The following is a 72,089-nucleotide window of genomic DNA, read 5'->3' as shown; positions in this document are numbered from 1 at the left end:
TGACATTAAAACAAAACATTATTACGACAAGTGAAAACGATAACACTAATGATAACTTAATTCACGTAATAATATAATATAAATACCTAACGAGTTATGGTTGGTGCCGAAGAAAAGGAGAGAGATACAGACTAGTCGCCGCCGTGTTTTATGCATATCGCATAATAACGATAACGATGAGCCGTGGCAACATATGTTAATAGGAGATTTTAAAAGATTGCAAAAATAAAAATTTTTTCATAAGATTATGTGAAAATACACAGTTATATTTTTTATTTTGCTACTAAAAAAGTCATAATTTATCTTTCACATTTGAAACATTTTCCATTAAAATAAAATGTTAATTTTAACCACATAAAATATAGTTTGGAAAAAATATGTTAAAAGGAGATTTTAAAAAATTGCAAAAATAAAATTTTTTCTTAGGATTATTTGTAAATACACCAAAATACTTTTTATTTTGCTAATAAAAAAGTCATAATTTATATAACACATTTGAAACATTTGCCATTAAAATAAAATATTAATTTTACCTACATAAAATATAGTTTGGAAAAAATATGATAATAGGAGATTTTAAAAAATTGCAAAAATAAAAATTTTTTCATAGGATTATGTGTAAATACACAGTTATATTTTTTATTTTGCTAATAAAAAAGTCATAATTTATCTTTCACATTTGAAACATTTTCCATTAAAATAAAATGTTAATTTTAACCACATAAAATATAGTTTGGAAAAAATATGTTAAAAGGAGATTTTAAAAAATTGCAAAAATAAAATTTTTTCTTAGGATTATTTGTAAATACACCAAAATACTTTTTATTTTGCTAATAAAAAAGTCATAAAATATCTTACACATTTGAAACATTTTCCATTAAAATAAAATGTTAATTTTTACACATAAAATATAATTTGGAAAAAATATGTTAATAGGAGATTTTAAAAAATTGCAAAAATAAAATTTTTTCATAGATTATGTGAAAATACATTGTTATATTTTTTTTTTTGCTAAAAAAAAGTCATAATTTATATAACACATTTGAAACATTTGCCATTAAAATAAAATATTAATTTTACCTACATAAAATATAGTTTGGAAAAAATATGATAATAGGAGATTTTAAAAAATTGCAAAAATAAAAATTTTTTCATAGGATTATGTGTAAATACACAGTTATATTTTTTATTTTGCTAATAAAAAAGTCATAATTTATCTTTCACATTTGAAACATTTTCCATTAAAATAAAATGTTAATTTTAACCACATAAAAGATAGTTTGGAAAAAATATGGTTATAGGATATTTTAAAAAATTGGAAAAATAAAAATTTTTATGTGATCATGAATAAATACACCATTATATTTTTTATTTTGCTAATAAGAAAGTCATAATTTATATAACACATTTGAAACATTTTCCATTAAAATAAAATGTTAATTTTAACCACATAAAATATAGTTTGGAAAAAATATGTTAAAAGGAGATTTTAAAAAATTGCAAAAATAAAATTTTTTCTTAGGATTATTTGTAAATACACCATAATACTTTTTATTTTGCTAATAAAAAAGTCATAAAATATCTTACACATTTGAAACATTTTCCATTAAAATAAAATGTTAATTTTACCCACATAAAATATAATTTGGAAAAAATATGTTAATAGGGGATTTTAAAAAATTGCAAAAATAAAAATTTTTTCCTAGGATTATTTGTAAATACACCATAATACTTTTTATTTTGCGAATAAGAAAGTCATAATTTATATAACACATTTGAAACATTTGCCATTAAAATAAAATATTAATTTTACCTACATAAAATATAGTTTGGAAAAAATATGATAATAGGAGATTTTAAAAAATTGCAAAAATAAAATTTTTTCTTAGGATTATTTGTAAATACACCAAAATACTTTTTATTTTGCTAATAAAAAAGTCATAAAATATCTTACACATTTGAAACATTTTCCATTTAAATAAAATGTTAATTTTACCCACATAAAATATAATTTGGAAAAAATATGTTAATAGGAGATTTTAAAAAATTGCAAAAATAAAAATTTTTCCTAGGATTATTTGTAAATACACCATAATACTTTTTATTTTGCTAATAAGAAAGTCATAATTTATATAACACATTTGAAACATTTGCCATTAAAATAAAATATTAATTTTACCTACATAAAATATAGTTTGGAAAAAACATGTTAATAGAAGATTTTAAAAAATTGCAAAAATAAAAATTTTTTCTTAGGATTATATGTAAATACACTGTTATATTTTTTATTTTGCTAATAAGAAAGTCATAATTTAAATAACACATTTGAAACATTTCCATTAAAATAAAATGTTAATTTTAACCACATAAAATATAGTTTGGAAAAAATATGTTAAAAGGAGATATTAAAAAATTGCAAAAATAAAAATTTTTTCTTAGGATTATTTGTAAATACACCATAATACATTTTATTTTGCTAATAAGAAAGTCATAATTTATATAAAACATTTGAAACATTTGCCATTAAAATAAAATATTAATTTTACCTACATAAAATATAGTTTGGAAAAAATATGATAATAGGAGATTTTAAAAAATTGCAAAAATAAAAATTTTTTCATAGGATTATGTGTAATACACAGTTATTTTTTATTTTGCTAATAAAAAAGTCATAATTATCTTCACATTTGTTTGAAAATTTCAATAAAATAAAATGTTAATTTTAACCACATAAAATATATTTTGGAAAAAATATGTTAATAGGAGATTTTAAAAAATTGCAAAAATAAAAATTTTTTCTTAGGATTTGTGTAAATACACTGTTATATTTTTTATTTTGCTAATAAGAAAGTCATAATTTATCTTCACATTTGAAACATTTCCATTAAAATAAAATGTAATTTTAACCACATAACATATAGTTTGGAAAAAATATGTTAATAGGAGATTATTAAAATTTCAAAAATAAAAGTTTTTTCTTAGGATTATGTGTAAATACACCGTAATACTTTTTATTTTGCTAATAAAATAGTAATTATTAATTTGACACATTTGAAATATTGCTATTATTATAAAATGTTAATTTTACTACAAAAAATAGTTTGGAAAAAATATGTTAATAGAAGATTTAAAAAAATTGCAAAAATAAAAATTTTTTCATAGGATTATGTGTAAATACACCGTTATATTTTTTATTTTGCTAATAAAAAAGTCATAATTTATCTTACACATTTGAAACATTTCCATAAAATAAAATGTTAATTTTAACCACATAAAATATATTTTGGAAAAAATATGTTAATAGGAGATTTTAAAAAATTGCAAAAATAAAAATTTTTTCTTAGGATTATGTGTAAATACACTGTTATATTTTTTATTTTGCTAATAAGAAAGTCATAATTTAAATAACACATTTGAAACATTTTCCATTAAAATAAAATGTTAATTTTAACCACATAAAATATAGTTTGGAAAAAATATGTTAAAAGGAGATTTTAAAAAATTGCAAAAATAAAATTTTTTCTTAGGATTATTTGTAAATACACCATAATACTTTTTATTTTGCTAATAAAAAAGTCATAAAATATCTTACACATTTGAAACATTTTCCATTAAAATAAAATGTTAATTTTACCCACATAAAATATAATTTGGAAAAAATATGTTAATAGGAGATTTTAAAAAATTGCAAAAATAAAAATTTTTTCTAGGATTATTTGTAAATACACCATAATACTTTTTATTTTGCGAATAAGAAAGTCATAATTTATATAACACATTTGAAACATTTGCCATTAAAATAAAATATTAATTTTACCTACATAAAATATAGTTTGGAAAAAATATGATAATAGGAGATTTTAAAAAATTGCAAAAATAAAAATTTTTTCATAGGATTATGTGTAAATACACTGTTATATTTTTTATTTTGCTAATAAAAAAGTCATTAATTTATCTTTCACATTTGAAACATTTTCCATTAAAATAAAATGTTAATTTTAACCACATAAAATATAGTTTGGAAAAAACATGTTAATAGGAGTTTTTAAAAAATTGCAAAAATAAAAATTTTTTCTTAGGATTATGTGTAAATACACTGTTATATTTTTTATTTTGCTAATAAGAAAGTCATAATTTATCTTTCACATTTGAAACATTTTCCATTAAAATAAAATGTTAATTTTAACCACATAAAATATAGTTTGGAAAAATATGTTAATAGGAGATTTTAAAAAATTGGAAAAATAAAAATTTTTATGTGATCATGAATAAATACACCATTATATTTTTTATTTTGCTAATAAGAAAGTCATAATTTATATAACACATATGAAACATTTGCCATAATAATAAAATATTAATTTTACCTACATAAAATATAGTTTGGAAAAAATATGTTAATAGGAGATTTTGAAAAATTGCAAAAATAAAAATTTTTTTATAAGATTATGTGTAAATACACTGTTATATTTTTTATTTTGCTAATAAAAAAGTCATAATTTATCTTACACACTTGAAACATTTTCCATTAAAATAAAATGTCAATTATACCCACATAAAATATAGTTTGGAAAAAATATGTTAATAGGAGATTTTAAAAAATTGCAAAAATAAAAATTTTTTCATTGGATTATGTGTAAATACACTGTTATATTTTAGATTCTGAACGAAGTGATGAATGTATTGATTTGTGTGTTTTTTTTTTTTTTTTTTTTTGTGTCTGTGTACAGCATAACTAGTCGAAATAATGCTCCAATTTCAAACAATGGGGGTGGTTTCCGATGTAAAAGTGAATATCCTTGTTGCATTCTAGAGGTAGGTTATCATTTTCCAACAGTTTTCTAAAAAATCGAGAAAAACAAAAAAAAAATGACGGAAAAACGGCAATTTTTACGCAAAACCAGTTTTCGACCAAATCGAATTTTTTTTATGGTTGTAATTCAAAAACTAATCACTGAAAATACTTGAAATTTTCACCAAATGTTAATGTCAGTGGTATCCGTATATAGTTAAATTTTCAAAAAATTTTGACTTTTTTTGAGTTATTTATAGACCACTGAAATTTTCGATTTTTTTGAGAAATTTTTTTAAAGTGTCGATAAAAATTTTTTGGATGACCAAAAAGTTTTGAAAATTTAATACAAGGTTTCTTATGAGTTGTTTTTAATGTAGCTAAAAAAATTTAAAAATCGTTAGTCACAATTTTTTTTTATAAGCGTTTTTAGTTCAAATTTTTACGAAATCTGTCGAAAACGCGAAAATTTGCAAGTAATTTTGAAGTTGAAAAATCATAAAATTTTTTTATTTTATAACTAAGTTTTGAAAATTTGGTACAAGGTTCTCCATACATTTTTCTTCAAATATCTGTAAAAAAAACTCTACCGGATTCAGACAAAAAATTTTTATGAGTGTTTGAAATTTAAATTTTTACAAAACCGCGTTAAATAACAGTTTAGCCTCAAACGATTTTTGATATTTGTTATTATTCAAAAAGTATAAGTCGTAGATACTTGAAAATTTTACCAGTTATTAAGATTCGCGTTTTCTTTACGTGATTTAAATTTCAAAATATTTTGACTTTTTTTTAGCTATTTATAGACAATTGAAATTTTCAATTTTTCTGAAAAAATATTTTTGAAGTGTCGATAAAATTTTTTTGGCCCTATCAAAATACTTGAAAATTTAATACAATGTTCCTCATAAGTTATTCTTATAGTGATTAAAAAATTATAAGAATACATAGGCACAATTTTTTTTTAATAGCATTTGAAGTTCAAATATTTACAAAAATTCGTCAAAAGCATGAATATTTGGAAATTATTTGAAGTTGAAAAATCATAAAATTTTTTGTGTTTATAACTAAGGATTAAAAATACAACACTAAGTTTTCCATAAGTTTACCTTCAAGTATCTATAGAGAAAACTCGAAGCATCATTATAGGAAAAATTTTAAGTGCGTTTGAATTTTAAATTTTAACGAAATAGTGTAACGATAACGATTTATCCTCAAACGATTTTAAATATTTGTTATTATTCAAAAAGTATAAGTCGTAGATACTTAAAAATTTTACCAGTTATTAAAATTCACGTTTTCTTTACGTGATTTAATTTTCAAAATATTTTGACTTTTTTTGAGCTATTTATAAACAACTGAAATTTTCAATTTTTCTGAAAATTGTTTTTTTATGTGTCGATAAAATCTTTTTGGCCCTATCAAAATACTTGAAAATTTAATGCAAATTCTTCATAAGTTATTATTATAGTGATTAAAAAATTATAAGAATACATAGGCACAATTTTTTTTTATTAGCATTTGAAGTTCAAATATTGACAAAAATTCGTCAAAACTATGAATACTTGGAAATTATTTTGTAGATATATTTCATAAAAATTTTTGTATAAGTAGCTAAGAGTTGAAAATTTAATACAAGGTTTTTCATTAGTTAAGCTTACAATTATTATAAAAGAACTTAAATTTTGTTGCATTCAGGCCATTAAAACATAAACCACCTTTTTCACCAACCACTAGAAATTATATCCTAGGCTGACAAATCATCTTCGTTCAGAATCGTTTTTCGTATACAATGATAACTATCATTGGATTCAAATTTAACACTCCTATAATATATAATAATGATCCATACGGCACCTAATGTACAGCAGAGCGGTACACACTTGCCCGCTTTTTTATTTTGCTAATAAAAAAGTCATAATTTATCTTACACACTTGAAACCAGTGGCGTCCGCAGGGGGGGGGGGGGCTAACGGGCTGAAGCCCCCCCCATTGCCCGTATTATCGTATTATTGTGTTTTGTTTTTATATTTACCTCGATTTAATATAGACAATATAGTTTCTTAAATCGTGTGTTTACCTATTTATGGAAACAATGCAGACCATATTGTCATAAACTGACTAAACTCCTATAAGGTTCATAGATAATATTTTTATACATTCCAATATTCCATAGTCAGTAAACACGATTGAAGATACTATTTTTAGCCGTGCCACAGTCCATATAAATCTATAATCTATGATAAAAATTGAACTGATGTTAGCAACAATAACCGTCTATCCAATCGTACGTTATTCCGATGCCCGAGTTATATATAAATTATAATATAATAATTATAATCTTATAATATAATATAATATAGCTTTATAGAAATATTTTTGGTTATGTAATTTTTTTTGCACAGCAATCCGATTTTTTCTCTTGTGTGTCTACTGTCGAGGTATTTTGTAAACGTTTTTTGTAATCGTTTTGAAGTGTAAGTTGTATAGATTTGACAATACCATTTCATTTTTTAAATTTCTCATTATGTCAGAAAAAAGGACAAGTTTGTTTTCGATTTTCAGTTCGAAGAAAAAAAAAACTGTAAGTAATGTAATTTATATATTTAAACAATTAAACAAATATGAACTTTTATTATAACAATTATAGGATGATTGCATTAATTCTGTGTCTACTGCTGAAGATAACTATAATGATTCTAAATCTATGTCTAATCATGTGGCACACAACACATCTACAACTGATTCTACATCTACCTCTATTAATTTGGTATGTATTAATTAATAATTTGATTGTTAATTGTTAAATATTATTTATTATAATGTATGATTACTACCTATGACTTCTTCATTAAATAGTTATTAAATCATACATTGATTAAAATAACCTGTAATCCTTAGTTACAGTGGGAAAATTAATAATGCTACTTATGCAAATACACAAATATATTTATAGATATATAGCCATATAGGTAGCTAAGATTAGTCTTATGTATTATACTATTATGATAACATTTAATTAATATTCATTTAATTATTGGCTTATTGCTATAAATATTAATGGGTTACTGCTTATTAGTTTTTTTTTTTTTTAATAGTACATTGGTACTATAATTACCAAACTATTTAAATAAATACAGTTAATACTCAATAGAATTTCTTATTTCCTTACAATATCCTTAATTACTATTAAATTATTCTTGATATTTGCTTTTAGTCTTCACAAATTTATACAAATGATATTGCTTGCTTTTTATCAAACCAAAGACTGAAACAATCTGAAATTGCTAAATGCTTAAAGCTTGCTTGGGTACCTCCACCTGATTTTGCATTTCCAGAGAAGATAGAAGGAAAGCAAAAAAGGAAGTTTCAGTACAAATATTTAACAACATTTCCTTGGCTAGCCTATAGTCATCAAAAAGAAGGCGCATACTGTAAACAATGTATATTGTTTGCTTTTTCTGGTGGTGGAATAGCAAATCAGGTAAATAATGCATGCAACTTTTACTTAATAACTATGGTTTTTAACACTATCAAATACCATTTTTTTTATATAGTTATTTAGATAATCCTCATTTAAAATATTAAAATAATAAATAAAGCTTGTTCAATAAATATGGTAATTTAGAAAATTAAATATTAAAACGTACAACATATTATATTATATTTCAGCGTTTGGGAAAATTGGTTACTGAACCCATGGTGAAATTTAAAGATGCCATTAATGAATTCAAAAACCATGAAAAAAAGGAATACCATCTTCTGTCAGTACAAGAGCAAATGACTTTTTAATAAATTATGAAAGTGGAGGTAGTAAAGCTGTTGACGTTCTTCTTGATAAACATAAACAACAAGTAATTGATAGCAATCGAAAGAGGATTGTACCAATTATAAAAACAATTCTATTTTGTGCAAGAAATAATTTGCCATTACGTGGGCATAGAGAATCTGGTTTGTTGTCATCAAGTGAAATTAGAAGTAGTTGTTTGAATGGCGAACAAGGAGTTTTTCGTGCACTTCTTTCGTTTCGAGTTGAATCTGGTGATACAGCACTTCTGAACCACATTGAAACTTCACCAAAAAATTGTACAATGATCAGTTCTAGAATACAAAATGAAATCATAGTTGCGGTTGGAGATGTGATAGTAGGAAAAATAGTAGAACGAATCAAAAAATGTAAATTTTTTTCAATACTGGTGGATGAAACGACAGATATTAGTACAATTGAACAAATGACTGTGTGTATAAGATATGTAGATACATCTTGCTGGATTATACGAGAAGATTTTGTAGGTTTTGTTGAAATGAACTCAACAACAGGTTTAACAATAAAAAATTCAATTTTAGATAAGCTTAAAGATATTGGCTTAAGTATAAATAACCTCAGAGGGCAGGGATATGATGGTGGTGCAAATATGTCGGGGAAAAATAATGGTGCTCAAGCTCTAATTCAAAATGACCAACCACTTGCTTTCTACACACATTGTTTCAGCCATTCATTAAACCTTTGTCTGTCTAAAGCTTGTAATGTTCCATCTATTAAAAATATGTTGGGAATTGTGTCTTGTGTTGCTACTTTTTTTAGTGCATCTGCAAAAAGAGCTGATAAACTTAAGTCAGTTATTGAAGCGGACACAACTAGTAATTCTGAACAAAGTAAAAAAATGAAATTAAAGAAACTGTGTGAAACTCGGTGGGTGGAACGTCATGATGCTCTAATAACATTTAAGAGTTTATACATATACTTGGTTCATGCACTTGAAGATCTACAGAATGATACTAATCTTGAAACTTCTTGCAAAGCCACATTGTACTTAAATTCTATTATGAAAAGTGATTTTTTAGTGTCACTTGAAGTCACTGTTACTGGTTTTTCATATACATTGCAACTTAGTATATCATTGCAAAGTAAGCAGCAAGATTTGTCAAAGGCATTGTCTGATATAATGGTAATTCGATGCGCATTAGAGGAACTTCGAGAAAATGCAGATGTTAATTTTAAAAAAATGTTTAAAGATATCGTTGAATTTGCAGCAAAAGTTGATGTCGAAATAAGTATGCCATGAGTTTGTGGATGACAAACTCATCGAGTCAATATAAATGTAACCGATCCAGAAACATATTTTAAAATTAAAGTGTATTTGCCATTTCTTGATTATATAATTCAAGCTTTGCATACACGATTTGATGATAGACTATCTGATGTTATGCCTCTGGAAGGACTGATTCCATCAAATTTTAGTTTTTATGATGATGACTCTATTTTAAAGGCAGCTATGATTTATGATAAAGATCTTAAATATAGTGATAGTTCATGTCTTAGAGCTGAACTACATATGTGGAGATGTCAGTGGTATAATAATGATGACAAACCACAATCAGTTATTGATACACTACCTCACTGTACAAATCTATTACCAAACATCCAGGTGCTGTTAAGACTATTTGCCACTTTGCCAATTACTTCTGCTACACCAGAAAGAACATTTTCAACATTGAAACGTTTGAAATCCTACTTAAGATCAACCATGACAGAAGAACGTCTTAATGGATTAGCTTTAGCAAATATAAATAAAAAAGAAAATATAACCGAATTGGAAATTATACAACAATTTTCAAAAACATCACCGAAACGACTACAATTAGCAGACTGGACCAAATAAAAATATATTTTATTGCTCATTACTTTTGTTATTATATTTTTTGTTAGTTCTTTTTTCATACATTTTTTTTTTGTCTATTTTATGCTTAATTTAATTAAGAAATATAAATGCACTTTATTATTCAAACTTATAAACCAGTGACAACTGAGTAATTATTTATTTTCGAGCCCCCCCCATTGAAAAATCCTGCGAACGCCACTGCTTGAAACATTTGCCATTAAAATAAAATGTAAATTTTAACCACATAAAATATAGTTTGGAAAAAATAAGTTAATAGGAGATTTTAAAAAATTGCAAACGTAAAAATTGTTTATGTGATTATGAACAAATACACCATTCTATTTTTTATTTTGCTAATAAGAAAGTCATAATTTATCTTACACATTTGAAACATTTGCTATTATAATAAAATGTTAATTTTACCTACATAAAAAATAGTTTGGAAAAAATATGTTAATAGAAGATTTAAAAAAATTGCAAAAATAAAAATTTTTTCATTGGATTATGTGTAAATACACTGTTATATTTTTTATTTTGCTAATAAAAATATCATAATTTAAATAACACATTTGAAACATTTTCCATTAAAATAAAATGTCAATTTTACCCACATAAAATATAGTTTGGAAAAAATATGTTAATAGGAGATTTTAAAAATTGCAAAAATAAACATTTTTTCATTGGATTATGTGTAAATACACCGTTATATTTTTTATTTTGCTAATAAAAAAGTCATAATTTAAATAACACATTTGAAACATTTTCCATTAAAATAAAATGTTAATTTTAACAACATAAAATATAGTTTGGAAAAAATATGTTAATAGGAGATTATAAAAAATTGCAAAAATAAAATTTTTTTCATTGGATTATGTGTAAATACACCGTTATATTTTTTATTTTGCTAATAAAAAAGTCATAATTTAAATAACACATTTGAAACATTTTCCATTAAAATAAAATGTTAATTTTAACAACATAAAATATAGTTTGGAAAAAATATGTTAATAGGAGATTATAAAAAATTGCAAAAATAAAATTTTTTTCATTGGATTATGTGTAAATACACTGTTATATTTTTTATTTTGCTAATAAAAAAGTCATAATTTATCTTTCACATTTGAAACATTTTCCATTAAAATAAAATGTTAATTTTAACCACATAAAATATAGTTTGGAAAAAATATGTTAAAAGGAGATTTTAAAAAATTGCAAAAATAAAATTTTTTCTTAGGATTATTTGTAAATACACCAAAATACTTTTTATTTTGCTAATAAAAAAGTCATAAAATATCTTACACATTTGAAACATTTTCCATTAAAATAAAATGTTAATTTTACCCACATAAAATATAATTTGGAAAAAATATGTTAATAGGAGATTTTAAAAAATTGCAAACGTAAAAATTGTTTATGTGATTATGAACAAATACACCATTCTATTTTTTATTTTGCTAATAAGAAAGTCATAATTTATAAAACACATTTGAAACATTTGCCATTAAAATAAAATATTAATTTTACCTACATAAAATATAGTTTGGAAAAAACATGTTAATAGAAGATTTTAAAAAATTGCAAAAATAAAAATTTTTTCTTAGGATTATATGTAAATACACTGTTATATTTTTTATTTTGCTAATAAGAAAGTCATAATTTAAATAACACATTTGAAACATTTTCCATTAAAATAAAATGTTAATTTTAACCACATAAAATATAGTTTGGAAAAAATATGTTAAAAGGAGATATTAAAAAATTGCAAAAATAAAAATTTTTTCTTAGGATTATTTGTAAATACACCATAATACATTTTATTTTGCTAATAAGAAAATCATAATTTATATAACACATTTGAAACATTTGCCATTAAAATAAAATATTAATTTTACCTACATAAAATATAGTTTGGAAAAAATATGATAATAGGAGATTTTAAAAAATTGCAAAAATAAAAATTTTTTCATAGGATTATGTGTAAATACACAGTTATATTTTTTATTTTGCTAATAAAAAAGTCATAATTTATCTTTCACATTTGAAACATTTTCCATTAAAATAAAATGTTAATTTTAACCACATAAAATATATTTTGGAAAAAATATGTTAATAGGAGATTTTAAAAAATTGCAAAAATAAAAATTTTTCCTAGGATTATTTGTAAATACACCATTATATTTTTTATTTTGCTAATAAGAAAGTCATAATTTAAATAACACATTTGAAACATTTTCCATTAAAATAAAATGTTAATTTTAACCACATAAAATATAGTTTGGAAAAAATATGTTAATAGGAGATTTTAAAAAATTGCAAAAATAAAAATTTTTTCTTAGGATTATTTGTAAATACACCATAATACTTTTTATTTTGCTAATAAAAAAGTCATAAAATATCTTACACATTTGAAACATTTTCCATTAAAATAAAATGTTAATTTTACCCACATAAAATATAATTTGGAAAAAATATGTTAATAGGAGATTTTAAAAAATTGCAAAAATAAAAATTTTTTTCATTGGATTATGTGTAAATACACTGTTATATTTTTTATTTTGCTAATAAAAAAGTCATAATTTATCTTACACACTTGAAACATTTGCCATTTAAATAAAATGTAAATTTTAACCACATAAAATATAGTTTGGAAAAAATATGTTAATAGGAGATTTTAAAAAATTGCAAAATTAAAAATTTTTTCATAAGATTATGTGTAAATACACTGTTATATTTTTTATTTTGCTAATAAAAAAGTCATAATTTATATAACACATTTGAAACATTTGCCATTAAAATAAAATGTTTATTTTAAATAATATATTCTCAGGGTTACTGAATATAGTTAAAATAATCTTTTAAGGATGTGAACCGCCCTTTACAAATAAACTATATATTTGCTTTGTCATATATTAATCAAATAGTGTTATTAAATATTAAATTATAGGTAACATTAGAAATATAATCACATTTAATATACCACCTTGTTGTACGTCAGTCTTACCAGCATGAAGTTTCATTAAACCATTAAGATATATTCATTTCATACGAACTGTTTCGTTTCTAACATTTTTTTTTTTATCTTACTAACATAAAGTACTATGTCGTCAATAGCTGTTATAGTATTTATGACAATAATCGCTATTACCTGGAATGGAGTGGCTTCTAAACCAACCGAGAAATATTTGACTATAAGTAAGTACCTACTTACATATATTTAATTTATCATTTCATTCTTTGTTAGAATATAATTGTAATTTTCTAATAAATATAGTGAATTAAACTTAATATGTTTTTTTAATATGTAAAGGATTGTTGGACGTTATTAACCCGCCAGAAACGATATTCCCGGAGTTTAACAAAGGGGCACGTTGTCATCATCAGGAAAAAAAGTTAACCACGTAGATTACGAAAGATTAGTCTCAAAGCGAAAACGCTTCATCACTTTTATAATTTAATTAAGTACCTATTCTATATTATATAGCGTTGTAGAATTTATAGTAGGTACCTAAATCATAATGACGTATTTTACACTCATGTTTTTTTTTCGTGGCTGGGAAGGGCTCATTAAATTTGGTACTAAATAATTACCAAACTTAAAATACTAGAAAAAAAACATTAACATAGTACTATAATGTTTATATATTATATATATATACTTATATACAACGAGCAATTTTATTTATTACAAATAGACGATAAAAATGTTTTTGTAATATTAAAGTATTATTATTTTACCAGATATACCTAGATTAGTATTAATGCATTGTATTATTTTTTTTTTATATTTTTATCATAATATTAATTAAAAATAGAAAAAAACATTTCATAGTATTAAAAAATAATATCATACAATCTGGTCTCCGCCGAGGTACGATCATTTTGAATAGCACTGTAAAGAGATTGAAAATCATCTTCTTGATTTATTGTTTGAATAGAAATTCATTCATTTATCGTAAGTTTTTTATTTTAATTAAAATAGTATTTTTTAAATTTTTTTTAATAACTACTGTGATATAAAAAGGTACCCATTTAATAATTATAATATACGTTATCAACATTAACTATAAATTAACTTAATATAAAATCACACATTGTAACTTTTCATAGAACATACATTGTCTACATTAATAATTACCAGATGGTGAAAAATACTGTTCAAATAAATTATCATTTTTTTTTCATTTACTTAATTAAACATTCAAGCCCCAAGGAGTGTTCGATGAAAGCACTAAATAAAAAAGAAAAAATGAATAAATACATAATTTATTTTTTGTTTCATACTTTTACCTATATTTAGTATATTTTCACATGTAAATGGTCTTACAATAAAAATATTTAGAGATATATTTATTATACTTAAGTGTTTAAAGATCTTGGATTGATAATAATTTGTAAAATTAATTTTACAGATTTGTGTGACTTTTTGTTTTCAGTGCTTGATGTTTTATAATATGACCTGAGTTAAAAGCAAAAATATACCTATTAATTTAATTTATTTAATTTATTTATTCATATTCTGTATTTATTACAATATTTGTACACTTTTATTCAGTAGTCAATAAATTATAATACCTAATCAAAAAACCAAATAGTACAGAAAAATTGATCCATTCTATTATATCAAAAACAGTTTAATATTATTTCAATAATGCAATAATAAATATAATTTTGATTTACCCGAAATGATGGAAAATACAATATTTTAAATTTAAAACATGAATAAAGATATATATGTGAAGGAATATAATTAAAAAAAAAACAATTATATAATTGTTTAATAACCTTATTTTACATATTATCAAAAAATAAAACTTTATTTTGAAATTGTTTTTTGTGTTGTATTTTCGAAAATATTGTATTAAGAAATGATATTTATTATTTTGAATATCATGAAGTACAGTAATTGCTAATTGGTCTTTGGAATTAGCTATCTATTAGAATATTCGACTAAATAATAATTTATTATAATAAGTTTATTTTTTCCTCAAAAAAGGAACAAGGACTTACTTTACCTGTTATAATTGGTAGAGACGGTGGACGTGATTCAGTCATGTTCCTCCAAAGTTCGCAGTCAAATTTGAACGAGAAAAATGATAGCACAAATACCTCCACATTAAATAGGTACCTAATAGACTATTGGCGTATATAATATGTATTTAAACATTTATTAATTAATAATTTACTCTAATAAGTTTTTTTTTCACTCAAAAAGGGGACGACGACATGCTTTACCTGATATAATTAGTGGAAATGACAGCACGAATACCGCCACAACAACCGATGATAAACCATTGAAACTCTATATCGCTTGGTGCTGCTTTTGCTTTTGCTGCTGCAGCATAGTACCTACATAATAATGAAACTGTGTTCTGTAGAGCCACTTAACTAATAAGGCCAAATTATGAAATTATTTAATAATTAATTGGCTAATTTTTATTTTATGTATTCGTTGCAATCAACATATTACTTTATTATATATTTACATTTGTAAAATTTTTCTTCTTTTCAGAATAAAAACTTTCGGAATCAAACGAAAATGGTATTTTATTTACTTTGTATTAACTTAAGTTTACACTCACAGACATTTATTAACATTGTCTAGCGCAAGGGTGGCGATACTTTTTCGGGTTGAGTGCCAAAAATGACTATTTACTTGGTAAGATTAAAGGAAAAGTATGCAATTACTATAGATACTTGCGTTGTCATTGAAAATTGAAATGTTGCCCATTTGCCACTTCTAAATTTAAAATAATGAGCTCCGTATGTTATTAATTCACATGGTATGACATAATTATATATAAATTATACATTATATATAAATTCTATAACATTATTTAAAAATTAACTGAATTGCCTGTGTATATATTTTTTTATCGTATAATAAAAATATTGGTGTACGTGAGATGATGAGTAAAATCATTTTTATCTATAAAGTTTATCAGAACAATTATTTTCTACACGACCGATAAAAAGGAGAAGTTACAGGTAGCTGGAAACCCGCAAGGGGCAGCCGTGCTGCACAATATGTAGGGAAAACGTGAGTTGGTCCCGAGATATTTGATCCCTTAAAAAAAACACGAGTTGGGTCCGCGGTAATATTTGATAATACTCGAATTGGGTCCGCGGTAATATTTGATAATACTCGAATTGGGTCCGCGGTAATATTTGATAATACTCGAATTGGGTCCGCGGTAATATTGTCAGTGCCGATCGCACACGCCTTGCCACTGGCACTGAATATATTGTATATTATTTTAATAAGACGTATAACACGATGCAATCATTGATGGACGATTTTCATCTATCAATTCAATCTTGGGTAAATTGTAATATCTTATCTTATCTTAATAAGAAATATAATAGAACGTAACCGGACAGTTGTCACCGGATAAAATATTGTAACTTATTGCCAGTATACCGGCACGTGCAACGCTAGAAGTGTCCACTGTATATAATATAAAATAAAATAAGTATAGGTAGTGTTTTGTAGTGTTAAATTAAATTACATATAACGCTATAATGGATTTCATGACAAGCGAAAAAGGTAAAAAAATTATCATTGAAGTCGGATTTAAATTTCGCTTTCACAAAATGTTGCAGAATGGTGTACAACGTTGGAAGTGTTATCTTAATACGTGTAAGTGTTTTTTAAAATTATCGTCCACTCTAGACATACTAGAGAAATGTAACGTTCATAATCATGAAAAATGTGATGACAAGGTTCTGAATAGACAAAAGTTAAGTAACTCGGTTAAAAGAAAGGCACAAGATGATATTTCTACACGACCTTCAAAGCTCATTAGATCCGAGTTGAAAAACAACGATATACCTTCGATAAACACTAATGATTTAAAACTAATAAGAAATAATATTCATCATGCTCGTAAAGTACTATATCCAAAATTACCTAAAAGCATGCAAGAAACACATAATTGTTTAAGCTCAATGAACATAACTACCAACAAAGACGAACAATTTTTATTTTGTAATAATTTGGTAGATAATATCATAGGTTTTTCAACTGAGACAAATTTGAAAGCTTTGTGTGATGTTACTAAAGTATACATGGACGGGACGTTTAAAAGCTGCACGAAATATTTCTTACAACTTTTTACTATTCATGGATTTTGAAATGGATTGTATGTACCATTGGTTTTCTTGGTATTACCCAACAAAACATTAGAAACGTATACTAAAGCTTTCAAATATATTGTGAGTTATTGCACGTCTCTTCAACTGAATTTTCAACCTGCCGAAATTTTTGTCGATTTTGAGGTGGCAATTCATACATCTGTCAAGTGTGTTTGGCCAAATACTATTATTAGGGGTTGTAGATTTCACTTAGCGCAGAGTCGGTGGCGAAAAATTCAACAGCTTGGGCTATCAAAGGAGTATAAAAGTTCCAATAACGATATAAGTGACTATCTTAAGTGTGTTTTTGGTTTACCATTTTTGAAACCAGAGGAGGTGTTTGATTGTTTTATTGATGACTTGATGACTATCAAACCTATAAATGCAACTGTCGATCAATTTTGCGATTATCTACTAAAAACGTACATAGAGGAAGATGCATTATTTCCACCGAATATTTGGGCCGAGTTTGCAGCAACCACAAATCGCACCACAAATAGCTGTGAAAGTTATCATGCGAAATTAAATGCTAGCATCAGTGCAGCTCACCCTAACATTTTTGTTTTAATTGAAATTTTACTAGGGATTCAGAGTGCAATTTACGTATCAATTCGGAGCTCAGCTACACAACCAAATAAAAAAACTGCAGAAAAAGAAAAATTTTTAAGAGAAAAAATGCTTTCTTTTACTAGTGGGGAATTGAACCGGTTTAATTTTGTAAAAGAAGTGTCATTTAAATTTATTCCCTAGCATACAAATATTTATTTCTAAATAATATATAATATTTTTTATTTTTTTTAAATTAATCTAATTATTAAAAAATTTTACATCTGACCGTTACCTTAACGTAACAAAAAACAAAATTTTTGGGAGACATTCTAGCCAACCTCCACGTGGTGTCTCCTGGGTAACGCAAATAGGCTAGTTCCAACTCATGTACTCCATAAAGTCAATGGTGAGCATTAATTTGTTAAAAAGTTAAAGTTTAACTAAAAAGTTATTTTTTTTTTAACTTTTTAACTTAACTAGTTAGTTATTTTAGTTTTTAACTTATAAACTTATTCAGTTAAATTGTGTATTGTTTTAACTGAAGCTTTTTATAGTTAATTATTATTATTGTATAGATGTCGCTAATAATTTTCTAGTAAATAGTAATAATGTAGTATGTACTATAATAATAATTTTAAGTTTTATGTTTACAATAGTAAAGTTTAACTTGGTAAATGTTAATACAAACCAAAATACTCTGGCAATTGCCAATTTATGACTTGGAAAAAAAATTAATAAAATTTTTTTACTGAGTTAAGTTAATTTTATTTTATATCTTAACTTTAATTTTAATTTATTTTAGTTAATTATTTTCATTAACTTGCCCACCTTTGCATAAAATATACCGGGACCCAACTCATGTAATCCAAAAAATATACCGGGACCCAACTCATGTACTCCATAAAGTATACCGGGACCCAATTCGTGCTGTTTTTGAAATTTGGGACCCAACTCGAGTTTGTCCAATATGTATTGGCAGTGAATAATTATTATTAATTATTCTGCTTAAACTTAAAAAATGGTCCTTTTCAGTTACCCCGAGATCGTAGTTGTAGTTACCGTTGTTTTACCCCTTGAAAATAAAAATAATATTATAAAATTATGGTACATAGTGGTAGTACATACTACATACTACAATCAATGTTATACATTGAGTATTCAGAATTTGTTGGTTGGATTTAGTTTTAAAGTTATACAATATTTTTTAATTAAAATACTTTATTTATAATTAAATAAAAAGGAAGTGAAATAGGTAATATCTGATTATTCTATGACTTAATTTTTACATGATGTTAAATATGTGTACATTTTTTTAACTTTTTATGATTTAAATACTTATAGGGTACAGAAGAGTCATTGCTCTTTTTTACAAAACTAGTTATTCTAACATTTAAGTATTTCTCAACAAATGTATCATCACAACTTTCACAGATATTTAACATTTATCTTTTACAAATAATATTGATTAATTTTTTAGATCACTTTTATTACTTTCTTTTTTTCTAAAAATTAATTCTTTAGTACAATCAACATATTCCTTCGTGTTATATTTCTTTCATATTTGTGTGAATTTAAAAACGCATTCAGGTGAAAACCTTACAAAAGTGATGTCTGTAATAAATCATTTTCTTAATCTATTTCTTTAAATTGGCACATGAGAACTCATACCAGAGAAAAACTTTTTAAATGCAATATATGTGATTATTTTTGTGCAAGATCTTTTCCATAAATAATTCACAACAGATTTCATACTAGAAAAAAGCCTTACAATTGTGAGGTATGTAACGAAACATTTGTTATTTCTTCGCGTTCTTCACGTTTAAATATGCATAATATGAAATATACAAGAGAAATACCTTTTAAATACGAAATATGTGATAAAGTATTTTCTCAGTCATGGAATTTAAAAATTCATACAAGAACACTTATAAGTGAAAAACTTTTAAATGTAACATATATTCTAAAACATTTACTTGTAAAAGTAGTATCAAGAAGCACATTCAGGATGTTAATTTTAAATACAAATCTTAGAAGTGTGATGTTTGTAAAAAAGCATATGCTTCAAAATAAAATTTGATAGTATATATGAGAATACACACTGGAGAAACCCCTTTCACTTGTGATATCTGTAATCAACCATTTCGTCATAAAGCACTATTTTTCAATAGTCAATAGTCATATGATACACCATACAGTAGAAAAATCTTACAAGTGTAAAACTACTAAAACTTGTTTGAAAAAATGTTCTAGTAGCCAAAGTGTCAAAATTCATATGAGTATTCATACTGGTGAAGAGACATATAAATGTGATATATGTAATAAAGGATTTCATCATAATAGACATTTTGATATTCACATGACCAAGCATACTTGGTTGAAACCTCATAAAGTGTTATCTGTAAAAAAGCCTTTAATGTAAAATTAAGATTGATTAACGATATGAGAATTTATAATAGTGATTAAGACAATATAAAAACAAACTACTGAAGTAATATAAATGTACTTTCTTATAAAAAAAAGTATGTTATATTTTTGCGATTTAACTTTTTATAAGATTTATTTAAACATTTATCTATTTATTATTTTCTGAACCCTACTTTATATTTAACGAGTTTAACGTTATACATTGATTTTGTGTTATGATAAATTAAATGTATAATAGAATGTTAAATAAATATTAATACTTGTCGGGAATTTCACCTACACCTATTCATCTATAATATACTTTTAATTTTTATTTATATTATGCACATGCCGGAAAATAGTAAATAAATCATTAATCATAATGATGTAATTTATAATATTTTTGTGAAATATATGTAATGAATATCTCTAGTATTGTATAATGACACATATTAATAATACCAAGTCTATATATACCTATATATAATATATATTATATAGATTTAAATTCTTCGATCATAAATTATTTTAAAGTTAATGAATTAAAAACTTTTCATTTGTGTGCACGTATCTAGATATGCATCAATGTTTGTTGATATTATATTTTATCTCACTATATTAATAGTTTGTAAGTAAAAAAAAATTGAAGTTCATCACACGAATCATGATAATATAATATTGTAATATTGTTATTATTATCCACATATTATATAATTCATTGAATATGTATTTTTAATTTTTCTGACAATACTATTAAATTGTACCTATTTTGAAATAGAATTTTTTTAGGAAAAACAGTTTTTAAAACATTAATAATTATTAATTTTGTTATTTGTTTGTATTCATGAACTAGGTATTGAACTCCCATAGAGGGGTTTCCAAATAGTGCACTACCCTCTCCGCTCACCATTGAATAATAATATTAATTAATAATTTAAAAAATATTACCATTTACAGTGATAAATTTGACAATACCTAAACATAATAACAAAACATATCATACATTTTAACAGATAACTAATTTTTATTTTTTGTGTTATTATTTTTAATTGACATGTCATAATAAAATGTATATTAAAATCTGAAATAACCTTACTTCTTAAATTTAATAATAATAAAAAAAAATGTTAAATAATATAATAAGAAGAATTATTTCAAATGTATTTTCCTCGTGATATTTGTAATAAAAACTGTTTTTAGTATAATAATATTTGTCTAATTAGATTTGTATTCGTATTTCGAATTACTAATAATTTCAAATATTAAAACTACCTAGGTATTTAATTATTTTATTTTTAATAAAAATTATTATGTATAGAATTTTAAGTGGAAAACTATGCATGAACTAGAAGAGAAATGTAAATATATATACGGAATTCGGGAAGAATAATTGTAAAAATGGTATTAAAAGTTATGTATTATGAATGTTTTCGTTCAGACGCATATAAAGAGAAAGATAAAAAAGAATCATCTACAATAGCGGTACCCCTAGGGGTACGTGACATGATCTCAAGGGGTATGCGAAAAAATTATTTTTCGTATATTTATATTCTAAATTGATATTTGGGGTACGTGAAATAGTGGTGAGAGAAGTCAAGGGGTACGTGAATGAAAAAAGGTTGAGAACCGTTGATATACAAAATCGACTTACTGACAACATCTTTACATTTATTGTATTTATAATTTACAGTATACCTACTAATTGCCATTGCCTCAATTGACAAATTTAAGGTACACAATTTATTATAATATACTGCAAAATTTTAAATTAACAAGTTATCATTGTTATCTTGTATCTAAGTTACGCATTTCCGTGCTCGATACATATTGCTCATGCGTACCATGAGCAGTGCATTTTTATTTCCAGCCCGTATTCCTTAATATTATGATATACATATATAGGTACACACTACACACGATACTAATACTAGTTTCTACTCCTTGCCTGGTTTCCTCTTCTTACTTAAAATATTATTTTCATACTACCTATATATGGGTAACAGTCGAGTGTGATATTTATTATTTATACATAAGCATAAGTATTAAGTACCTAAAATATTTTGACGTGTATGTAGTTAATTAATATAATGTACTGGTCACTGGATAAGTGTAATGTTTAAGATTACCCACTTTTCTCCTTTTTTTTTTTAACTAATTTTTGGAACTTAAATAAATGATAATCCGTATTAATTTAATTACCTAAGTTCCCTGTTTTTATAAAAGCATATAGAAATGTTTATAGGAGTTCTCGGCATTCTGATAATATATGTTATGGTTAAAGTGCGAAACATAGCTAAGGTGCACATTATCCATACTAGTTGGATAAAGTAAACATGTTTGCATATTTGTATAATATAATAATCCAATACTATGCAGAATAATGAAAATTAATCGGTTCCGAAGTTAATTGGGGAAATAGTATAATACGAAATCTAATAACATCAAAATATAATAAATAAATCACGTTGAGGTCACCAAAATGCACGGGCCGGGAGCGTTTAATAGTAATAGTAATAAGTAGGGCTCGGATTTCAATGAATTTGCATCTTTTTTTTGGGATATCTTACTCGATGCTTTCCAAGTTACAAATATGTTTCAGGTACTCCGTGTTCTAACCACAAAAATTTTTCGGGACATTTTTTGCATTTTTTTGCATTTTTAGCGGATTTTATACTTTAAAGAGCATTTTTTGACGTTTTAAATGCATTTTTTTAAATTTAAGGACATTTTTTACCTATTTCTCGTATTATTACTAAAAAAATTGACCTCATTGAAATATAAGTACTATATATTATAGTATAGTACTACGTAATATAAATTATTTTCATTTTGAACTTAACATCAGGGGTAATCCGGTTTTAAATTAGACAAGGCTGAAATTTATCTTTATGTCACACCAATTAGGCGATTTTATTGCATAGAAGGTACAATAACTTTTATCGTTGTATCTTCTTATCGAGCGATAATATTATCGGTGGTGCGTACGGCCGATTGTTGAACGCTTTTAGTCGTGTTGCGTGTTAATTACATCGAAGGTGTATTTTACAAATAACATATTTTACGTAAATTATTTAATTCGCATTTTATATTTGTATAAACGAAACAAAGATTAAAATTAATATGCCTAAAGTAAAGATTTCATGTTTGGACCGACTTCGTGGATACGTAAGAGAATATGGTAGTGACGTGTTTTCTACGGATGGTCAAATTTTATTTTGTAAAATATGTGAAGTGAAAGTTGCCGCTGACAAAAAGTTTACAATTACTCAACATGTATCACGAGATAAGCACAAACAAGGATTACAACGAAAAATTTCAGGTATGAAAAATCAAGTTTTATTAACAGTACCAAAATCACCATTTTTTGAAGACTTAACTAATGCATTTCTATCTGCGAATATACCACTGCATAAGTTGAATCAACCAATTTTTCGCCAATTTTTAGAAAAATATACAAATAAAAATATACCAGACGAATCGACTTTAAGAAAAAATTACGTTTGTCAAATGTATGAAAACACACTTACAAAAATTAGGCAATATATACAAAATAAAAATATTTGGATCTCTATAGACAAAACGACTGATGTAGAGGGGTGTTACGTAGCAAACGTTATAGTTGGAACTTTAGAAGTAGATACGCCCGGAAAAGTATTTTTACTAAATAGCGATGTTTTAGAAAAAGCGAACCATAGTACAATCGCGAAATTATTTGATAAATCTCTTTTAATTTTGTGGCCAACAGGAATAAAACATGACATGGTATTACTTTTTTTAAGTGATGCAGCTCCTTACATGGTCAAGGCTGGGCAATCTTTAAGTTCCTTGTATTCTAAAATGATACATGTTACTTGTTTGGCGCATGGTTTACATCGAGTATCAGAAGAAATCCGGGGTCAATTTTCCGAAGTCGATCAGTTCATTTCAAATGCAAAGAAAATTTTCTTAAAAGCGCCATCCAGAGTGGATACATTTAAAACTATGGCTCCTGGTATTCCTTTACCCCCTCAACCTATAGTGACACGATGGGGTACATGGTTAACTGCAGCATTATATTATTGTGAGCACTTTCCGATTATTCAAGCCATTATAAATCAATTTGATAAAGAAGATGCAATTTCAATTGCAAAATATCAAAAATTACTAAGTGAAGGTACTTTAAAGAATAAATTAATATACATTAAATCAAACTTTAGTAATCTTCCAGTTGCAATAACTAAGCTAGAAACATCAGGATTAGCATTAACAGAGTCTATAAATGTTTTAACTACGATTAAAAATATTATAAAAAAATCACCAAGTCAAATTGGAAAAAATATAAATTTAAAATTTGACAACGTTTTAAATAAAAATAAAGGCTTTAATCAAATAAAAATAATATGTCAAATATTAGAAGGAGAAGAAGATATTAATCCAGAAAATATTATTCCAGAAGACTTAACACCTAACGATATGACATTTTTCAAGTATGCTCCTATCACTTCAGTTGATGTTGAGAGGTCATTTTCAGTATATAAAAACTTATTGGCAGACAACCGTCGATCCTTCAAATTCCAAAACTTAAAAGAAATACTAATTGTACAGCGCAATTCAAATATGTAATTTAATTTTTAATTAATTTTTGATTTTAATATTTTTTTATTTTTTTTATTTTTTTTGTTGTGTAGTATAAATGAAATTTCATTTTTACTCATTTTTTTATAATAATTTGAATTTATTTAATAAATAATGCATTTTTTAAAAAGGCATTTTTTGATATTTTTAGGGCATTTTTTAAAGTTTTTATGTCATAAATGCATTTTTGAAAGGGCATTTTTTTGATATTTTTAGGGCATTTAAATCCGAGCCCTAGTAATAAGTATACGCGAGCCCGGTGACCTGCTACTTCGTTGCGTTCGCACACATCAACCGACTTGTGTAAAATGTGTATACGTGTATAGCGACTCAAAGGAAGTGTACGGTTAGGTTAGGTTTCATTTGTGTACATGTATCTAGATCTACTTTAACTAAAAAATTTTAAAATCCTCTCTGATTGTACGGTTAAAGTATTTGAGGAACCACTAACCTAAATTTTAAATTCGTAGTTGTTATATAGTAACTTTTTGCGCCTGGAACGAACAACAATAGATTTCTTAATATACTTCGTACGCGCCTAATACAACACACCGACCGATAAACTTTAATAACACTTAATATTATTATATTATAAAATATTATGTACAGATAACTACTACGAGGTATTAACGATTTGGCCTTACAAGGTTAAATGGAGCATTTAAAATCGTTATAGAAACATGTGAAGGCAGTGGCTAAAGTAGAATATCAAGACGTGTCTTTGAATAGAGACGGTCCCTTTTATATGATATACGTAGATGTACAGCATTAAAGTAGCTGTGTAGGTCTCTATTATTCTCAGAATCGAACGTGAAACGAACAAAAAAAATAATAACCCATATTATATTATCATACGAAAATTCTTACAAAGCGTGGGTACGTCGTATTTGTACAAAGATACGCCCATTATGTACTGTCGTACACTACACCCTCGAATACTGTACAAACAAAAATATTAATCTCATCGATGTGGTCTTAAATTATTTTTCAAACGTGACAAAAGGGGACCTATTTATTAATAATATAGACTGTAGGGCGTAGGCAGCGGCGGGTGAAATAATGTCTCTAATGGAACCTCGGCGCCGCTTGAAAATCGGGAGTGGTTTTTTTTTTTTTTTTTTTTTTGGTATAGTCGTAAATTTTAATAAAATTTTAATTGTTTGAATTGTTTGACGGAGTGGGTGGGTGAAAAATTAATTTAACCATTTAACCTTACATGAATAAAAAATTCTGCACGCCACTGGCTATAGATGTATAATATTTCTGAGATTTTTAACTTGGCCCGTGGGAAAAAAAAATGTTTAAAAGGTCTATTGAAACCTCGACCTGTATTTTTACAGTTAAAAATGACTTGGATGTAAACTTGACTCGAAGAAAAATTTTTTCCAAGGTCTTCTTAAGTATATCCAAATTCAATTAATAATGCCGAGTGTTTGTGTTGTGTGTGCCGATCGGTCGGTGCTAACGATCATACCTGGCTATTGTAGGTAATTTCAAATTTGTAACCATACCATGTTGACAATTAAAAAATATTGCGATAACTGACGGGTATCGACGATACATACATTCGATTTTTCTATAGTTTTATGTCTTACACAATTATATTATAAAAAACATAATAATTTATTCTGTGGTATTTGAAGGAAATGTATGGTAAGTTTTTGTGTCATTTAAGCTCTCTATCTCTCTCTTTATAAATATATACATATATATAGGTATGTATGTAGGTATGTAGTATAGTGTATAGTCGTACAGTTATAATATGTATATATTCGTGAATAATATAATATGAATGATATTATGTGTCTTGAAACGATGAGATACCAGAAAAAAGCGTTTGTAAAATTGTTTTGATAAGGTAGCGTGTACGATCTTTACCATTTAAGACTCCGGAAAAACGTTTAGCAGTGGTTTTCATAACGTTTAATTCGGAGGTCATAAAAAAAAAATTGAAAATCACTAATTGACCGAAAATATACAAGTCTTTAATTTTGTATTGTAACATTTATATTAAATAATGAAACAGATGAAACCCGGCATTTAGAAAATATGCAATACATGATATATGATACGTTACGATAAGTGCGCGAGGTATCGATTTGTGATATACCTACAATATTCTTATTATGAGATCGGAATTTTATTCTCTGCAATCCGCGAAGGCAGATGCTAACAACATGACTACCTAGTGCCATTGAATAGAGACAGTCTCTTTTATATAATATATGGTATACATATAAGTGTATTCGAGTCGGCATTCCGATGTAACAAACAACTTGTTCGGTTCAATATGGGTCGATACATTGAACACCGATTGTATTCCCCTATTATTCTCGAAATCGAACGTGAAACGAACAAAAAAAATAATAACCCATATTATATTATCATACGAAAATTCTTACAAAGCGTGGCTACGTCGTATTTGTACAAAGAAACGTCCATTATGTACTGTCATGCACTACATCCTCGAATACTGTTCGGACAAAAATAATAATCACATCGATGTCGTCTTATATTATTTTTCAAATATAACGAAAAAGGACCTATGTATAATAATAATATAGTCTGTAGGCAGTGGTCGGTGAAATAATGTCTCTAATAGAACCTCGGTGCCACTTGAAAATCGGGAGTGGTTGTATATGTGTGTGCCGATCGGTCGGTGCTAACAATATTATACCTGGCTATTGTAGGTAATTTGCAGGGCTAGGATTTATATGCAACAGCATGTTTTTTTGCCACTTCTGATTATTGGTTTTGTCAATAACGTCCACGAATTACGAATTAAAAAATGAGATAGGTGGTGCGGTGTTTTTATTTTGCATGTTTTTGTATATTTTGGATAAAATGCATATTATTGCATATATTGAATAAAATGAATATTATTGCATATTTCGATTATAATAATGCGAAATATGCATGTTTTATTGTTTATTTTGTGTTTAATTCATTTATATTCGACAATTATAAAAGATATGTTGTCGTACCATGTAACACTATTGAATGTGAATTATAAATTTTATTTTATTTTATTTCTCAATTATTTTATATAATGACAGACAAATGTTTTTTTTTACTATATTTTTGTGTTTATCTTAAAAAAACATTTTATCTACACTTAATTTATTCAATTAGGCTGGTTTCATAATTAAAAAAAAAAATAATGTTTTTCTAATTTAGTATCTTATTAATTATTATATATATTTATATGTTTAATGTAATTTTCGAAACTAATGGTTCAGACCAAGTTTCTAAATAATAATAAAAAAAAAATCTTATAAAAATTTAATGCATATATTTGCATATTTTGGTAAATAAAATACATATTTTACAATTTTTATATGCATACAAATCCTAGCCCTGCTTATAAGGAACTTTATATTTTCAAGTATTTTGACTTAGCCAAAAAAAATGTTATCGATAGATATTTCGACAAGTTATGCTGTACACAGACCAGTGCCGTAACTACCCTCCGTGGCGCCCTTGGCGAATTTTATTTTGGCGCTTATTTTTGTTTTATTTCATAGGTACCTATCTGTAATTTTTATATAAATATAATAATATTACATTTTTACGTGTTAATCAAAATACTGCCATATTTTTAAAATAATCGAATCTTAATACCAAGTTACAAATTTTTATTTAACTCAAAAGCGCCCCTTACATTACTGTGCCCTTGGCAATCGCCCATGTCGTCAACCTCTAGTTACGGCACTGACACAGACACAAAAACAAAAACAAAAAACAAACACTTCATTGTAAAATTAATACATTCATCACTTCGTTTAGAATCTAAAATTCAGTAGCTTTATTCAATATATTATTTTTTTATGATCCTATTACCTATATATACTTGATACCACAGCTAAAATAAAGTAGAAGTAGCCACTAGATTTAGTAGGTGGAAATGACTAAAAATGTCTGTTTACGCTAATGGATCTATCTAGCATATGTGGGTATAATTTTTTTTCATATTGCATTTTTTTAAATTTTATAGTGCATATTTTAAAGTATATTCACTTGTTTTTAATGCATACATGCATGCATATTTAAGACTTTTTTAGTGCATAAAATTCACCGCCCTGGTTATTTGTAACCGTACCGTGTGGACAATTAAAAATTATTGCGATAACTGACGAGTGTCGACAATATATTATAAACTCGATTTTTCTATAGTTTTATGTCTTACACAATTATATTATAAAAAACATAATAATTTATTCTGTGGTATTTGAAGGAAATGTATGGTAAGTTTTTGTGTCAACTAAGCTATCTATCTCTCTCTTTATAAATATATACATATATATAGGTATGTATGTAGGTATGTAGTATAGTGTATAGTCGTACAGTTATAATATGTATATATTCGTGAATAATATAATATGAATGATATTATGTGTCTTGAAACGATGAGATACCAGAAAAAAGCGTTTGTAAAATTGTTTTGATAAGGTAGCGTGTACGATCTTTACCATTTAAGACTCCGGAAAAACGTTTAGCGGTGGTTTTCATAACGTTTAATTCGGAGATCATATAAAAAAATTGAAAATCACTAATTGGCCGAAAATATACAAGTCTTTAATTTTGTATTGTAACATTTATATTAAATAATGAAACAGATGAAACCCGGCATTTAGAAAATATGCAATACATGATATATGATACGTTACGATAAGTGCGCGAGATATCGATTTGTGATATACCTACAATATACTTATTATGAGATCGGAATTTCATCCTCTGCAATCTGCGAAGGCAGATGCTAACAACATGACTACCTAGTGCCATTGAATAGAGACAGTCTCTTTTATATAATATATGGTATACATATTCGAGTCGGCATTCCGATATAACAAACAACTTGTTCGGTTCAATATGGGTCGATACATTGAACACCGATTGTGTTCCCTTATTATTCTCAAAATCGAACGTGTAACTAACAAAAAAAATAACAACCCATATAGTATTATTATCTATACGAAAATTCTTACAAAGCGTGGCTACGGTCGTATTTGTACAAAGATACGTCCATTATGTACTGTCACACACTACACCCTCGAATACTGTACGGACAAAAATATTTATAATATTTACCAATATTTTCTGAAGTACCTACCTACCTACATACAAAATTTTCTTATGACATTTTTGAGAATCATTTAGCATTAAACAGAGGAGACCACAAGGAGGTGTTTTCTGTTTAATTTTAATTTTCATATTGTACCAATTATATATAGTATGAAATTGATTTAATATTATACTGGTTTTAGTGAATATAACTCATACAGATTACAGATGTTAATGTTAGCTATGTTAGTAAATATTAACAATATAGGCGAGTAGAAGAATATACAGTATAGAATATAGATAATATCACATACTACATAGGTACCTATATGAATACAATATTATTGTAGTATTCTTAAAAATATTATTTTGGGTACTTACCCAAATATGATTTAATACACTTCATTAATACTGCAGACGTTATGATAACAGTATAGCACCATAGGTAATAGATGTTCGATCGTTCGCACGGCCTATATATTTTGTCATCGGCCGACACACACACACATTCACGCGCGCCAGCCGTTATTTTTATATTTATGTTGTTTTAATTATTTGTGTCTTGTGAATTATATAATAACGTTATGTAACAGCGTTTTATCGTCTGCCGCCGCATTCCTTATCGTCCGTTACTATTATTATAATGTCTCAAGTCTTCTCTCTAGCGTTGAGCTATAACGCCCCGTACGTGTGCTAATGCCTTCAGTAAATATTACTTAAAATTGTTGGTGTGCACCAATCGCCACTTTTTTTTGTAATTTGATTATTTGTGTGTAAAATTTCCTTATTGATCGACATGCCATGCTCAATGAATAAAGTTTTCTTTTTAAAATTAAAACCAATGCGATTATCTATTACATTTTGAAAAATAATATTTTCTACATTATGGACTTTTTTTATGTTTTTCTAGTGAATATTTTGTTGAACCATTTTTATTACAAATAACACGAGAAAAATCCATTTGAAATAAGAAATAAATCAAATCTAGTAAGTTACGCGCTCGATACAAATTTTTTTAACATAGAATTTAAGTAGGTATGACATTGTAACATTGATGGAACTAATAGAGCAACGTCAAACATTGTGAGATAAGTTCAGTGATAAATGTTTTTAAAATAGGATTTTGTTTTAGTATAAAACATCTATTTTAAATTTAAAAAATACACACAATCTAACATGACAAATATTCTATTCCATACAAAAAATGTAGTTTACATTAATTGATATTTTGAAAATAACCAGTAACCAGTAGGTAGATTTAAAATATAATTTTGTTAATTAATCAAATATTTGTAGGTACGAGTAACTATCCATTTAAGATTTTTTTTTTAAAACAAAATAATCTATTTTCATAAAATAGCAACAAAAATACAAATTTCTAATTTTAATTTTTAAATAAATAACTCAATTTAATTTTAAAACTCACACCAGTAGATTTAGATTTAGAATAAAATTTTCTTTTTGTATTTTTTTAATTTTACCCAAAGAAAATATAAGCTTATACATATTATGTTTTTATGTAAATTATATAACTAAATAATCTTTTTTATATCATAATTTTGTTTCAAAATGCACAATTTCAGTATTGAATTGTCAAAATTCATTCAAATCTCATCTCACACACTTGAAAATATTAGGTACCATTAGTTTCAAAATTTAATTTTACCCTTAGACAATATTAGTTTTTACATAATATAAGAATAAAATAATATTATTAATATTATATAAATAAATATATAATATATGAATGTATTAAAATATATTTAAGAAACTTATTTGAAAATTTACGAGTGTGAAGTTAGCAATTGACCCAGCCATTGATAAGGAATTACACGTATATTAGCCATAGCCGACTTGTACGACGAGTTGCCTATAGTATGCCCCTCATACAGGTTATAGCCACTCATGAACATTCCCTAGATAGCGCCATTATAATATTATAAAATTTATTATAATTACTTTTCATGACAAACCTCCACTCAGGAAACACTGTAATGTATATATACGTCTAATATACGTCTAAAGGGGGGCTTACACGATGCAAGTTGAAATTTAGTGGCTTGCTTGAGTGTCCAACAATTAAACATACTTTGCAATAAACTTAGAATATAAATAATTTATTAATCAATCACAAAATTAGGAACCTAGTAGGTATGTACCCTATAACCTAAACTTCTATACATAATAATAATTTGTTATCATAATTATATTCATGAAGAATAAATAATCTAAATTGTTTTCATTAAATGTATGCTGTTGCTATATATAATTTTTGACACAAACTAATAATAAAAGACGTATAAAATAAATTTACTTGTATACATATATTCAAACAAGTACATAAATTGATCCAACCACTAATATCTCTGATACATCTACGTTTATCTATAAATATTTATCAAATATAGGTCAAATCAAAGATGCAAAAATTTACATATGAATATAGACATTCTATATATTCTTTTATAATTAGTTTATAAGATATCATATACGTTATAGATATATAGATTTATCAAAGACATCAGTACGTATACTATGTATGTTTGCTGGGCAGTTATTTTTTATTTTATTGTAGAAATATGTAATATAATAATAAGTTTATCTAGTGATATTATAAATAGCAGAAAGTTTTCATATCATTATACAACAAATACATAGACTTTTTTTCCAAATTCGGCATTATATTTGATATGTTAATTAATATATTGTTAAATTGAATAAACTAATTAAGTCCAAAAACCATGTACAGTTTTACATAATGTGCAGTTGCAACTTTACAAGTAGGTACAATTTTTTTCTCGACACTTAATATCATGTATTTAAATGTATCTTCCATATGTACTTAACCTGTGGTTATTGCATTATTAGTTTTAACTATGAAATATAAAATACTTAATATTTATTTTTCTTAGTTGTTCGAGTTTAAACAAAAATGTAATTATATAAAACTAATTGGTGCATGCTGAACATTGATGAACCTATTAAAACAGCTCATTGGACATTTTTCATTTGTTCTACTAACTTTGAAGAATTACTAAAATAGGTAATACCCATTTTTGCGCAGAGTCCACTGTAAAAACAAAATAATTCAAGTAATATTCAAGCATGTGATGAAATATGCAAAGCTGGGCAAGTTAGTCATTTTTTCAACTAGTTGAAGTTAAGTTACTTTAATAAAAAAACTAAGTTAGAATATAAGTTAGTTTCTGAAACTGTCCAAATTTCTAACTTACAATTTCTAACTCTTACATTCTACAGACTACGCATAAAAGCCGGGGTTCCTGTGCGTGCATTATTATAAATACTAATAATTAATAATGTATATGAGCCAATAATCTATATAGGCTTGTATAGGCATATAAGCATAATGTCATGATTGAAGAACAACTTTTGGAATTTTGGAATGCAAAAAAAAAATAATATCTAGTTAGAATAGTTTTTTTTCTAACGAGTTAGATTAGACTATTTTTACTATTTACTTATTTTTACTTAAAAAGTAACTTACTAACTTAACTTTAACTTTCTAACTAGTTAGTGCCCAGCTTTGGAAATATGTTTACTTGTAGAAGTAGAATATCATATTAGATTATAGGTACTTAATTAAAAATGTTGTATTGCAAATAAATTAATCTTTACTGAAAAGTTTTTATGATTAAACAGCATAAAAACAGGTTCTTTTTTAGGATGCGGTTTTATTATTTTTATTTAAATAAAACATGTGGGGTACTTTACATGCTACCCATTGTAGTCTATGAAATAGAAGTTAAAACCATAATATGACAACATACTTTTAGAAATATAAATCATACCTTTAGTAGGTACGTATATATATTTTTTTTCTTTGATACAGCTGAGCGGTTCAACACCTAAAACACTGACATTGAATATATTGTGTTTGTTAAATTAATGTTATTGAACATAGGTTTTATCAATTATTAAGAGATTTTTAGTACTTTCTCATAACTTAACAAATAAAAATAATTTTGATTCATCAATAAGATATACAAAATGCCGTCCCACTTAAGATATCATTAATTCAAAAAATATAACCACCATTAGGTGATAAATATCCTTGAATTAAAATCAAATATACCAGATATTATTATTATAATATATCAGGCAACCTGCATTAGTCTTAAAGTGCAAGCTGTCAATTTTTGTAAATCTATGGCATATTTAATTTATGGATGTCTTGAATCCAGACTTCGGACTGGCAATTATACTAATCTATACAATTTATATTAATTATATAAGCTGTGTAGATTTTCATAATTGGCGTGGTTACATTTTGTACATTAATTGTATCGAATCAACTGTTAAACTGAACTAAAATTAAATAAATAATAAACTAAGATTAAAAACATATTAAAATAATTAAATTCAGATAAACAACATACAATTCAATCCTATTTGTTCTACTGCAGTTTAGTAGATAATTTGATTAAAATTAAAAGTATTCAAATATGTACTTTCTCAAAGTATTTATAATCAAATACTTATGCTAAAATACTTATTATTTTTAGTTAATATAATATTTTATTTATTTTTACACTATATTATTATAATATACCCATAATCATATTTTTTTTAACTGAGTATTCAAATAAGCATGTTATATACTTTTAAGTATCTATGTCTGTATTAGAATACTTTTAAAAAGCATCTTTTACAAGGCTTTGTTCTACTGGCATAATAGACACAGAAAATCACTACTCGCATAGTCATCGATCCTATCTTCTTCGGGGATGCAATTTATAGCAATCCATCTACAACACCGTGTGCATGATACCCATTCCACAACACTTTGGTCTCCTTCGCATCTGTGTCTATTTGATAAGCTGTTGCAGTAAAGGCACATATTGGTAATGTCTTCTGATTTTTCCAAAAGATACCTTTTTAGATAGTTTCTGTACTCCACAGGATCGAAACCAGGATCAAAATCTGATTTACTTATAATAGTATGCACATAGTATATTACAAAAACTCCACAGTTATAGCCATCTGTCTGAACTGGTATATTTTCCTTATAACATGAAATTAAATTTAACAATGGGAAATTTTTTTTGTTACCATAGATACAATTATTTTTCATTGCTTTGTACAAGTGTTTAAAACGGTTTTCATGTATTCTGTTACCTGTATCAATGGGTTTCATGGGATCCATGATACTACATTCATTAGTGCTAAAATCAACAACGACAACCATCCAATGATTTTTGTTAATATTCCATGGTAAAATAACTATACTGTTCTCTTCAATGACAATCTTTCGATCCATATCTTCACCGACATCTCTTTTTGCCAACAATTGACTCACTAATTCACATGGCAAAACTTCAACATTTTGCAGTCCTAGTTCAATCACTTTTGATACTAGACAAATGTCTATCACAAAATTATTCAACCAATTGGGTTTTGACAAAGTGTCAAAATCACTAAACAGTAACTGTGGAAAAAATAAATCACCATTCTTTCCCTTACAAATATAATCATATATTCCAACAATATAATTATTTGTTTTTGGCATTATGACATGTCTGTAATATGCCAAATCTTTTGGCAACATATTGCTGTAAAGTTCTAAGCCGTTTGAATTTTTCAAATTGAAGGGAGACTTGTGGCTTCCAGGTGTAGAAAAAGACTTGTTAATTGTATCTCTAACAATAGACACCCCATCAAGTAGGATTTCATCACCATTTTTTAATTGATTTTCTACATTCTTGTCAGATATCACCAATTGTTTAGTGGTATCTATGATATTTTCACACTGTGACTTTTTGAATGGACGGTAACTTTTCGGTTGCAAATGCTTGTGCTGTTTTTCTTTCTTTCCCCATTCTTCTACAGAATCAAGGAATGTTTCATCGACATTATCTCTTTTGCCTCTAATATAAGACTCATTTGACATTTTAACTCTCTTATTCGGTAACTGGTCTTGGAAATTAAGTACTCTCGTACATCTCTTTTTTCTAATACCAAGCTCTACTTGTTTACAAACGTTGATCACACGATTGCGCAATGCTTTCACGAATCGCCCGCATTTCAGTCTGCGATTGCCTTCCAACATGTCTATTTTTACAGTTTTAAACCATGACTCTACTGTTGCGTTACTCTGTCGTATTGAAACACCATTGTTGACCGTTGTGTTCATAACAGGCGTCCACAGTGGTATAAACGGTACACACTTTAGTATAAAACTGTCTAAGTACTCCTCATTAAAATATTCGTTTGGTTCATTACCTAGTGTTGAACTATGTTCGAGTCTTTTTTTTATCTTTTCTATGATCTGTTGAAATTTACAATACAACATAGACTTCCTCGTCGACGTTTCACATAAAACTTTATTTATGTCACTAAAGCTACAATCATTGTCATCTACATTGTACGATAGTAGACTATTGTCTTTGCACTTATTTTGTAAAATGTTAAATGCACATCTCATCTCCTCGTTTTTAGTTTGAGACAATAATATGACTGTGAACGAAATGAACCATTGCACAATGTCTTCCATCTTGTCCATGTTGAACAGTATACATATCCAGTCAATTACACAGTTGTTAACATATTTTTGTTTTACAATTTGAACAAAGTCACTACTGACCTTGAAATACATGAACACATGGTTCACAATTATTTTTGTGTAATGGTTTACACACACATTGATGATTGTCATGTTTGACCCATCAACAGCTTCAAACAAAACGGTATAACACCAATTGAGATAATCAAAAATAGAAGAAAAACCATTCCATCCTATACATAATGCATGCATTTGTGCATAACTAAAATCAGTCACTACATTAGTGAACAACGGCCAGTTCAATTTTTTCCTTAAAACAAATGCTTTAAAAGCATTGAGCCATTGAGAGATTGCTACTATGTCATGTGATGAGCTTATCATTTCTACTATTGGACATGTAATGCTGGATTTCCCTGGTAGTAGAGCGTTAACCACTACAGCATAATACAGGACTCTTTTGCTATCATCGCTAGCTTTTCTTACTACTGTACCAGTAGCATCCAAATAACCAGTTATTGTACCATTGCATTTGGATTTCAATTTCGTAAGTAGATTCAATTGTTCATCACTATAACAATGTGCATATGAAGGTAAACCAACATGCTTTATATAGTCACTATTTTCAGAATACATCAACAACATGTCTACCATATCGTCTCTGTCATAGTCATCAGCACTTATTGCTTCTGATCGGATTCGTCTTAGCACGTCAACCGACTTAACCTTTTGATTGTTACCCCGGGCATGCTTGCTCGGCGAGGCACATTTTACCGCTTCATCATCGTAAGCAAATACTTTTGTCTTTTTCAACGTTCCTCTGACCAAGTCTCTTTCTATACCTCTGACATGATTTGTTAGTGCATAATCAGGATTGTGGTAGTAATGTAGGCTAGTACTCCACACAGTGATCAAAACATGACTATTTATTTGAGGTTCAACAATAAGCTTAAAACTTTTGCATCCAGGGTGGCTGCAGTACATATAAATATGGCAGTACGAGCTTTTAGGATAGTTTACCGACCTTACGTTGATAACACATGTATTGTTAACTGTTCTTATTCGTTTCCTTAACATGATCGGGAATTTTGTAGTTTCAAGACGAACATTGCCTTTTTCGTTGACATATTCAATAAGAGACCATTCTTGTTCTGTAAACATAAATTGACCTTCTCTATATGTGCAACCAGAAAATGTTCTAAAATTGTTTTCTCTGCAGTCAGCTTTATTTGGATATTTATTTTCTGCCCCAGGGGGTAAAACAACACCAGACTTAATTGGTGTTGTCTTCATTAAGGCTTCTCTTAACGGTGTGTCTACTTTAAGGTATTTTTCATCTGACCTTTTCAATGGTGGAGGAGTAGCAATGTAACTATTTTTTGGTATTGGTGTACTGTTAACTACAGTTTCAAAATTTGCTGATGTTATTGTTAAGTCGCTTATGCATTCGTTTTCCTTGATACCAATGTTTGAAACACCATCATCAAAAGTGGTGTACAAATCGTTTGACTTCAATGACTCAACATTCAGTTCATTTAAATTGGTTTGGTTTTCTAACAAATCTGAGTTATTTATATTTATATTTGAATCTCCTTCTACTTCAGAGCATTTGCTAAGAGTATTTAATAAAGTAAAAGTAGAAAACGAAGAAGTATCCATGAATATTTTTTGGCATATTCTGTACACCGATTTTGCGTTTTTACTATTCTTACATATTTTTAATTGTCTACAAATGTCATAAATTACCCTTGAATTGAAGTTAACAAAATCATTTCTTGAATAGTTTTTTTCTTCAATAAATTTCACAATATTTCTCATTACTTTAGTATCATTCAAAGACACCGTAGATTCGTCGTTTTCTTTCACCATCCGAATGAGTTTACGAAGTTCTGATGTTTCTCGTTTAAGACCATTGACAATGTTTTTTTTCAAATTTGAATTTTTTGTTTTAAAGATCGTTTCGCAAATGTCTGTCACACACTTGTGTGTAAAACTAACTTCACTAAAGTTTAATTCGGGATACTCAATACAAACATACTGAGCTATTTCATTCAATTTATTATTTAGACTCATTTTGTTACACGTCACAGCAACAAATTAGGTATAAACACTTAAGTAATTTAATATGAATTGTGTAAAAGCTTTGGTTTTAGTCTCGAACCTAAATCTCGACTTTTTACTTCAAGTCTCGAACCTTAATCTCGACTTTTAATAATTAAAGTCTCGAACCTAAATCTCGACTTTACTTTTAAGTCTTGAACCTTAATCTCGACTTTTTAAATATAAGTCTCGAACCTTAATCTCGACTTTTAATATGTAAGTCTCGAACCTTAATCTCGACTTTTAATATGTAAGTCTCGAACCTTAATCTCGACTTATAAGCTTTTTCTGTACTATACGTACACAAAATTAATAAATAAATATTAAAAAAAAAAAAAAAAAAATTAATAATAAACAAAATACTTACAAAATACTTACAAAAACCAAACTACTAAACTGGAAAAACGCACTATAAACGTACTATAAACGCACTATAAAGTATAAACGCCCTATAAAGTATAAACGCACTATAAACGCACTCAGAAAATTACAATGAATACCGGATGTGGATATGAATTGTGTATAACAGACAACTGTAGAGATAAAAATGAATACCGGATGATGACTTTGGAAGCTGTAACAAAGAAATAAATATATAAATAATTAAAACAAAAAGAATTTTAAATTAGAATAAGCTAAATCTCAATAAGTTTTAAAAAATTATGTTAATGAAATGTATAATATAATATTATGTATGTTATGATAATGAGTTTGTGCATATTCATAAGTGCTTTAACAAATCAAAACCTTGGCATAATTATTGTAATTAATCGAAATATAAAAGTAATTAATATAAAATTAAAAATTAAAAAGTAAATCTTTTCCTTTACTTATTGAGATTTAGATGTATAATTACGAACACTAATATTGATTAATAACTTAAATACATTGCATGTTCTACCGCTTTGTTTATTGACTTATGCTTGTTTGATATTAATAGTTCATTGACACAACAGAAATGAAAGTGGTGAATAATAATGTAATTAAAATACTGTTTTTCACCTAACGTGAAATAACCATAGTATATTATGATATTTATATTATAATAGGAATAGTACAAATAAACCTAATACAATAGACTGTTAATAACATATCGAATATTAAAACAAACTTCTGTGGAAACTAACAAAAGAAAAGATCAATGGACAATTTTTTAGAAGTAATTTTACACTCTATCATCTGTATCAATTAAAATTAATATTTTATCTTTATTCTAATAATTATCATTTCCAAAATCAGTAGTTTATTTTAACACATGACTAATGACTTTTTAATAATGTAAAAAACTTAACAAGAAACAATTACAGTAATAATTTACAAAAAAAGGTAGGTATAAAATCATAAATTTTATATGAAAAAAATAACTGATTTTTAACTAAGTAAAGAGGATGTGGTGCCCTCATGTGTTGTCTCCGTCTTACAAGTGCTTAACACAGCAACGTTATGCTCAGCAGATCACGTTTAACTGCATTTGTTAAAAAATAGAGTGAACTGAAATAATGTGATCTGCTGAGCACATCATTTGCTATGTTAAGCACTTGTAAGACAGATACAGCACTTGTGGGTATCATGTCCTCTTAAATTATCTTGAGTTATCTAATTAACTTTTAACTTTTACAAATAAAAAAAAGTAAAGGTCTCTTTCAAATTTAACCTTAATTTACATTTATCCATGATAACTTAACTTAATAAGTTTAAAAAAAAATATTTAACTTTGCCCAGCCTTGTAACATTATAAATTGAATTATTTAACTGTCAGGCATGCTTAACTAATATTCCATTGCAAAAAATACAGGATGTAACATTTAAAAATTGTCTTTCAAGCAAACAAATAAAATAATAGCCAATGAATCAACTTTAATAAAATGTCATGTTTTTCAATGCTGCCGGGAAATAATCTACAAAATCATATCTTACATAGAAATTACAGCGGCTAGCAAATGTTAATTTAATTTTTTGAAAATTATTAATTCATTTACGATTTGTAATTCATAAAGTTCCATTTCTCAACAACAACTAGGGACTTTCAACTGTATTTTTAGATTTTTTCGTGGGGTTATTTACCGGTTACTGTTTGAAGGAATGTTAGCAATGTATTTACGCTTTAATTGTTTGCAATTTATGAATGCCACTTTAGAAGAGAGATTATTCCAGATATGATCAACAGTCATTGTAATTGCGAGACATTAAGAGAATTTCAAATTAATTAAGTTAAATTTAAAATATCAAAATAGACATTGGTATTTAACACATGTGTATGTGTATCTAGAAAAATATTCATCAGTAAACTTCCAGTTCTGTTAAAAGACTATTTTTCAAACGCATTTTTTAACCTTATTACTAGGTGCATATTTTGTAGATTTGTATTGACATGTACATTATTATGCTTTCATCATTATAAGATATTGAACTGAACCACAGTAAAATTATATAATTTAACATTTCAATGATTTACCGAAAGAAACCAAATGTTTAATTTATTCTTTTATCCTATCATTGAAAAAATACAATTATATCATCTTAAATTTAGAATGAAATATTAAAATATTATTCTTTAGTAGCTATCCTAAATTTAATTTATGATAGTGAAACATCCAAAACAATAATAAAAAGGATATGTGTGTTGTATGATTGTGACTTGGTGTATTGGACGACAGAAACCAGTAAAATGTTCCAGTGACTTTTGTGTTTCAGAATTCAATTTTCATGAACACTTGTCATCTTCGTATCCAATCTCAAATTACAGAAGCTGAAAATAATTTTAGCAATTTAATAGGGTAAGTTAGGTTCAATAAGGTTAAGGTTATACTTTTGGGTATGTCTGGGCTTAACTTTACTTAGACATTAAGATATAAAACAGCAGTGTGCTGGAAAATATTCTTACTTCTTTGAAAATGGGTAAATTCATTCGCATTAAAAATGGCATAGTAACAGGTTAATCATCAAATTTGATATGAAATGTGTTATTAAGATGGAGATAGCACATACAAGTATAGTATTTTTTTAAGTTAAAACCTGTAATAAGACACAAAGGAAAAACATGTATTATTTATTATTAATAATAACGCTCTGAGTAGGTAACAGTACAATCATATTATACAATACAAATATTATACATGACTACATTAGATATGAACAAAATTAACATACAATTAAAGTGTTTTAAACTTAACAAAATCTATATTATAAAGCTTAACATTAGTATGCAAAATTCTTATAACATTTTAAGCTAAGGGAATTTTATACATATAACTACAGTGTTACATTAGTTTAGAAAGTAAAAGCTAATTAATTGTTTCTAATAATTGAAATATGAATTTTTTAATCTAGGAATGATTCACTGTCAATTTAATATATAAGATTTTAGGTTTATTAAGTTACTAATTGTTTCATATTATTATTTTGGTGTACCTAGATAACTTAACTTATTAAACTGAAAAAGGTTTTTGTATAATATGCTCAATGTTTTGTTAAATTTACTACAATAATAAGATTTCATTTTTTATTCATACTTTTATACTTATACGGTGCCTTCCGGGAGGTGAGAATACATGTGTCGTACATTGGCGAAAAGCTGGGAAAATTACCTATAAAACAGTTGTGGTCCACTAATTTCCGCGATTTTTTACGATGTTGTACCGACCGGTCGAATGTCCGCCCGTTGGTTTTCAATGATGCCCTCCGAAGGCCCCGCCGCACAGACTATTCGGCGTTTTTCGTCGTTTTCCGGTGCCTTCCGGAGGTGAGAATACAAGTGTCGTACATTGGCGAAAAGCTGTGAAAATTACCTATAAAACAGTTGTGGTCCACAAATTTCCGCGATTTTTTACGATGTCGTAACGACCGGCCGTTCGTTTTCCACCGCGCCGTCCGAATGCCCCGCATCACAGCCTATTTGGTGGTTTTCGTCGTTTTCCGGTGCCTTCCGGGAGGTGAGAATACAAGTGTCGTACATTGGCAAAAAGCTGGGAAAATTCTATACAAAACAAATGTGGTCCACTAATTTCCGCGATTTTTTACGATGTCGTACCGACCGGTCGAATGTCCGCCCGTTGGTTTTCCACGGCGCCGTCCGAATGCCACGCCGCACAGACTATTTGGTGGTTTTCGTCGTTTTACGGTGCCTTCCGGGAGGTGAGAATACAAGTGTCGTACATTGGCGAAAAGCTTGGAAAATTCTATATAAAACAAATGTGGTCCACTAATTTCCGCGATTTTTTACGATGTCGTACTGACCGATCGAATGACCGGCCGTTTGTTTTCCAACGCGCCGTCCGGCGGTTTTTATTGATATTTCAGTATAGTTTTCGGTATTATAATATTAATATTTCATATCTTATAATACTTTTTTGTATAATACAGCGCCATCTATGTGGCTGTACTATTGATGTGAGTTTTGAATTAGGTTTGGGGCAAGGTTTAGTTTTGTATAGGCAACCCATTGTACACGCTCTTATCAATGGCTAGGCCAATTGCTAACTTCACACTCGTTAAGTGACGCAGGTAAAACCATTGCCTTGAGGCGCGTTTTTCCTTAATCCGACACTGTTAAGGTTCCACGACAATAGCTGGTTTTAAAACGTTTAGTTTTATTGATCATATATAGGTATCGATAATTTCGTAATTTTTAATCCAATACTATTGTAGCGTTTCTTACACTTCAATATATTTCTATGATACCATTCTCAGAGTGGTAATTTGAGTAGACAATCATGTTTGTCGAAGAAAATTAAAAACTACTAATAATAACAAGGGATCGGATTTATAGGCATAAAAAATCCGCAAAATATGCTTCTAAAAATGCTGTAATATGTTACAAAATGTGCATTTATTTTTAAATATGCACTTAAAATTGCAATAAATGTTGGTCTATTAAAAACTTTGTAGTCGCGTTAACTGGAATTTCACAATTATTGCAATACAAAATTGAACCATAGGTTTTAAAAATAACTTTATGATCGTTTACGTATGTTTGTAAACGACTCTTAATTAGTGTTTTTAATTTAAGTAATTGAAAAATTACGAATTAAAATTATATTAAAAATCACAAGACACAAAATCGGGCACAATTTTAAGCGTAAAACGCACGACACGAACTGGAACCGAACATTGACCGTCGAACACTTGAATTCTATTGTATGAACAACGAAATTATCTATAGATATTAATATAATATTACATGTTGCATATATTGAGTACGCAATCTTATCTTTGGCAATAACGACCGGTCGTTATTTTATCGATATGTGACTGTGACTGTGGCTGTGAAAATACGACGAAAAACAAATAAAATATGCGCTAAAATTAATAATCTTCTTAATCTCCTTATGGGTTGTATAATAAAACGTAAAGCAGTTCGTCCGTCGGCCGCCGGTCGGCGACGCAACTAATAGGTAAGGAACGCAAATCAAAAAAAATTAGATTATTTTCGCCGACCGCCGTTATCGAAACGGACGGTTCTTCTCCGGTCGATAACGCGGCTTTCGAAAACGATTAAAGGTCCCCACACACTGGAGCGGTAGCGGTAGCGGTGGCGGTGGCGGTGGCGGTAGCGATATAATTGGCAAAATGTATTGTAATGTAAGTGCCCACATCGGAGCGAAAATCGCTGGCGATAACGCAGCGGTAAAATACCGCTGCGGGAAATTGCTGCATGCTACAATTTTACCGGCACCGTGGTGCGATATGGTTATAGTGATGTATACCTACCGTATTATAATAATTAAATTATAATAATATATTATATTATATTTTTATATAAAATGTAATATATTATACTATTTCTGTCAAAACTAAATTGAACGTTTGATAAGTAGCTAATTAACTACCTACCTAATGAAGTAAGAGTTAATAGATACTAGTAAATAGTAGAGGTCTATGTAGTTAGTGTTTAATTATTTATAAAAATTCAACGAAATTTCCGCTTATTCGTTTGCTATGTTGTATATATTTTATTTTTAAGTTATGTTTGTAGGTAGTAGGTACCAAGTAAGTAGGTACTTTATCTAATATTTCCAGAAATTCTACACAATATATCTATAGTGACTTTTATTTAATTAAGGACTTTTGATATAATTAAAATGTTATAATATAGGTACGAACAGTTACAAGAAACTGCACTTCTGAAATAATATATTTTTAAAAGTAGTATGAAATGGGGGATTCTGAAACATGAGCCCCTGATCCTTGCTGATCCTTGCTGATCCGCTGAGCCGTGCCACACCCCCCTACCGCCACACCGCCTGATCCACTATGTGTGTGACGTATTTTTACACCGCTGCCCCCTGACCATTGCTGAGCCACACCCCCCTACCGCCACCCGCTCCACTACGTACATGACGTATTTTTACACCCCCGCCCCTCACCATCATGTGACCCCACCATCATGTGACCCCACCACCTACCGCCGCTGCCCGATCCACTACGTACATGACGTATTTTTCACAGCCGCCGTGGTTATCAGTTATCAATTATCAGTTATCAATTACACACATCATTTTATTGTACACGCACCATATTATTGTACACACACCATATTACCGTACACGCACCATATTATTGTACATTTATATTCGAGTCATCATGCACATGCGCAGAAGAACTATTTTATCATATTATTGTACATATATACCAGTTACATTATCAACGTCTTTAATAACGTTTTTCATTAAATAATGCAAAAAAAAAATAATAATCTGGTGTTAGAATCGAACCGGGATATGTACAAACGTAACCAAACATATATTCCCCACTTCAACTCTAACTCCATTGATAATTATTGTTAAAACTGTTATATATAAAGTATTTTATTGTAACAAATAACGTCCTGGTCAAATTAAAAAGCATCGTCAGTAGAGATATTCCATTACAGACATGCATCGACAGGTCCGAGTAGAAATATGAGGAATTTATTTCAGTACATCGACATGCATCGACATGTCCGAGCAGTCTATTGTTATTTACATCTATAAGATATGTATTTAAGCCTCGAATTATGAGTCACACGTCCATCCTTTGTCATTAAGGAATGTACCCCTACCTATTATTGTCTGAAATGCACATATGCTTGGCTCTACAAGAGCAGACAATCATTCAGTCTGTCCTCAGCCTTATACTGTTTCTCACGTCTCAACCGTTTCTCTCGCAGTTTTTATATTTTTCAGTGTTTATTATTTTAAAAACAAATTTTTAAAAACATGGCTGGTTCAATTGAAGACAACGCGGCATTATACAAGAAGAAGACCTACACTTTTGTGCCGCCAGCACCTCCGGCTGATCTCATCGAGTCTACTAGCTACACACTTGACTTTACTGCCCGTAAGTTTATTCATATCGGTATTGACCCATCTTCGAGTTTCAAAATTGTAGTGCATATACTAACTTCTTCGAGATACGTTCATATTACTCCGGAATTTTTAAAAAAAATATTCTCGTATATGGGTCATATCCTGTCTTTTATACTGGATACGCCACAGAAATATAAACGAGTATTATTTTATGAAGATGAAATATTAAAACTATCGAGTATGGTATACAGCGGAGAAAATGTGTTAGTGATAGAAGCAAAAGACCGAGAAGGATGTAGAATATTATTGAATCGGGCGGACCTTATCCGACTTCAATACCTCGAGTGTTCCATCGTCGAGACCTTAGTGAGGAAAGAAGTATTCACTGTACCTTTAGTTATAAATCAGTATAATGAGATTATAGCGTACCTAGATAAAAAATGTGCTCAACATAAATTATCATCGGAAAATTTGGATCAGATGGTAATTTTCATTAAAAATATACAAGACGATCAAGTCGTTAAGTCCGTTCCAAACTTCTCCAATCAAATACAGATGTGTGCAACTGTACAGTTGGCTGAATCATTATTACACCAGAACAACTCGCATGAGGTAATTCAAAATTATATTATTATTCCTTAAACAAAAATATTAAATATTTTTTTATTTTTTAGTATTCCAATGAAACGACGCTCATTTCACCAATGTCGTCACCAACACCAATGTCACCACCTACACCGATGCCAACACCACCACCGATCTCACCACCACCGAGTTTCACCAGGCAATCGCCGAGCAGAGCAGTCGATGAAAACGACGGACCGTTTTGGTACAACATGTCATCATTATCGGAAATGTGTTTTGCACCAAAACGTAAACTATTTTAATTTCAGATATGTATTGTGTAAAATAAAAAAGACATGTATATAAAAAAAGTATTTTCATTTATTAATATTAAGTTTTACAATATTTACAAGGTTCTTACTTCTCCGTTAAACGGATTGTAAGTTATAATTTGGTCGTGTAATATTAAACAATATGCTGAAGTGGAAGCTGGAAACGCTTCGTCTGCTTCTAGTTCAATCCTTAGGTCGACAGTTGACATTTTTACATTATCGTTCTGCTTGCTCATATCAACAACTATAATCGGACACAGATTTTTGAAATCTGATCGGTTCAGTAGAGGTGTCACTTCGTCATGGCCGTAGTAAGATTTTTGAAACTCTACATAGGCGCGGTATAATGTAGCCAACTTATTCCTGGTAAAGTCGCTTTGGAAATCTTCATAGGGAAACACTTCAGAGTTTAAATAGACCTTCAAGTTTTTAATTTTACAATGGTCAAAATGTGACATTGTTTTATTCGAGCTATTTTTCCTACCAGTTTGAAATCCGATTATGACATATCTAGGTTTTTCTAATTTGTTAGATGTCTTTACTTTCCAGGAATGCGAAGTGTTTTGAGGTAAAAATGGATATTCACACAACTCCCACGATCTAAACGCGCATGTCAACGGTTTCTGATTGTTTACTACTTTCAACAATCTTATTTTTTCTTTATCACTGACCTTGACTATGGGCATTCTCCATAATATTTTTGTTATGTTTATTTTCACGTCTTTTAGTTTAGGAGCGTCTGCGACAACTTCATTATTCTTATACTGCTTAACGGCATTTATATCCAGTGATGCTCTGTTTAATATAAGTTGTTGGTTACAATTTATTAAAATACGTTTGTAATCTTCACAAAAACCGAACAAATCTTTAAGATTAATACAACCATTAAAATTGCCACTTTCAATAAAATCTTTATTAGCATTTTTAATATCGTTATCCCAGCCAGAGTTGTGATGTGATGTAATATTCGTTTTATTATACGAACAATATCCCTTTAATGTAGTCGTTATACCTGGATTAGCGAGTTTTTGAATTTGAATGCCGTTTATCTCATATTTCATTTCGGAGAAAAGAAACGCCAACCCGTTGTTTATAAATCGGATGTCATCAGTAATATCTGCAGGTTTGATTATTGTTCCTTCGATGTAAATATAACTCTCACATGGTAAAGTATAAGATTCTGTGTTATGTAGTGCGATACGCACTTCATCGTTATTGGAGAGAGCTGACGTAGAATAAGGTAAAAAAGAATGATATTCAATTTGAGTTATTCTGCAATCGTCGGTGTATCCGCCAGTAACATCTAAATACATGTCGTCCATATTAAATAGCGTTTAACAAACGTAAAAACGCTAAATTGGATGCTGTTAGATTGTGTACAACTTGTCTTCGTGTCGAATTTTTCTTCAGAGTTGTTGTCCGGTTTGTGTTATTAACGCGACTAACGGACTTTACACGTGCAGTCCTATATATATTAAAAAATTGCAAACCCATATCACGAGTCTTGAATTAATAAACGTACCGATATCGGTTCACCTCGTAGATCGATCAACTCGTCGTTCTGATTTTTTAAAATTATACTAGCATGCGTTATATATGTAGAATTAAGTGAGTAAAATACCAAATGCGGCGGTACCTCTATTATTTTATAACCTGGAGGTACAGTCGGGTAAAACTCGTGTATTGTATGGCACTGCTTCCCGTTGATGAATGAACCTGCGGCTAGGTTTGATTCGATATATATACAGTTTGTTTTTGTAATATTAACCACCGTATCAGATTCATGTTTTACATTACCAGCATATTTTCGATTTTTGAATCCCAGCAACTGACCAATGTTATTAGGCATGGTAAAATCTATAGTTTTGTTACACCACATTGTACTTTTTAGTGTATTATTATCAGCTTTTAATTCGAATATTATATCTGTATCATGTAATATGCGATGTATTGCTGACTCGATTTCATATAATTCGTAAGAACCAGTAGGTATTGTAAAAACGCTACTGATCGCATAACCTGTCTGCTCGTTGTATGCGAATCCTATTTTATTACACTTGTCGTTTATATTTGGAATAGAGTTATTTGTTTGAAACCCCAGCAGACAAATCTTAGCATTTTTACTGACTTCTATCGGTGGGAAAAAGTCGCAAGACAATTCACTCGAGTTCCCGGTTAAGGTTATGGTGTACATGACAGAAATCTTAAACACAAGTGTCCACAGTTTGTCGTATTATATTTTTGATGTTTATCGTAATTATATTCGATATCACAACCGTTGAAATATTTTTGTATTTCTAACGGTGGTGTTAAATTTCCAAAACTATCGTAATATTTAACTTTTTTTCCGATTTTTTTATACGCTACCCAATGCGTACCTGTACCGTTTTCGATGTCTAAATTAACCACAGCAGACTCTTGATGCTTAGCTCTTGGAGGCAACTTGTCTCTGGAAAACACACCGATGAAATGAGGTATTTTCAACATGTCGGCGTATTTTATAATCTCATAGTCGTACAACGCTCTCTTGGGTAACGTGGAAATTAGTTTTTTGTCGTTTTTCTAGTTTTCTTTACCGATCCGCCTTTGTAAGGTGCCAGGTATAAACCTTTACCTTTAACAATTTTATAAGACTGCCCCTTGTGCGGTGTAAGATATAAACCTTTCCCTAAATGAATAGGTGTGTTTTTACCGGAATTTAATTCATTTACGACTTTAACTATATTACCGACACCGCCGGTAAGAGCGCCCAACGCCGATAAACCAGCGAAAATAGGTATTAAAGGTAGAACACCGCCCTTTTTCGGTATTGGTATAATTCTTGGAGTTTTCTTATTTTTAGATTTTTTTTGATTTTTTTTCGCAGCCGACAGACATGTTCTTACTAACTTGGTTATATTCTTTTCGTTAATTTTATTTTTGATTGATTTTTTTGCTGCGGAAACCATCTGTTTAAATCCGCAACCAGCGCCCAACTTGCGTTTCGCCTTCATAGCTGTAGTAACCAACCAGGACGCAGCTTTTTCCTTAATACCAGTGTTTTTAGATTTAAACACTTCCCAAGCTTGATTTTCCAATATTTCGTCAGCTCTGTGTCTATCGGATAACGAATTGCTTTCTTCGTATGCGATATCGTGAGCTCTGGACAACTCGTCTAGTCTGTTTATGCCCCGTTCACCGCGTGCTAATCTTTCTTTTAATTTAGTACCGGGACCAGCAAATCTGGAAAAAAAAAAAAAAAAAAAAATGTAGTTTGGATTTAATAATAATAATATATTTTAGTGACTTACCTATAGCCAGGCAGATGTAATTCCACGGGTAGATGATTTATAACTGAGTTAATAAGACCAGAACCTTTATTGTTGTTTCGCTTACGAACGCGAGACATCGTGTGACGCTTTCAAGTACATAGCATTGATATTTATAGTGAAAAAAAATGCGCTTCATCGAGCAACAGAAAAAACTACGAATTTATAACATTGATACTCCGGATACAATACAGTTTAGACATGGTGAGCTATTTCCAAACACTATACGCTCATTGGTGTTGGGGAGTTCCGGTTGTGGTAAAACAAATTTAATATATTTTCTACTTGTTGATGAAAACGGTCTACGTTTTGAAAACGTTTACATATACTCTAAAACGTTAGAACAACCAAAATATAAATTATTAAAACGTATAATCGATGATATTGACGGTGTTAAAATTTTTACATTTTTCGAGAATGATAAAGTCATTCCACCTGAAAAAGTTTTACCAAACTCTATATTTATCATGGACGATGTTATTGGAGAACATCAGCAAGTGATACGGGAATTCTTTTGTAGAGGGCGGCACAATAAAATAGATATATTTTATCTGGCTCAGAGTTATTCAAAAGTACCAAAGCAGTTGATCCGCGACAATGCAAATTTGATAGTATTATTCAAACAAGACGAGACAAATTTAAAACATGTATACAATGAACACTGTTCGGGCGATATGACATACATACAATTTAAACATTTTTGCGTTACGTGTTGGAACCGTGACAGATTTGCATTCGTCGTTATTTGTAAAGATAGCGAGCGCGATAACGGACGATATCGTTATGGTTTTGATACTTTTGTCGTTATATAAGGCGATGTATAAAATGAAATTTTCCATTTAAAACGCAGTCATGAAGGATGAAGGTAGTATATTAGATGAGTTAGTTAAGGCTAAAGAAAGTATTAAACGAAAATACATCGCTTTAAAAACCGGCTCAGATAATGTTCAACAATTAATGTCACAAACTTTTAAACCTATTATCGAGCCCTTAACTAAATTATCGAATACAACCGAATCGCCATCGATCAAAATAAAAAATAACGACGATCTTAATGAAAAGTATCAACAAGAAATTGAAAATTGGTTCAACTCTATAGATTTAGACAAAACCTATGGTCCGAAAAAACTTTCACATGGAAATATTATCTTGGGCGATAAAGAAGTAAAATTTATTGAAAACTCTATTCTTATCGACGGTACTACTTATTCAACAACCTCGGGTCTAATCCAGTTATTATTTTTGAAAAATCCACTTATTTACACCGAAAACGATCTACAAGTATATAAATCTATATTAATTCAGACATCGGCACATTTGACCTTAAAAAGTAAAAAAATCAAAAAAAGTGGTTCTAAATATAAGGATATAATACAAAAATTATTTCCCTCCGGTGGTCGACTATCTATGCAATTGCAGAAAAATAACTTAGTGTATTGGGACAATCCGAATGAGTTAGTCGATCGGTTACGATTACTTTTGGCTTCGAAAGCTGCCGGTATTACAGGCGTCTCCAATGAAATAATATCGATTTTCGAAGAATTACTTGAAGCTGGGCTAATAAAACGAATACCAAATGTCTAAACGCGATATCGCTCTTGAACTACACAAACCGTCGCGGAAAAACTTCGTAAGGCGAAGAGTCAACGTATATGGAAAAAATGATTTATGGCAGGCCGACTTGGTGGAAATGATACCGTATTCAAAGAAAAATAAAGGTTACAAGTATATTTTATGCGTGATAGACTGTTTTACTAAATTTGCATGGGCCGTGCCATTAAAATCGAAAACTGGAAAAGAAGTCACAAACGCAATGTCTAAAATATTACTAGACCGCTCACCGAAACTTTTACAACTAGATAACGGTAAAGAATTTTACAACACCATTTTCGACACATTGATGACCAAATATAATATTCACAAATATTCTACGTTTAGCATCATGAAAGCGTGCATTGTCGAACGATTTAATCGTACATTAAAAGAAAAAATGTTTAGAGAATTTACGGCGCGTGGTTCACACGAATGGATTTCAATTTTACCAAAGCTGCTTAACGAATATAACAATTCAAAACATAGAACGATAGGAATGACTCCGACGCAAGCAGATTTAAATCCTTTGTCAGTTACAATAAAACAACGTGAGATTAATAATGAAAAAATTAAATTCAAAGTTGGTGATAACGTCCGTATCAGTACACAAAAAGGTGTGTTTACAAAAGGTTATTTACCCAATTGGTCTACGGAAATATTCGAGATTATCAAAATAAATAGAACATTGCCCGTCACTTATCAGTTACAAGATTATACGGGTAAACCGATTTCCGGTTGTTTTTATTCGGCTGAAATACATAAAACTGATCACCCGAACGAATATCTGATCGAAAAAATTATACGTAAAAAGCAAAATCAGATGCTTGTCAAGTGGCTCGGATTTGATAACACGCATAATAGTTGGATAAATACACGCGATGTTAAAATATAGTGTCAGTAGTATTAAAACCATGAACGTGTTTGGAGGTTCTCCAGCTAGTGAAACAAAAAAATTATATCAGATATTCAGTCAAGTAATAAAACATTACAAAATGAAATAAATAATCAGCATAAAGAAATTCATAACATAAAAAGTAATGTTGTTCATCTACTAACGCTGGAAAATCGCATGTCGGAGCTGTTTAATAATTATATAGAAACAGATACAAAACTTTCTTTTACACTTTCTTCTATAGACAGTGTAAATGCCGAAATAAAACGCATAACGGGTATATTTGATGAAAATTCTTTACCGAATCATGGATCATATATTTCAGATTTAAACACTCGTTTGAAAATCATCGAAGAAAATTATATTAAGAAAAATTAATTTTTTTTACATAAATGTCATTTTTGTGTAAAATCAAACCTGTTACGATGTCGTCCTCGATCATGGACATTCAATGCATTCTTGGAGCGAATAACAAATATTTTATTAAGGAAATGTCTATTGTAGACACAGAAACATGGGCGACTCAACACTGGATTTTTAAAAATTCAAAATCTATACAAGACAACAAGAGTCGAAAAACTAACAAGTGGTTAGAACGTAATTATCATCAGATATCTGTAGATTATGGTGATATCGAATATGAAGAGCTAAGTAGAATATTGAATTCTTTAAAGTTTGACTGCATTTACACCAAAGGCGAACAGAAAAAACAACTACTTATGGAGTATATACCACACGTCGCAGTCATCAACATTGAAGACCTGGGCTGTCCTCGACTGGATCAAATATGTGATGAAGAAAATTTTCCTTGTTGTATCTTTCATAAGGACTTAAATCCTAAACAGTGTACATTCTATAAAGTGTTTGCTATAAGGAAATGGTTTATAAATAATTCTTAAAAATTGTATACAATTTATTTAATAAACATGATTATATTATATTTTAACATTGTTTTTATTTATATGCTAACATACATTTATATATGATAGCGTTTACATAGGTTTTTAAATTAAATATGTATGGGCTTCCATCAACCTGAAACAGAAAAAACATGATTATTAACAGGAAAAAAAATATTATAAGAAAACATTGTAAACTAACTTAAATATTTAACAAATACAAGGTTATACGTACAGAGTAAATAAAAATTATACATTATAAACATGAAAAAATTTAAATATCTGACAATTATACATTATAAATATGAAAAAACTTAAATATCTAACAATTATACATTATAAATATGAAAAAACTTAAATATCTAACTAAAATACTGTAAGTTTATACACTAATCTAACTTAAAAACATACTGTTACACAGTATTTACAATAATTTCAATTTTATGTGTTGCATTTAAAAAAAATATATACAAAGGTTATATACATTAATCTATCTCAAATATAACAAACTATATAACGTATAATATTTACAATAAAACTAATTAACAGAAAAAAATATACAATATATAAAAGTAATGTTGAAGTTCTGTCTACTCATCCTCTGGTTCATCTCTCCTGTAAAATTAAGATAAAATGTTAGTAAAATAATTTTAATATTTATTTTGTAATAACTTACTCTATACTGTAATGTCCGTGGGCTAGTGTGTTTATTTTGTCTCGCAGTACCACCCTCTTGTCGTCATAGCTGTTATATGTTAACTTATTGGTCTTTATGGTCATAAGTTGGTGGTTGAATGACCGTATTGAAACATTCTCCCTATATGCTTCCACTCCATCTTCACCAAACAAACACCTCCTATGGTCTTCCAACGTCATGTGGTTCTTAACTACGTGCTGCCTTATCCCCTTTGCCTTGATCTTCTCTCCTCCTCCAGCATTGTTCTCCCTTGTATAAACGTCGAATGCATACGATTTTGCCCTAAGAGCACAAAACTCTGTCACCACATTACCATCCACCTCATCAGAAAAGAATCCCGGACTCTTCTTCCTATCTGCCACATAACACGGATGGTCACTGGGCAGGTTAGCAGTGTCCATCCGGTCCAACAAGCTAGGGTTAGCAGCCAAGTCCATATAAAAATCTTCCGTCTGAACATGATATACTAGTGAATCTGAAAAAAGAATGAAAAATTAATATATTATATACATGAGAATAGTTTTTAATATATTTACCTGTGTCAGTGTACATTAACTCAATTTTGTCTCTATAGTGTCTCTTCATTACATTATAATGGTAATCGTACATTAAAGTTTTAGATATGTCTAGCACCGCAAAACCTGTAAATAATAAATATGTTAATAAATGATAAAAATGTAATTTAAAAAAGTATATTTACCAATATAAATAGGTTTGTCAAATCTAATGATCTTATTCTCTAGGGCGACAGCATTAAGGTTCTCATTGTAATTTGTACAATGTTTAAAAGTACACTTATTAATAAGTTTCTGTAACCTCCTCTCACACGATACCAACTCCATCTTCATCTCCTTCCTCTTCGATTGCATTGTTTTTCCTGTAAAAATAAAATGTTAGTAAAAATGTTTAAATATAATAAATAAAGCGACATACCAAACACAGCGTTATTCATCAATTTAAAAAAGTCCTTTTCAAAATCATTCCTCGCCTTCTTCCTCATCACAGTGTTCAACTCTATATATTTAGCCAGCCAGTCAGACTGGTTAAATTGTATTACTCTATGTACCTGTAAAAAATAAGAAATTTTTTTTTTTAAAAATCTGTTTAAAATCATATAAAATATAAATATTTACTTTTTCAACTATCAATCCATTTTTAATCGCTTGCTGCAGGTTTCTGTAATGCACAATATAATTTTTTTTCTCCTCGAACGTCCCCATCAACTTCCGTACCTTCGAACCACTTGGCACACTGTTTTGTGGAAGGAAAGGCAGGTCGTTATGTTGATCATGCAGCTCTTTCGGATAAGATACGTCCACCTCATATACACGTCCTATGGGGGAGGTATCATCTAAATCACGTAATCCATTCAATGTGGGTTCAACCCAGTTGAACCCACCGTACGGCATGTACTGGGACATTGCCCATCCGTACAAGTTGTTGCCTATAAAAATTAATAAGTATGAAATATAATAATAATAATAATAAGATTTGAAAAAAATATACTTACAGTCCTGATAAATTATCCATGATTTCTCCTTCGTTTCGTCATATCCCGGGGTCTTTACATTGTTCGCCTTTGCATACCGTTTGCTCGCTTGTACCAACCCACCACGTATACCTATAAAAATTAATAAGATTATTATATTCATATTTTTAAAAATAATATATATATACTAACCATTTTCGAACATCAGCAACATGTCGTAATCATGCAATAACTGTAGCTTTTGACCGGTAAACTTAAGCATCGCGTCAAAACTCAAGCCTGGGGCGGTGAAATAATGAGCGGCGTCCAGGTTGTACGCCCTCATGCATACGTCGCGGAAGTTTTCAAAGACATCCGCCAACAACAGCACATCGATCTTCAAATACAAGTCACTGTAGTCACCAAGCGTCTTACAGTCGAAGTGGTCCCAGACCTCCTTCGCGTGCTCAAACTCATTATCCTTGATCCCGGTCTCTGTCAACGTACTATAAAAATCTTGCTTCCTCGGTAAACTCATATCCTTCAGCCGCTCCCAACTATCCGTGTACTCGTACGGGTACACGCCCTTACGAGTCACGAGCGGCATATCTCCGGTGACAAAATGTTTGGCTGTCTCACGGAAGTTGTCATGTTCGGGTGTAACCAAATTTTCAGCCAGGGACGACAGACTCGACGCCATAAACCGGAACGTGTCGATAAACCGAACAGTGAAGGTACTACTTATATATTTCGAGAAAGATATATATTTCTCTTCGCTGTTCGGAATAACGTTGATAGTCTGAGTATCATATCCAAGTTCTGTTACAATAAGATGTGCGTCATAGTTTGATAGATTATGGAAAAAGACGGGGACAAATTTAGGTTGTTGTAACTCTAAGTTACACCTAGAGCACAAAGTCTGCCTAAATTTCCCCGTCAAATGATCGTGATCCCTAACCTTATCGCCCCCGGCTAAACAACATTTACATAAATTACACGTAGTACACTCTTGATGTGTTTTTTCTTCGCCCTCACTCATTTTTATAGGAAAATTTGTCTTCATCAGTTTTTCAATTTTCTGGGCCACCTCAACTATCATCTCCACAAAATGTCTCGCCACGTCCGTTCTGTCTTCGCTGCCTCTGTAGATTACCGGCCCCGCCGGTATCTCGTACTCTTCCAATAACTCCTCCGGTACGTTGTCGCTCGCCTTCACTAAAAACCCGTAACTCATGGCTTCGTGTCTCTGTATAATTGTAGTACTCTCGCCTTTCTTTTCCTCCGTCTTCACCAACAATGCTTCGAAATCCGCGTAAATAACAAAAGGGTGTCGCTGTGTCTTTTTCCACGCCTTAAACTCGATACACTCCCCCTCCTTCGGCATCTCGGGTAGAATGGGTTTGTGTGCCCCGCAAATCAGTTTATGCTGGTCTAACGCCTCCTGTCCGCTCAGCTTGTATTTTAAATTTCGGTTGTCGAAACTGGTAAAACACCTTTTACAAAAAACAACTCTCTCTTTATGTCCTGTTTTCTGCGATCGTATAAGTCGGGAAAAATTAGATATATATACATAATGACTGTTGTCACCATCCGTCACCATCAACAGGTCGAAATGGTCCTTCTTTTCTTCGTCAACAACACGCAGCGGGTAGACCTCATACCTCGGCAATTTTGGTATTTGGAATTTTTTGTCTAGACCGTATACATTTATTGACACGTTGATGTTATTTTTTTCAAATTTAGCGATGTCCGATAGAGGTGTGGGGAAGGTGATGCCATCAAAATTATATTTATCTTCATGTTGCCTGTAATTTTCTCCGACACGATATACCGGCGGCTTCGTCACATGCCTCGCGAGAATCGCCCACTTGAAACAATACCGGTCTACGTTCTGTGGGTTGATAGTCGCCCGCTTCCTATCGATATACGCCGGTAACTCAATATACGATGATCCGCCCATCGGTGTATATTTGTACACTGCTAGCAAAAGCCCATCGATCGACTCCAATGTAAACCCGCTTCCACGGGATTTATATTCTTTTACTATTATTTGGCATTTTTTAAATTTTTTTATTTTTTCACATTTTTCCATTTTTAAGTCATTTTTTTATTTTAATTTTAAAAACATACATTAAATGTAAATTATTTAAAATATTTGGTTTTGTCTCGTAAATTATTTATCTATATAGCTATACGTAATTCCCATAAAATAATCTCGATAGCGTGGGGTCATTTCTTCCAAATTCATATTTAGTGATAACAGAATTTTTAATTTATTGTAGCCAACTTAGAAAAATAAAAATCCCACTTATCCTATTTCAATAGTGATACCAACAACAAAAATATTTAATTTAATACTATTTGCATTATAAATTATAATCATAATATATTTGAATAATTAATACTTTATTACTTTATTACATTAATAACTTTAGCTATTGAAAATCAAAAACAACAAAAAAATTAATTAACACTTTTAATAATACTTTTTTTTAATTCAAATATTCTATTATACAAGTTATTTATTAAACTAATAACAAGAAATATATTAGTCAAATTTGTAAGACAATTTCCATGTTTAAATTTAAATATTTCAAAACAATATAAAAAATACAGCCAATGGAAGAAGCTATAGCCCCTTAGCCCCCCCCCCTTGGCTACGCCACTGATACATAATATTTAAAATAAAAAGGGGCAGTAAAGTGGGTACTGTTCTACAAAATAATATGCAAATATTCATGATTTTTACGAAATTTTGTCAATATTTGAACTTCAAAGTTCAAACCATAATAATAAAATTTGTGCCTATGTATATTTTCAAGTATTGTTATGGGCTACGAGATATCTATAAGATATCTACGAGATTACAAGGCTAAGTTAGTATGACCATGCCTCGTGTCAAGGGTAATGCAGATGCTACTATGACCATGACACGTGTCGGGATAGTAAGCGCACCAATAATTACAGTGCACTAATGATGCATTTACTCGTGTCCGAATTTGCAACAACAACTACAAGGACACCCGTGTGACCACACGACGTAAACAAGAAACGCACCACAATATATAAGGGAGCCCGAAGACCAGCAACGGCAGATGTACCAAAGCTATCAACAACTGAGCACTTTCACGTCACTCAGCCACTTATTTTATTTGTTACATGTATTTTGTTTATATGCAATAAAGACATATTTTGTTATTAAGTTTAACTTTCATTCAAATTAACCATTTGGATTCAGACCTATTTTCTTGAATTCTATTCAGAATAGAAGAGTCAGGTGGTTTATTGGGTTTGGAGAACATAACGATGTGAGAGAATTTTCATAGTAAGGGGAAGTAAGAGAGTCTTAGAATTGCGTTGTAAATGTAAGTTAATAGTATGATTGCTTTTTTCGGTAGACACTTGACGACTTCTGCGGTTATTAGGTCGAAGCCAGGAGATTTTTTGTTAGACTATTTTAAAATTATGTTTTTCACCTCGTTAGGAGTGTAGTATTTTGTAGGAGGTCCTATTGATAAGGGGGAATCAAGAAGTTTTTTAACGTTACTCATGTGTAGGTTATCTACAATATCAGCATTGGGTTGGAAAATATTTGAAAGGTGTGATTGAAACACTGCAGCTTTTTCTGGGTCACTAATAGCTAAGGAGTTATCTACTTTTCTGAGAGGGGTTGAGATAGATTTATAATTTAATAACCTTTTGGTTTCTCGCCAGAGACTGCCATCTACAGCCGACAATTTGTGTAATTTCTGTTCGAAAGTATTTGATTTATGTTTTTCAAGAACTTTTTTTAATGAATTTGCAAGTTTATTATATTTTATTTTATGAGATGGGAGATGGGAGGCCTGGTACCTTGCTCTTGCCCTGCGTTTTTTGACAATCAGATTACGGATTTCTTCTGGGATAAGGTGTGGCTTGGGTTTTAAGTTTCTATTTTTGTCGGGCTTGGTAGTTGACCATGCTGTCGATTGAATGAGATTTGTTAGATTATAGACTGCTTCGTCTATATCTGTGTTGGACTTAAGTTTAATGTTTAAGTTTATTTTTTCATTAATTAGATCGTGGAATTGTTTACGATTAGTTAAGGGGAAGAATAGTTTAGGAGGCTCTATGCGAACTGATGGTGTTGCAGAAATCGAAAGTAATAAGGAGGAGTGGTCTGAGTTTAAGTCTAAAATATTATAGGTAGAGCAATATAAGTTGCCCGGAATTTCAGCTGAGAAGATATCTAATATATCTGGGCTTTTTTTAAGAGAGGTAGGCCAATAAGTAGGTCCAGGTGGTGCTAAAATTTGGAAATGTCTTTCGTTGGCTAAGTTGTAAAGTACGGTGCCGCGAGGGTTGTTGGCTCGACAACCCCAACTCTGGTGCTTGGCATTGTAATCACCACCGACAATAAAATTATTTTTAATTGTATTAAAGTAATTTGAAAGTATTTCTTTAGTGATCTTGTGACGAGGGGGAGAGTAAAATGCGCCAATAGTAAGTGGTATGTTGTTTAATTTGATTTGGATAGAGCAGGATTGTATATGATCATAACTATAGTTAGGAAGTGGTTGATAAAATAAGGAAGTTTTAACTAGAATTGCTACACCACCGTGTGCTGTATTGTCTGGGTGGTTCGATTTTAATGAAAAGTAACCAGGGATATTTATAAAGGAGTATTTTATGAAATGGGTTTCTGTTATTACTTATTAGTGCTATATATATATATAGATTACTCGGAAATAAGTGAGATCGACTATTTTTAATTACTTTCACTCGTTCGCACTAACAGGCGATCTTTATCAGACGCCTAGCAATTTATTATTTCACTATTTATAATGTGAAAGATAATGAAGGGACTTGTTATTTTTGGCATGAAGGAATGGGTAACAGAGGTTCATGTGAAATGGGATCATGTCTATATCAGTTTATAAAAAAACAAGGAAATAAAGGGAAAAAATTGTGTTTTACTGTGATAATTGTGGAGGACAAAATAAAAATAAATATGTAGTGTCAATGTTAATGTACTGTGTTATGACTCTAAACATTCCATCAATTGCAATAAAGTTCCTTACAGTGGGTCATACTCAAAACGAAGGAAATTCAATCCGCACAAGAATAGAAAGCGAAGCTAAAAGAATACTAAAGAGTGGTCCTATTTATGAACCGTGTCAATGAGTGAGTATAATAAAATGTGCCAAAAAAAGTGGAAAACCTTATATAGTAAATGAAGTACAGTAAGATGAATTATATGATTTGAAAAAACTATCAACAGACCTAGGTAATAATTATAATATAAAGATGGTAATAAAGTATTGTGGAATTCAATTAAAGTTTTTGAAATACAAAAAGATAATCCTACAATATTGAAATACATGACAAGCTACAATGAAAAAACTTTTAAAAATATTAATGTACACCAAAAAAAAAAGAAAATCAATTGATTTCAATATTCCAGAGTTAAGAACATTGACTACATCTGGTACAATTAGTGATGCTAAAAAAAAAGATCTTTTATCTCTTTGTTATTGTAATGCAATTCCATAAAGTCATTGGCCATTTTATGAAAACTTAAAATCATCATCAACAAATAAAGACAACAATGAGAATGACTTAAGTGACTAATCCAGAAATATGTATGATAATAATGTAATATTATACAATGTAATTAATATAAATTTGTTTATAGTTATGTTACTTTTAATTACAAATATACAGTTATAAGATACAAGTTATTTTTTATTTCATAGATTATAATATTATGTTTTTACTTCTACAATAAATTGATTATATTATTTTAAATTTTAAATACTTACAAATATTTATTATTTATAAAATACCTATCTAGTTTATAATTTATCATCCTAGTTAATTTATGCACTATATCAATTTATGTGTATAGTGTTTCAGTTCAATAATGAAATAAGTCTAGTTGTTGCGTGTATTTATTTAGGTAGAATTTTAATTCAATAATGCAATATGTCAAGTTATTTCAAAATGTTTGGAATATTTTGATTCAATACTGATATATGTGTTTAAGTACACTTTGTAAATTAATGATACTTAAAATTTAAATTATAATTGGGATTTGCTTATATAGTAACAAGTGCATTCCAAATTTGAATATTCTATTTATAACCAAAAATTATATATGGTAATTCTAAAATATTAGGTTTTTTAAAACTGTTATATCTCAATAATAGTATTTTTGAGTTATTGCAGTTTTGAACTGAGGCGTTATTATTATTAATATGTCAGAGCATTTAAAATTATTTTATGCGATAATGTAGTCTAGGAAACACTGATGAAAATTTGCTACTTGGGGCGTGACGGTCACGCGCCTAATTTCGCTGGCCGCACTATAGTCATGACTAGCTGCTATAGGACGATGTCAATTAACTGCCGCTCGACCTCGAGGTACAGGCTCAGAACGGGCGTGTCTTCACAACAGGAATACGATGATGATATTCAAGAGCTCATCAGGGAGTGGCAGACCCGGTACGATGCCACCGACAAAGGCGAGTGGACAAAGTACATGATACCAGACTTGACTCGGAGATGCGCCCACCAATTCAAGCTAGATCACTATACGTCACAGTTTCTAATAGGGTACGGGGACTTCAACGAGAAGTTACACAGCTGCAAGCTAGTACAAAGCCCCAACTGTGCATGCAGGAACGGCTCAAAGACAGTCCGACACGTACTACATGCGTCCACAAGAACCCGGCCATGTAAAGCAGTACCGGCAGTAATAAGGGAATAGAAAGTACCATGGCTACCGAGAATCGGAGCTTTTCTTACTAAACGTATGAAGCCTTAAGAACATTCAGCAGACTTAGACTGCAAAACAGAAGCAATGGGTAGAATCTGTCATGGTCAGGACGCTGCCACACCGGCATAGGTGATTGGCTCAGACTCTGGGTGACCTGGGTGAGCACGCACGGCATAAACTGCACAAGCAGTGGGCTACGTTTGGGCGCGTCCTGACTGGGGAGTGCTCACGCGTCAAGGGATGACGAAGAAATTGGGCACTGGAGCTGGAGTATACAATTTTATTATACAACTTTTTTTTTTTATACAACTTCAGTATTCTGAAAAGCGTCCGGAAAGCGCACACATAGAAACTTCCGGGGACTAGGGTGTCGAGAGGTTCTTACCGCGACCGCAGGATTTTACAATAGGGGGGGGGGGCTTGAAAATAACCTAATCTTACCTAGTGATATCCTTGAAGTAGAAACACCCATTCAGATATTTAAATATCATTTTTACCTCTGATTTATTAGATCATATATGTTGTGAAACATAATATAGTGTACAAAACAACTCTAATACCTCCTTAAAAATTAATAATGAAGATTTACAGAAATATAAGTATAAATAAGTATTCTTATAATTATGAGTTTGGTAAATACATAATATAATATTAGAAATTATTGGTCTCCAGTATTAGGTTATGATTTAATAAAAACTACAATGACTGTAAGTATATTTTATTTTTTTTTTATAATTTTTTAAGTATTTTCCCCTTAATTAGGAGTAATATAACAACAACAAAAAAAAAAAATAATAAAAAATTAAAAAAATAACTTATTAGACTGGACTAAATGTATTTTATTGCCCATTATTTTTGTTAATTTTTTGTTTATTTATTTGTTTATACGTTTTTTTTAGTACAATATAACTGTAATCGCTTAGGTGATGTTTTTGAAAATTGTTGTAGAACCTCCAATTCGGTCAGATTTTCTTTTTTATTTATATTTTCAATTGCTCTAATCCATTAAGACGTTCCTGCGTCATGGTTGATCTAAAGTATGATTTTAAACGTTTCAATGTTGAAAATGTTCTCTCCGGTGTAGCTGATGTAATCGGCAATGTGCCAAACAGTCTTAACAGCACCTGAATATTTGGTAATAAATTTGTACAGTGAGGTAGTGTATCAAAAACCGATTATGCTTTGTCGTCTTTACCATACCGCTGACATCTCCACATATGTAGTTCAGCTCTAAGACATGAACTGTCAGTATATGTAAGATTTTTGTCATAAATAATATCTGCCTTTAAAATAGAGTCATCGTCATAAAAACTAAAATTTGATGGAATCAGTCCTTCCAGTGGCATAACATCAGTAGTCTGTCATCAAATCTTGTATGCAAAGCTTGGATTATATAATCAAGAAATGGCGTATACACGGAAATTTTAAAATATATTTCTGAATCTGCAACATTTACATTGACTCGTTAAGTTTGTCGACCACAAATTCGTGGCATACTTATTTCAACATTAACTTTTTCTGCAAATTCTACAATATCTTTGAAAATGCTTTTAAAGTTTTCATCAGCATTTTCTCGAATTTCCTCTAAAGCACATCGAATCACCATTATATCAGACAATGCCTTTGACAAATCTTGCTGCTTACTTTGCAATGATAAACTAAGTTGCAATGTATATGCAAAACCAGTTACTGTGGCTTCAAGTGACACTAAAAAATCACTTTTGATAATTTAATTTTCCTAAGTTTCAGGATTAGTATAATTCTGTAAATATTCAAGTGCACGAACTACATATATGTAATAAGCTCTTAAATGTTATCAATGCATCATGGCGCTCTACCCACCGAGTTTCACATAGTTCCTTCAACTTCATTTTTTACCAAGTTCGGAATTATTTGTTGTGCCTACTTCGAATGCTTCAATAACTGATTTTAGTTTATCAGCTCTTTTCGCAGATGCACTAAAAAAAGTTGCAATACAAGACACGATTCCCAACATATTTTTAATAGATAGAACATTACAAGCTTAAGACAAACAAATATTTAATGAATGGCTGAAACAATGTGTATAGAAAGCAAGTGGTTGATCATTTTTAATAAGAGCTTAAGCACCATTATTTTTCCCAAACATATTTGCACCACCATCATATCCCTGTCCTCTGAGGTTATTTATACTTATTACTTAAAACAATATCTTTAAGATTATCTAGAATTTAATTTTTTATTGCTAAACCTGTTGTTGAGTTCATTTCAACAAAACCTGCAAAATCTTCTCGTATAATCCAGTTAGATGTATCTATGTATCTTATACACACAGTTATTTGTTCAACTGTACTTATATCTGTTGTTTCATCCACCAGTATTGAAAAAAATTTGAATTTTTTGATTCGTTCTACTATTTTTCCAACTATCACATCTCCCGCTGCAACTATAATTTCATTCAGTATTCTAGGGCTGATCATTGTGCAATTTTTTGGTGAGGTTTCAAAGTGGTTCATAAGTATTGTATCGCCAGATTCAACTCGAAATGAAAGAAGTGCACGAAAAATTTCCTTGTTTGCCACTTAAACTACTTCTTATTTCATTTGTGACAACAAACCAGATTCTCTATGTCCACGTAATGGAAAAATTTTTCTTGCGCAAAATAGAATTGTTTATATAATTGGTAATTCTCTTTTGATTGCTCTCAATTACTTGTTGTTTACGTTTATCAATAAGAACATCAACAGCTTTACTACCATCACTCTCAAAATTTATTAAAAAGTAATTTGCCCTTTGTACTGACATATTAAGATGGTATTCCTTTTTTTCATGATTTTTGAATTCATTAATGGCATCTTTAAATTTCACCATGGGTTCAGTAGTTTCATATATTATTCACCTGATTTGCTATTCCACCACCAGAGAAAGCAAACAATATACATAATTTGCAGTATACACCTTCTTTTAGATGACTATAAGCTAGCCAAGAAAATATTGTCAAATATTTAAACTGAAACTCTTTTTTGTTTTCCTTCAATCTTTTTTAGAAATGCAAAATGAGGTGGAGGTACCCAAGCAAGCTTTAAACATTTAGCAATTTTACTCCTAGATATCTGAAGGAAAAATATCAACTATAGTGGAAAGAATTATTAATATTACATGAAAGAAACATAAGAGAACTTCCTTCTTCAGTTTGGAACTTTGAAATGTACTTGAAGTTATATTATTACAATAGCCTAAGAATAATAAATTTATATTTTTAGAAAAATTTTAAGACCACTTAAAATGTCCATTTTATAATTTGTATTAATAATAATACTAGTGTATAATCATAACGTTTAACAATAATTCTTTATAAAAAAATTGTGTGAAATAATTTTTAACGAGTATTAAGAACTTGTGGTTTTGTCGAGAATTGTATTAATACAATATTAATAAGCTCTAATAGTGAAGAAGAATTAGTTAAAAAATTAGAAATATAGAAATAAAACATTCAAAGGTATATATTATTATATAAATATATTAATACATATATTAATTAATATTATATATATATTATATATTATTATTATATATTATTATACCTAAATATATTATATAGATAATATTATTATCATATCAAGTAAATTTTATGTTAAATACATTTAAAAAAAATTTTTTTTGTTCACTTTTAGTATCAGCAATTAAAGCATGATTTTGGTTTATTACTGGATGACAAACAAGAATTAATCACTGAGCAAGGTGGGGTTCAAAGTAAAATAAGACGATTAAATTATCAATTAGCGGTTTCTTTAAATGCCAAAAAAAAATCAATGTATATTAGATATTGATAGCTAAGAAACAGACTTTGATGCAAAATACATTTTTTAGTGATTAGCATAGGGCAATGCTTTCTAAGTTTATAATTCGATTCATACATCAAAGAATTTAAAAATGAAACTATTATTTGGCATTTTTTAAATTTTTTTATTTTTTCACATTTTTCCATTTTTAAGTCATTTTTTTATTTTAATTTTAAAAACATACATTAAATGTAAATTATTTAAAATATTTGGTTTTGTCTCGTAAATTATTTATCTATATAGCTATACGTAATTCCCATAAAATAATCTCGATAGCGTGGGGTCATTTCTTCCAAATTCATATTTAGTGATAACAGAATTTTTAATTTATTGTAGCCAACTTAGAAAAATAAAAATCCCACTTATCCTATTTCAATAGTGATACCAACAACAAAAATATTTAATTTAATACTATTTGCATTATAAATTATAATCATAATATATTTGAATAATTAATACTTTATTACTTTATTACATTAATAACTTTAGCTATTGAAAATCAAAAACAACAAAAAAATTAATTAACACTTTTAATAATACTTTTTTTTAATTCAAATATTCTATTATACAAGTTATTTATTAAACTAATAACAAGAAATATATTAGTCAAATTTGTAAGACAATTTCCATGTTTAAATTTAAATATTTCAAAACAATATAAAAAATACAGCCAATGGAAGAAGCTATAGCCCCTTAGCCCCCCCCCCTTGGCTACGCCACTGATACATAATATTTAAAATAAAAAGGGGCAGTAAAGTGGGTACTGTTCTACAAAATAATATGCAAATATTCATGATTTTTACGAAATTTTGTCAATATTTGAACTTCAAAGTTCAAACCATAATAATAAAATTTGTGCCTATGTATATTTTCAAGTATTGTTATGGGCTACGAGATATCTATAAGATATCTACGAGATTACAAGGCTAAGTTAGTATGACCATGCCTCGTGTCAAGGGTAATGCAGATGCTACTATGACCATGACACGTGTCGGGATAGTAAGCGCACCAATAATTACAGTGCACTAATGATGCATTTACTCGTGTCCGAATTTGCAACAACAACTACAAGGACACCCGTGTGACCACACGACGTAAACAAGAAACGCACCACAATATATAAGGGAGCCCGAAGACCAGCAACGGCAGATGTACCAAAGCTATCAACAACTGAGCACTTTCACGTCACTCAGCCACTTATATTCCTAACCTAAAAGTGACTCTTAACCCTTCTGCTGTATTTTTTGTTAGAAAATTGTCAACTTTGATCTTTTTATCAAGAACACGTTGTTCCCATTCGTCGAGCCACTTGTGAGTACTCTCTAATACCTGTAAATAATCAACAAAATTAAAATAAAGTAAATAGGATAAATTTCAAAGCTTTTTAAAAAAAATTTGTAAAAACCAAATTATATTTTGCTGAAAAAAGCATAAATAGAGAGCTTAATAATTTTGTGTCAAAAACATAAAATTAGTATGTTAATGAACAAAATGGTAGCAATTAAATACATATTTCTTAAAATATTTAAGAAATTCTTTAAGTATTTTAAATTTATAAATTATAATTAAATAATGTGCAATAATAGTTGATCATGTTAAGAGCATGCAAATGTTTTTATCCTTGTAAAAGCATGCAAAAACCTGGTGCATAAGCATATAAGCCAGAAGTATAATTATAATTTTTCTTACTCATTGTAAATACTCCAAGATGATCCAGCTAAATTATTTAAATTTTGAAAATATAAATTTTACAGTTGATTGTTATATATATAGAGTGTTATATTATGGATAAAGAAATTGATGCAAATAAATTTGGCCTGGTAAAAATTTATAGTATTGTAGAATTAGAAGAGCTATTAAAAACATTTGACAGTTAAATATTTGCAAGGAGTTTAAAGTAGATGGTGATATTGAGAGTCAAAAAACCTTCATTGACTTGGCTGGTACACGGAGACACTTTATGTGTCAATATATTTTAGAAAGTTCTAAAAAGTGTGAACATTGTACACGTGCTGAACGAAGTCTTAATCGTCAAAAACTAAAATTAAAAATAAGTAATACCCCAAGTAGAATTAGACTTTTAGTTAGCCATAGATATCAGAATCAACTGCAACGACTTCGTATGAGACACAATGTCACAAGAAATAAGAAAAATCGAACCTTGATATTAAATAAAAAGCTTAAAAATAATATTTTTAATTTACAAAAACAAATTTCAGAATTAACTTCTATAAGCCTTGAAGAAAGATTGATCACAAATGCAGTTCCAAATAATCAACGAATTGCTTTGCTTCAAATTTTATCTGCATCAAAAGTCAAAAATAAGAAATGATGTAGATACTCTGAAGATTGGTTGCTTTTATGTTTGCTGTTTCATATGCGTTCTCCCTGCGGTTACAATTTTATTAGAAACCATAATATTATGCCTTTTCCTTGTGTACGGACCATAAGGAGGTAAATAAATAATATGGTTTTTTTTTTTTTTTTATTTTATTTAATATTTGTACTATTTACTAAGACATTGTATATATTGGTGTTATAAATTATGTTTATTAGGTATCTTTCTTTAATTGATACAAAATGTGGATTTGATGAAAATTTTTTGCAACTATTCAGTCTTCACCTTTCTCAAAAAGATGAATTTAAACGGCACGGTATAATTGTTTTTGATGAAATGGCTACTCGTGAAAGCTGTGAATTCTGTCAATCTAACATACACGGGTAAACAATGATTAACTACTTATATATGCTAATTATTAATTGGTATTGTAACATTTTTCAGGTTTAGTAGGTTTTGGAGATGAAGGTGACAAGGGAAAATCATTCTCTGATAAAGCAAACCATGATTTGGTTTTTATGTTTGTACCCTTGGCAGACAGTTATGCCCAACCAATTGGGGTATTTGCTTCTAATGGTCCAACTAAAGGTATTGTGCTTGCCCAATTGATGATAAAAGCGATCACAGTTCTTGAAAAAACTGGCGCTTTTATTCATGGAGTAGTTTGTGATGGAGCAGCACCCAATAGAAAATTTTGGAGTGAAATGGGAGTTAATGGAAAATTAAATGAAGTTAAGAATTGGTTTGAGCATCCCACTAATGCAAACCGAAAAATCTTTGTTTTTGCAGATACACCACATTTATTCAAAAATATTAGGAATCGGCTCTATAACAACAAAGAACTTCAGGTTAGCTGTATTTCAATTTTCAACCAAACCTAATTTGCTAATCATTGATTTTTAAAAATATTAATTTTGTGTTTATAGGTTCATCAAGATGAACCATTAATAAAATGGGATCATTTTGTAAAAATGCATGATTTAGATAAACGTAATCCAGCAAATTTAAAAGTCTGTCCAAAATTATCAATTTCACATTTAGTGTTAAACAGTTCGTCTAAAATGCGTGTTCGACTAGCTGTGCAGGTCATATAATCTCAATTTAATTATTAAATAAAGTTATAAATTATAATTTATTAAAAATAACAATGATAGTTAAAATATATTATAGGTTTTCAGTAATTCTATGGCAAAAAGTCTTAAGTTTTATCGCTTCTACTGTCCTGCTTTACAAGATTCCACAGCTACCTACTGAACATTTTTGTTTAAAAGTTAATGAAACATTTAATTCATTAAATCTTAAATAGTTAAATAAAGGAATGTCACCTAACAGTCATGAATATAAAGTAAATTTTGAAAACTCAGAGTACTTGAAAAAAAAGGCAATATTAATTTCAAATTCTATGAAAAAATATAGATAATCACAGTTATATCTATGTTTTTAGTTAGGTAAAATTGGAAAAATGTATTACTTTTTGTTTATCAACTAGTTTTCATAAATATTAACTAAAAATGGTGTTTATTTTTAATTTTTATGTATGTATGATCATTCATAATATATGATATTATCATGTATCAATATAATATAAATAACCATTCATATTATATAGTTATAATCAACTGTAAAATTTATATTTTCAAAATTTAAATAATTTAGCTGGATCATCTTGGAGTATTTACAATGAGTAAGAAAAATTATAATTATACTTCTGGCTTATATGCTTATGCACCAGGTTTTTGCATGCTTTTACAAGGATAAAAACATTTGCATGCTCTTAACATGATCAACTATTATTGCACATTATTTAATTATAATTTATAAATTTAAAATACTTAAAGAATTTCTTAAATATTTTAAGAAATATGTATTTAATTGCTACCATTTTGTTCATTAACATACTAATTTTATGTTTTTGACACAAAATTATTAAGCTCTCTATTTATGCTTTTTTCAGCAAAATATAATTTGGTTTTTACAAATTTTTTTAAAAAGCTTTGAAATTTATCCTATTTACTTTATTTTAATTTTGTTGATTATTTACAGGTATTAGAGAGTACTCACAAGTGGCTCGACGAATGGGAACAACGTGTTCTTGATAAAAAGATCAAAGTTGACAATTTTCTAACAAAAAATACAGCAGAAGGGTTAAGAGTCACTTTTAACCTCTAAATTGCAAATTTGTAATTACTTACAAAAATATAATATGGCATACATACTTACGGGAAAAATCAATCAAGACCCTTTAGAAGTATAACTTTGATATTTATTGTTAAATCTACATATTAATTGTTTGACATCTTTAATTTTATTTAAAAATTCCAGCGTTTTTTTGGTACAGTTCAGCAGGCAGGTTGCACAAATGATCACCCTGCAAACGAGTGTGAAGTTGGGTGACTAAAGCTAGGTGACTATTTTTCGGACGAATAGTGATAAGAAAGACCGAATACTGGGTTGCATTAAAATGTATAACAGGCGCAAAACGTTTCCAACCTCCTTCTAACATCCGCCAACCACAAGATAGCGCTATGTTAATGATTTTAAAGTTAAAAGCACTTTTCCATCACAATATGGTACAGGCTAAAGTTGCCAGGTGACTGTTTTCCGTACTACGCGTGACGGGCGTCCGTCCGTGGTTTTTAATTTTTTTCGTCGTGTTCCCCGGGGAGTCGCACGACTTAACCTACATATTCGGAAAGCCAGTGTAGTAAACCGACGTTTTAGTATAAAAACGTAGTTCCGAAGTCCAGTGGCCTATGACTATATCACGCCACCGAGTCGGACCACTAATGCCGTTTCCTGATTGGATTAAACACATCACGCCACTTCATTGACGTAGATCATCCGATTCTTTATCACGGCATGTTCCATATAAATATGGGTCCTCATCATATATTTAATTAGAGTTAGTAGAGTTAGTTAAGAGTCAGTTAGACTTAGTCAGTGTTGTCACTTGCTCTCCGGTAGCTAAGTACTTGTGCTTACGCTAACGAAAGCCTTTTCATTTATTGTTTTAACAAGTTAATAAACGTATCAATTATCTTATTAATTTATTATTAAACTTATATACCTCAACTCTCCAACCTACGACGGAACGTGCATTCGTCGTAAAAGAAGCGTGCAGTAACTATCACTGGTTACTACATAAAATTTGGTGTCAGGTGTGGGGTCATACTTCATCAAACGAAATTTTTTTTTTTTTGAGTCAAATCAAAAAAAATAAGTACTTTGAGACCCACCGACGAAACCACGTTCACGACAGGAAGGAGAACAGAGAGAATTCAATCAAGCGGTCTAGTCCAGG

General features: G+C 29.0%; 7 protein-coding genes and 1 pseudogene across 7 annotated transcripts in view; 4 read left to right on the top strand and 4 right to left on the bottom strand.

The window, feature by feature from the left end:
• Positions 1-10,455, top strand: part of LOC126553593 (52 kDa repressor of the inhibitor of the protein kinase-like) — a 12,805-nt gene extending 2,350 nt beyond the window's left edge. The window contains exons 2-6 of the mRNA XM_050208736.1: positions 7,443-7,562; positions 8,010-8,276; positions 8,465-8,556; positions 8,598-9,847; positions 9,962-10,455. Coding sequence (XP_050064693.1) covers positions 7,443-7,562; positions 8,010-8,276; positions 8,465-8,556; positions 8,598-9,847; positions 9,962-10,455 — 2,223 coding nt within the window. The remainder of the gene's footprint in view (positions 1-7,442; positions 7,563-8,009; positions 8,277-8,464; positions 8,557-8,597; positions 9,848-9,961) is intronic.
• Positions 10,456-23,631: 13,176 nt separating this feature from the next.
• LOC126553592 (uncharacterized) lies at positions 23,632-25,140 on the top strand (the record flags this gene model as incomplete). The annotated part of the gene is made up of 3 exons (XM_050208735.1): positions 23,632-23,857; positions 24,284-24,691; positions 24,935-25,140. Coding segments are annotated over 3 exons (840 nt in total), but the record flags the coding sequence as incomplete, so codon positions are not given.
• Positions 25,141-44,973: 19,833 nt separating this feature from the next.
• LOC126553591 (uncharacterized) lies at positions 44,974-47,006 on the top strand. Its single transcript, XM_050208734.1, has 2 exons — positions 44,974-46,731; positions 46,794-47,006. Exons 1-2 carry the CDS (start codon positions 46,030-46,032, stop codon positions 47,004-47,006), a joined length of 915 nt encoding a protein of 304 aa, XP_050064691.1. The 5' UTR covers positions 44,974-46,029.
• An 83-nt stretch (positions 47,007-47,089) lies between these two features.
• Positions 47,090-48,337, bottom strand: LOC126553590 (uncharacterized). The gene has a single exon (XM_050208733.1). It carries the CDS (start codon positions 48,335-48,337, stop codon positions 47,090-47,092), a length of 1,248 nt encoding a protein of 415 aa, XP_050064690.1.
• Positions 48,338-54,160: 5,823 nt separating this feature from the next.
• On the bottom strand, positions 54,161-55,334 carry LOC114124892 (uncharacterized). Its single transcript, XM_050208729.1, has 4 exons — positions 55,105-55,334; positions 54,941-55,045; positions 54,384-54,879; positions 54,161-54,322 (listed from the first exon to the last, which is right to left on the bottom strand). Exons 1-4 carry the CDS (start codon positions 55,271-55,273, stop codon positions 54,298-54,300), a joined length of 795 nt encoding a protein of 264 aa, XP_050064686.1. The 5' UTR covers positions 55,274-55,334; the 3' UTR covers positions 54,161-54,297.
• Position 55,335: 1 nt separating this feature from the next.
• On the bottom strand, positions 55,336-55,842 carry LOC126553589 (uncharacterized; the record flags this gene model as incomplete). The annotated part of the gene is made up of 2 exons (XM_050208732.1): positions 55,538-55,842; positions 55,336-55,470 (listed from the first exon to the last, which is right to left on the bottom strand). Coding segments are annotated over exons 1-2 (423 nt in total), but the record flags the coding sequence as incomplete, so codon positions are not given.
• A 238-nt stretch (positions 55,843-56,080) lies between these two features.
• On the bottom strand, positions 56,081-57,832 carry LOC126553588 (uncharacterized). The gene has a single exon (XM_050208730.1). It carries the CDS (start codon positions 57,830-57,832, stop codon positions 56,081-56,083), a length of 1,752 nt encoding a protein of 583 aa, XP_050064687.1.
• A 10,210-nt stretch (positions 57,833-68,042) lies between these two features.
• LOC126553587 (uncharacterized) lies at positions 68,043-69,605 on the top strand (annotated as a pseudogene).
• The last annotated feature ends 2,484 nt before the right edge of the window (positions 69,606-72,089 follow it).

The sequence above is a fragment of the Aphis gossypii genome, unplaced genomic scaffold, assembly GCF_020184175.1.
Source record: "Aphis gossypii isolate Hap1 unplaced genomic scaffold, ASM2018417v2 Contig00275, whole genome shotgun sequence".
Taxonomy (NCBI): Eukaryota; Metazoa; Arthropoda; class Insecta; order Hemiptera; family Aphididae; genus Aphis; species Aphis gossypii.
This window is presented reverse-complemented; position numbering and strand designations above follow the sequence as displayed.

Coding starts and splice junctions, on each gene's coding strand:
- LOC126553591 (XM_050208734.1), top strand. CDS start 46,030: ATGGCTGGTTCAATTGAAGACAACGCGGCATTATACAAGAAGAAGACC. Junction 46,732..46,793: donor ACCAGAACAACTCGCATGAG/GTAATTCAAAAT, acceptor TTTATTTTTTAG/TATTCCAATGAAACGACGCT.
- LOC126553588 (XM_050208730.1), bottom strand. CDS start 57,832: ATGGGCGGATCATCGTATATTGAGTTACCGGCGTATATCGATAGGAAG.
- LOC126553590 (XM_050208733.1), bottom strand. CDS start 48,337: ATGGACGACATGTATTTAGATGTTACTGGCGGATACACCGACGATTGC.
- LOC114124892 (XM_050208729.1), bottom strand. CDS start 55,273: ATGCAATCGAAGAGGAAGGAGATGAAGATGGAGTTGGTATCGTGTGAG. Junction 55,046..55,104: donor TGACAAACCTATTTATATTG/GTAAATATACTT, acceptor TATTATTTACAG/GTTTTGCGGTGCTAGACATA. Junction 54,323..54,383: donor CACGGACATTACAGTATAGA/GTAAGTTATTAC, acceptor TTAATTTTACAG/GAGAGATGAACCAGAGGATG.